The 72,089-nt window shown below is 33.4% G+C and overlaps 5 protein-coding genes across 5 annotated transcripts; 1 reads left to right on the top strand and 4 right to left on the bottom strand.

The window, feature by feature from the left end:
* Positions 1-5,809: 5,809 nt before the first annotated feature.
* On the bottom strand, positions 5,810-7,556 carry ABI4 (Integrase-type DNA-binding superfamily protein). The gene has a single exon (XM_016310074.3). It carries the CDS (start codon positions 7,336-7,338, stop codon positions 6,265-6,267), a length of 1,074 nt encoding a protein of 357 aa, XP_016165560.1. The 5' UTR covers positions 7,339-7,556; the 3' UTR covers positions 5,810-6,264.
* Positions 7,557-22,958: 15,402 nt separating this feature from the next.
* Positions 22,959-24,872, bottom strand: LOC107606663 (protein FAR1-RELATED SEQUENCE 6-like). The gene is made up of 6 exons (XM_088494420.1): positions 24,721-24,872; positions 24,226-24,626; positions 23,908-24,130; positions 23,677-23,836; positions 23,164-23,592; positions 22,959-23,072 (listed from the first exon to the last, which is right to left on the bottom strand). The coding sequence occupies exons 1-6, from the start codon at positions 24,870-24,872 to the stop codon at positions 22,959-22,961; spliced, it is 1,479 nt and encodes a 492-aa protein (XP_088350546.1).
* Positions 24,873-24,889: 17 nt separating this feature from the next.
* On the bottom strand, positions 24,890-25,408 carry LOC148550306 (protein FAR1-RELATED SEQUENCE 8-like). Its single transcript, XM_088494419.1, has one exon. It carries the CDS (start codon positions 25,406-25,408, stop codon positions 24,890-24,892), a length of 519 nt encoding a protein of 172 aa, XP_088350545.1.
* A 1,665-nt stretch (positions 25,409-27,073) lies between these two features.
* LOC107606665 (uncharacterized) lies at positions 27,074-41,212 on the bottom strand. The gene is made up of 2 exons (XM_016308705.2): positions 39,554-41,212; positions 27,074-27,400 (listed from the first exon to the last, which is right to left on the bottom strand). Exons 1-2 carry the CDS (start codon positions 41,210-41,212, stop codon positions 27,074-27,076), a joined length of 1,986 nt encoding a protein of 661 aa, XP_016164191.2.
* Positions 41,213-60,217: 19,005 nt separating this feature from the next.
* Positions 60,218-62,786, top strand: LOC107606666 (HXXXD-type acyl-transferase family protein). The gene is made up of 2 exons (XM_088495164.1): positions 60,218-61,373; positions 62,118-62,786. Exons 1-2 carry the CDS (start codon positions 60,498-60,500, stop codon positions 62,577-62,579), a joined length of 1,338 nt encoding a protein of 445 aa, XP_088351290.1. The 5' UTR covers positions 60,218-60,497; the 3' UTR covers positions 62,580-62,786.
* Positions 62,787-72,089: the final 9,303 nt, after the last annotated feature.

Raw genomic sequence — 72,089 nt, 5'->3', positions numbered from 1 at the left:
TTAATTATAAATATTATACGTATGAAATTATGAATGTTATGAGTATGAAATTATGGATGTTATTAATATAAAATTTTGGATGTTATGTGTATCTTACTTAATTATGGATGTTATGTTATGTGTATGAACTTGTGGATGTTATGAATAAATTTGTCAATTGAATAAATTAATTTAGGTATTTGACATTTTTTTTCCAAATCTAATTATAGTAAAGTTTAAAAATATATGTGAATTAAAATAAATCATTTTCACTTTCAAAAACATGAAATAAATTTTTAAATTATCAAAGACGGTGATTTAAAAAATTATACATTGATTTAAATGTATAATGTCTTCAAAAATAAAATATTAAAATATTTTGAATCATGATTTATTAGTATATATGTAAAATAATTTGAACTACATAATAAAATATAGTTTAAATAATTGATGATAAATACCATAACGGACAAAAAATCAATTGTAATTATTTAATGTAATTGATATTATAATTACCGTTCTTAAATATAATTATTATTAATCTTTATTGTATTTTTATATATAAAAATCAAATTATAAAAAGGAATATTAAGTATTGATTACAATAGTGCCTAATAAAAAGGGATATGATTTTCTAATTAATATCATTAATTAGCAGATTTGATAAGAACGGTGATAAGTAGAATGAACGGTGATAAGTAGAATGATAAGAGAGTGAAGTAAAAAATAAAACTGTTATTAAGTGATATAAATGAAGTAAAATATGGAAAGTTTTGGCTGATTATGGCTGAAAAATTTTGGTTACCAAACTTTTTCCATAACAAAAATATAATTTAAGTCAAATAAATGTATAACGTACATTATTACAGTTTATAAACATTCTATATGCCGTAATGTCAAGTGTGTTGTGTGTTATTTACGGATAAAAACAGGTCAGGTTTTGTTTTTAATAGGCTTGGTCTTTTATGTAGTTAATTAATTTGAGTTAGGGGTGGAAAAAGGTCAGGTAGTCTGTCAAAGGCCTGCAGTTTGGTCTGTGTTTGACATAGTCTGACCTAACCTGTTATAAAATAGGCACAGATTCAAACGGTTATAAAAGCCTTATTATATTAATAGACTTGGCCCATGTTTACTAATTAGTTTTATTGGTGTGTCAGGCCTGCCTGGACCTTTTAATACATAATTACATATATAAATATTTTTTTATTATTAACAAAATTATGAGATATTTTAAATTTATTATATTTAATTATAAATAGTTTTGTATATTTTAAATACTTTAAAGTTTAAAAATTCTTATAAATATTAAATATGACATTTTACATATAAATATGTTTATTAAAAATTATTTTTTAAATAATATTTTTATTTTTATAAAAAAAAAATTAGCAGGCCTTTTAACAAGTTTCAGGGCAGGCCAGGCTGAATAACAAGCCAAGGCTTAGTACTTTGAAAAAAACTTATAGCAGGCTGCAGGACAGGCTCAGGCCAATCAACTACATGACAGGCCAGGCCTGTTAAGAGCAAAGTCTGACCTGACCTGGCCTGTTTCCACCCCTAACCTGAGCCTAGCCTGCAATCTACTATAGATTCTTTATAAAGTATTATGTTTGGCTTGTTATTCAGTCTGACCTAGCTTAAAACCTGTTAAAAGGTTTGATATTTTTTTTTATAAAAATAAAATATTATTTTAAAAAATTATTTTTTAATAAAAATATTTATATGTAATATATCATATTTAATATTTATAAGAATTTTTAATCTTTTAAAGTATTTAAAATATACAAAAATAAAATATAATAAATTTAAAATATTTCATATTTTTGTTAATAATAAAAAATATTTATATATTTAATTATAGGCCTGACAGGCCAATAAAATTAATTAGTGAGACTGGATCTAATTTATTAACATATTAAGATTTTTAAAAAAACTTGAGTCGGTGCTTCTTTTATAACAGCCTACGCCAAACACAGTTACTACTTACTACATATCGTATTCAAATAGGAGTAGCAAATAGACGGACTCAGCCCATCAAAAACTATCTCATAAAGTAGAATGGGCTTTCCCGGCCCTAATAATATGGCCTGAAAATTCCAAATCATCCTACTGTCTATCTGGCCCGTTTTCTTTTCTTTTTTTCCCATTTAGCTTACATTTTTATTTTAACACACAATTATTTTGGACAGAAGTAGAGAATTTTCCACTTGAATCCGTTAAATCTATTAACCCGTCGGAACAAGAACGTATTTGACACAAAAACTAAAGAGTGTTTTTCATTTAACGATTTTGGCAACCTCGGTTGAAATAGTGGTAACAATAACACAGGCTGCTGTTATTCGGTCGTTATTTTCCATCCCCTGCGAATCCTCTGCCAAATTCGGTCGTTATTTCAAAATTTTTTTGTTGGATTTTATGTAAACCAAAGCTTGCAATTTTGTGTTCATCAAGTCTAATAATGGATGTTGATTTGATAGTGAACTTGCTGCCGTGGAGCTTTTGAAAGCTTTGGCAATGCAAGAAGTGTGAGGATTCAGGTATCTCCACGGATCTTTATAGCTTTGGTACCAATGTACCATGACAGGTATCAGAGACTGTATGTAATGATGAAATTGAAACCAAGATAGAGAGAAAGATCGAGTAAAGAATGAAATGAATCGGTTGAATTGATTTTAAAATTTTAAGACTTAGGTATATAAACCAACCAAATCTAGGAGGTATTAGATATTTGAGTTAAACTACCATCGGAAGTGAGTGGAGTTAGATCAACTTCAAATTCGACTCACGAAAATTAAGTTAGGCTCATTAATAATTGAGTTTATTTCGTAAATTCAAACTCGACTCAACGAAAACTCATGAGCGGATTCAAAGAATAGAAACATAATTTATAATTATATATCAATAAATTATAACTTATATATATTAAAAAATATAAAAAAAGTAAAATTTATATACTATTTATCGATCAATTATAAATTTTTTATTTCTATCCTACATCAAAATTATATATAAAAAATGATTATAAAATTTAAATAATTAAGAATATTAATATATATATATATATTAAAATTATTAATACGCATATCGTATATGCATTTAATCTATACTTTTAATATTATATATATAATTGAGCCAACTCACGAGCTAATGAGCTGAGCTTATCCAAGCTCAAGTTCGACTCATTTAATTTATGAGCTCAATTTCAAGTTCAAGCTCGGCTCACCAGCTCACGAGTTCAGTTTATTGAGCTATTAACGAATCGAACTCGACCTGACTTGACTCACTTCTAGCTCTGAGTTCAACTAAGGAATTATTTTTTTTCCAGTAAAAATTATTTTTCAAAAAAATATTTATTTATCTTAAATTTTATATTGTAAATTTTAAATTTAAAAAAATTAAAAAATAATTTATAATAAAAATGAACTATTATTAATTAATTAAAATTTAGTATCTTAGATTGTATTTGTTTCTGATAACAGGACAAGACAAGACAGTGAGAACAAGATACAAAAGACAGAGACATAATTTTATGTTCTTGTATTCTGTTTGGTAATAAACTATAACAAATTATGAAAATCTAATTTATTTTCATTTTTTTCATTTAAAATTTAAAAAGAAAAATATAATAATAAAAATATAATTATGAAAAATTAACAAGAATAATAAAAAAAAAATAAAAAATAAGTTGTGTCTCTTATTAGTGTCTATGTATCCTTTTGTCAGGATAGACACAAAATATACTAATTCAGTGTCTTTGACCTAGATGGAGATATTGTGTCAAAAACACTGAATTAGTATATTTTGTGTCTATCCTGACAAAAAGAATAGAGTAATCTAAATTTTAATTGTCATTAATTTTAATTAATTTTTTTTGTAATCACTAATTTATTGTCTCACTTACATAATATTTGTTTTATATTTTTCATAGTGAAATAATAATTCATATTGATTTTTTAACATAAATATTTTCAAATTTTATCATAATTGGACTTAAAAAAAATATCAAATACTTAAATTAATTTATTCAATTGACAAATTTACTCCTAACATCTATAAATTCATATATATAACATCTATAATTTCATATTAATAACATCATAATTTCATACATATGATGTCCATATTAATAAATTTTTACAATTAGTATTATCAAATTTCAAACTATGTATCTTATCGTATTTTTTAAATTATTATCTCATATATGTACTAATGGTCATAATTTTAATTATTTTAATATTTTTTATTTAATATTCATATGTATGCTTATTATTGATTTTAATATAATGAGTTAATAATTATTTTAAAAAATTTATTTCTTAATTTTTGTTTATATTTCATTTTTCATTTTTTATAAATAATTCATGACATTATATAAAAAGTAATTTATTCATCTTTGTTGATTTTAGTTATGAAATAATCCTTGTTTAAACAAACCCCAACAAAAGTTTTTGTGCATGTCCCACTAAATTTAAAAATAATCTTATTCAAACAACAAACAAATTTAAGAACTGAAATAAAATAATTAATTTAAAACATCAAACTCAGCTGAAGAAGCTCCAAGTCTAACAAGGTTAGAATATATATATAAAAATTGAGCTCATAAAAGTTCCGCTAATTCATGTAATTAACTATATCCCCCAAAGCATGATAGCTACCGATACCACGAGACTAGAATAATACTCAAAAGGCTTTTCAATGATCAAATAGAGATAGTATGAATCTCAATTCTCAATACTCAATAAGACACAGCCATAGCCAAACGGTGAGTGACTAACCTATCAATAATATTTGAGACACTAAAAAAATTAACTCGTGGTCCAAAATTATCTTATTTAATATTTATTATTACTTATCACTAAAATAATTATATAATTATAAATATTATATATATAAAATTAGAAAAATTATATTATATAAAATAATTTTAAATATTATGTACCTAACATTATCATTAACCTATATATCAAATTGAATTTCACCGCAACTAAAACTCGATACTAGAGTGTAAATTAAACAGTACCAAGTGGATGGGAAACATGGATAAGCTACATTGCTACAACATTGTCATGTAAAACTTATGGGAAAGTTTTCAAATACATCCAATACGCAGATATTCTGGTTAAATTCTAGTAATCTTAACCGTTTTAATTATAATATATATTATATATAACTTTTAAAATTAAGATCAACCGAAGTAAAATTATTGAAATACCAATGTCCCTAGTACACTTTAAAATTCTTCCTAACTTATGAACCAAATGATGAAATAGTAACTACAAAAAAACCATGGAAGGTCCACATGGAGACTTCAAATGTCATGCAATTCTAATATTCTATTTAATCATCTCTTTAGAACTAACTAATGCTCAAAAAAGAAATGAATACCTTTACCTAGTAACAACTAAACTGTAGCTTGATGAGAAACCCTTATAAAACCACATCAACAGAATAAACTATACTATAAGACAATTAGCATGCAGATTGCAGACCAAAAGAAGTACAAGTTCAGCTCATATAATTTTTCCTTCTACATTATTTATATGCCGTCTCCAACTAGTCTTTCAATTTCAGTAGTAGCAGACAAATAAATATTTTTTGTCGAACCAGGTAAAACCCAGACAAATATGATCCTATGAGTATTGTAGAAAGCTTACTTCTTTCAACCAATTTCAGCTTATTTTCTAAATAAATATATATATATATATATATATATATATATATATCTCTTTAATTTTATTTCTTAAATCCAAATCTGCTAGCCATAAATTCTAAACTATAAATTTTAAATCTTAAAATTATAAAAAAAAAATAAAAAATAGCTAACATGAAACCGAAAATTGTTTCTCTTTACTCTCTATTGTTAACAAGCTAAACTTAAAACTACACAAATCAACAAGTTACCGCGCTAAACACAAATGTTCTACAAAGCCAATTAAATTTAAAAAAATACAGAAATAATCAAACAATACATAAATAAACAAATAATAACTACTATTGTAAATCATTGAGAGCTTGAAGAAGAAAAAACTGACCTTCAATCAAATCACAATCCTAGGGTTTATCCAGATAAATTATTCCACCAGAAATTATTCACAACTACTTTGAACTTTGGGTTCCTTTCTACCCACACTTTATTCACAATAGTAGTCCACTTATATATGGTCTAATGCACTATATAAAACTCAGATCAATGGATTCGATCAACTATTAAGAGTACCTATGTTGTAATTTGACTTCAATTAACAAAATCAATAATGAAGCTGAATGAAGCTACTGCATGCACCATCAAATTTCTTCAAAATTCAAACAAAAGTATGGATCATTGTAATTGTAATCCCACAAGCTAACTGGATAATCCTCCTCCGTCAACGAAGACCACATAGATCCGATACCCGGTTCCGGATCCGGATCTGGATCCACCACTGCATCTGCTCCAACCTCTGAGGAAGACAATGTTGAATCCACAGCGAGATTGTTATTATTATTACTATAATTCAATACTTCTTCTTCCATAACCATGCAACTCTCTTGATGAGGACGATGAACATAACCCGAAGGATGATTAGTAGTATTATTATTATTATTCTGATGCGAGGTTAACCTAATTGAAGTTGTTCCACCTGATTCATCGGCTTTTTGGTGACGATGGTGACACTGTTGTTGTTGCTGCTGAAGCTGCTGCTGCTGCTGAATTTGCAGCACTTGTGGTGAATACTGATGATGAAACTGCACCGGTGGTGGTGCAACAACACTGTTATTATTACCGTTACTAAAAGGGAAAACCCCAAATGGCACGAAACCCGAGGCGGTAGCAGCAGAGAAGTTATTATTATTATTGTTATTGTGGAGGCCGTTAAACACAACGGGAAACCGGGAACCGGATGAGAAGGTGAACCCGGAAGGGCGAGGAAGCAAAGGCCTAAGCGTTTGAGTGGAGGAAGAAGAAGAAGAAGAAGAACCGCCACGAGACGAAGAATTAGAAGAGTTAGAATTGACGGAAACTGAGGGTTGCAGATTCAACTGTGCCCTAGAACCGTAGAGGATCAAAGCAGCACGGTCATAGGCCCTGGCGGCATCTTCGGCGGTGGCGAATGTTCCGAGCCACTTCCTGGTCCGCTTGCGCGGTTCTCTTATCTCCGCCACCCATTTCCCCCAGCTCCGCTGCCTGACGCCGCGGTAACGAAACTTGTTGTTGTCAGGTCCACCTTTTCCCTTGCACTTGCGGTTATTATTGTGAGGGGGGTTATTATTATCACTGCTGCTGCTGCTGGTGTTAGGTGTTTGAGAAAGAGTGGGGATAGGGGCGGTGGTGGCGGTGGGTTTGGTTTCTTGGGGATCGTTAGGGTTAGAAATTTCCATTGGTTGGTGACTGAAATTGAAGCTTTAAAAAGTGTGAGGGGAAGGGTGAATAGTTCGAGGAGGGGAATGGTTTCTTGTTTGGGTGTGATGGGAAGAGAGGGAAAGAGAGATGGAGACTAGTTGTGGGAAAGTGTTAGGTGGTTGGGGCTTGAAGATGCCTCGTTCAGTGTTTTGATATTTGTTGATTAGTCCATAGAGGAGGCTACTTCTGAAGCTCTTTCCATGCCTTCTCTGTCAATGGTGGAATAGGGCGGTGCCATTCAAATCTATTTATCAACTCAAACTCTATTTATTTTACCTCTTAATCAATTCAATCAACATTTCATTTCTATATTAATTACTTCTATGTTAGTTAGACTTTTTTTTTTTACATAAAAAGACTTATTTATTTTATTTTTATAAAATTTAAAAATCTCAAGGTAATAAAATTTTTTGTAGACAAAAATGTTTTAAAAATTTGTTTGTGTACATATTCAATAATTTTAAAAAATTAATTATCTGATATTTCTTTTTAATATTAAGAAAATTAACATTGAGTATTGAGTATATTTAAAGTCATATTAACTACTTAGTATTTATTTTTTCTTTGTCACAATTTTTTGTCCCATCAACATGATTAAATGAAGTTAATGACTCAAATGAGTCAATATTCCGCCAAATTATATGTAATAAAACCATAATAATATTTGAATTTTTTTAATTAAATATAATCTATTATGATTTTAATTATTTATTTTATTTTGTATATTAGAGTTCAAAGATTAATTTCATGCGAAATAGATGATAAATAAATAAATAAAAGTTAGTGTTTATATTTTGTTGTAACAGATAAATTCAAATATTATTGTTCTTATTGAAGAAAAATATGGATTTACTTCGTGCGTGCGTGTAAGAGAGAAAAATATATGGATAGAAGTACAAATATCGTTATATTAATATTATCTTTGAAACATAAATATAAAGATAAAATTAAAGAACTAAATAATTAATTAAAAACTAACTAAATCATTAAGATACACAATTTTTCTTGTTCAAAGATATATATTTTATTTTTATATATTTCTTAAAATTATGAATAAAATATTTAAAAAAAATATCCATTTCTTCTTTTTATTTTTATATCTCGATCTCTATCTATATAAACATAATGGAAATGCAAACCTAAATTATTTAAGTGAGGAAATTAAAAGGAGAGAGCATTGTGAAAGCCTGAAAGGGATTGCTGCGCAGTGAAGAAAAGAAGACGACACTGAACACATCTCAGGTTCACACATTGGTTTTGGAATTTGGAACCATTATTACTCGTCTTTGTTGATTATTTTCTTCTTTTGACCTCATTAATTTACAATTTTCTTTTCCTTTTTCTCTGTTTTTGAGAGGATAAGTTAATTAATAAACACCTCTCGGTGCTTACCAAAAAATATCTATTGATTCCTAGGGAAGTAAACGGATTGAACTACATGATCACTTAAAAGAGTAGCACGCAGTACAATGTACTCCACTATATACTAGTAGTATTAATCTTGATGAATGATACTATGAATTTCTCATGCGCGTTACAATAAAGTTTGGACAAGTCTAAATTTCTGATTTTAATACCTATCCATTATTTCAATTCAATACATACATTCAATACAATTAAAAATATCTGAGAGTGAAATGTACATGCAATATAAGTTTGGGTTTCGGGTTGATTGATATAATGTGCGATTTTATGAAGTGAAAAGTGAGTCACTTCTTCTTGGTTGTGAAAATCATTAAAAACATATATGTATGTCATGAAATTAAATCACTTCACCTAAAAATTTAAAAGAATAAAAAGAATAATATAAATAATTATATCTTTAAAAGATTATAAATTATCTGATCAAGTCTTTTAATTTACATTACATGCATACCATATGAAATTAGATCAACCTCATGATATAAGCTCAGTTGACGCACTGTTTATTAGGGGGAAAGAAAACAAAAATAGGGCATTCGATTTATACATACATATGAGCTATAGCAACTTTAAGTGCCTGATATTTATAAATTATTATAAATATTTAAAAATAATTACAAAATATATACATTTAAAATCAACTACTAATTAACTACTGTATGTAAAAATATATATTTTGTATTTTATAAAAAATACTATGTTATTATATTATAAATTTAATTATTCTAATAATTAACTATTAATTAAAAAATATATAAATTAATATATATATATATATATATATATATATATATATATATAATTTATAAATTAAATTTTAATTATATAAACAATTTTTAATTTAAAAAGTGAGGAATTTATTATCAAACTTAATCTAAAACTGCAAAAATGATAATTTGATGATATACCATACCACATAATATATTATGCAGTAGTACGAAAGATAAAAAATAAAACAGGAATCATATGTGTGCCATGAATGGCTTTTGCATGCAAAGGGAGAGCCTGCCACGTGCCAATAATGAATGACATGATGCAGGTAGAAAGGCTTTCTGTTTAGTGTTCATGAGTGCGCTTCCCGGCTGTCCTTCTTATTCAATTTATGCCAATATATATTGTCATACTGATTATTATAACAAAAAGGACATTCGATTTTTATATATATATGGATTTAGTTTACTTGTAAGGACACACAAGTTAAAATTATTAATAATAAATTTTTTTAATATTTTAGTTTAATAAATATATTAATAATTTAAATTTTGTAATATTTTTTATGAAGTTTCTTTAATTGGTAATTTTTTTTTTGAAGTAAAAAAGTTCGACATAACAAGGTGGAACAAAAAAAAAACAAAAACTCATGACGCCAAAAATAACAACTACAAGAAATCGATTCATCGTAACTTGTAAAGGATCTGTAAATAATGTCCATCACACTTTCATTCCATATTTATCCGTCCAACTTTCATAGTGTTGCTTGAGCATATCTGAAATAGTCTATATCCTTCCAAAAGCGAACAATCAAGCACACCACACCTGCTAAATAAGCTCACAATCAATGAACAAGTGAAAAGCAGTTTCAATAGACTTATGACATAAAACACACATATTATCATTCGGGCCAATAACATCTAATCTACACAGTCTTTTTCTTATATTCACCTTACCAACCAGTGCAAACCAAGTAAACAACTCAACTTTTGGTGGGACGAATCATCACCAAATAGTACTAGTGAAATTATAACTTGTGATATCCGTCGGAAGTATCTCTCTATTTGCAATACCAGCACAAAAAATTAATAGAATAATTAAATACTTTTTTATCAAATATCCTGACCACTCTATCCTCTCTCTCAATTGGTAATTTTATTATGTGTTCTTAAAGTATATATTACTTAAATTTTATATTATTTAATTAAATCTTTTATTATTAAATCATTCTAAGTATACTAATAAAATTTTGTTAAACGAAATGATTTCACCCATAAAGATTTTAATAAGAAACTTAAGCTTACATATGGCTGAAATGGTGAAAATATATATATAAAATCTCCTAAATCAGTAAACTCTAAACCCAATATATATCCTCACTTTTATTCTCTTGTAAGTCTAACAGATTATCGTATATTTGCAAGGTTTCAATTTATAGACCAAGAAGCTAGGTCTCTACTTGTAACTTGTAAGCGAAGGTTTCTAGAAATTAAATTTGTATATATTATTTGATATGGAAAATTTTTCCCTATACCAACTTCCAAAATAACTCTAGATATATATTTTCACTCAAAACTATTCGTGTTTCCAACTTTTCCTTGTTTTTTCTTCGTTAACTTCAAACATTTTCCTTATCAAAATTGACATTTTTGCTAACAGCTGCCGCATTGCGAGATTATATATCAGGGAATTTTTATTAAAAGAATATTGTTAATAATAAGTAATCTAACTTATTATAATAAAATATTTTTATTTTTAATTTCATTTTTTTATTTTAAAAATTTTATAAAAAACTAAAATTAATGAAAACATGATTTTATTAATTGAACTATTTTTCAATTTTACCTTCATAAAATCCTCTAATCAAGGGAGTTAGGCAGTGTTTATTTAGTAGGTGTGTCCAATAAAATTTGAGACACGGTGATATATTTATACCCATATTTTATGTTTGATTTTTAAATATTATAAAATAAGAAGAAACATAATAGTACATATTAATACATAAATACATAAAATTTGTACACTACTATTTTATTGAGACACTAAGACACAAAGACTAAGACATAAATTTTTTCACTTCTATTTTTAATGGTGGTAATTTTTTTAGTAATATTTGCAATTTATCTTCTATCTTAGGCATAATTACTAAATTAAGTGAAAAATTTATATCTCCTTATATATGTGTCTTCAATATTTATATATTTGTGTCTATGTCTTCGTCCATATATAAATTAAATACAACCTTAGGTTTTAAACACCTTAAATATATTAAACACACCAAAAACCTAAAAATTTTCATTAACTCTGTACCTTTCATTTTGTTTTCTTAAAAAGAAGGATTTTGCTAAAAGTGTCCTAATATTGTCTAAGGAGGAGTGTTAGGGACCAACAACTTTTATGATTTGTAACCATCAGATAGCCATCAATAATAATTTTAATGGTATGAAATTGGTGTGAGATTTCATCTAATAGCTCACTTTTCTTTACTGATTACATGTTGGCCAGAATTTAAAAAAGTTGCTGACCCTAAATTTTTTCATTATTGTTCTAAGAACATAAAAGTACAAAAAAAAAAGCTTTTTAATATATTTAATATACAGAAAAATTAGAAAATTATATTTAATTTAAATTTTTGTTTAAACTTTTTAATTGTAATATCATTAAAGAAAACTTTTAGAATATTTATTATCAAGAATAAAAAATGATCTAACATATGTCTAAAAAACACTTTTTAAGGTGTTAATTATAGAAATTTTACATTAAAAAAGTTTTCAATAAAAAATTTAAAACACTTTCTAAACTGAGTAATTTTTACTAGTATTAGATAACAACTCATTAAAAGAAAAAAATATTTTTCAGTAATTTTAAACGAGTGTTGACACTTTTACCGAAAACCCATGTTTTTAATTTTCACCTCTCATATGCTTGTGCAATAATGGGCAGAGCTTTTCATTGCTATGGTCCTCGAAATATTTTATATAAAAATGAGTAATATTTATTTATCTCCAATGTTTGGGTAAGTCCTATTTGTATCTTTGACGTTTATAAAAATGATTCAATATTATCCTACTATCAATTATACTAACAAATTAGATTATATTTTTCAATTATTTTCACTTGGATATATTCATTCTCAATTAGGTCTCACTTGGATGTGTTCGATTTTAATATTATACCCACTATTTATGTTTAAATTCAATTATATCCCTAGAAAAGTGAATTATGTAAATGTTATAGGAATTAGTTTCAACATTTGATGAGCTATTTTTCGGAGTAGATCATCGATTCTATTCCAGACATTTGTATTCTAACTTCAAAAAGAGATTTTTAAAACTCAAACTAAAGCGCTCGTGATGTGTAATTGACAACAGGATAACATTGAATCGCTTTTACAAACGTTAGGGATACAAATAGGATTTACCCCAAACGTTAGGAACAAAAACAATACTTTACTCTAATACATAACATGTTATATTTTTATTAATCAAATTATTTTAATTTAAATTAATCTTAACAAAATAATTTAAAATTATAATTTCAATCTTATCACGTGCATGGCACGGGTTAATACACTTGTTTTATATAAAAATGAGTAATATTTATTTAAATATAATAATTAGCTTGTTTGGTTACAAATCTTTAAGGCAAAATTATGTGTGTATGTGTTTGAGACTCGCATAATTCATTCACTTGGTATTTGTTATGCTAAATTTAATATAATAGACTTTGTGTTTTGGTAGTTTTCAAATTGCATGTTTGGACCCTCAAAATTTCTCTCTAAGTTCCGCCACGGTACTGATGTGATATCATTTAATCTTCCAAGAGCAAAATAAAGTTGACATTTGACAACGGAGACACACCACAATAATGTGACAGTTATTCTTCCATGCAGAGCAAATAGCCAAATATTTTGATCTTGTACCAGAATTAATGACCACTTTGTATATGTATGGAGATGGTCGAGAAATGATACATTTTTATTATTCTATGTACAACAAAAGTAGTATACTTTGCTTTTCTCTTTTTATTTTTCATTAACTATGGCAACGTTTGGTTCAAAGTTCAAACACACGGACATACACATAGATATGGACATTTTAATATATATATTTATTGTTTGTTTGTTGAAAGAGAAGGCCCCGAAGGAAAATCCCAAATAGATTAGAATCTTGTCGGAAAGCTAGAAGGGAGAGACACAAATTTTGAAAATTTTTTTAGTTTTATTTTAAAGGATACAATTTTTTTTTTTGGAATAAGAACAAGTTCGCCGCACCCCCGGCGAACTCTATAATTCGCCGTACTCCCGGCGAACTCTATGATGAGTTCAGAAATAAAAGCAGGCCTATTGGAGAGAAAGATCAAAATCAAGTAGCCACAATTTCTCTGTTTACTTTCTTTCTCACTATTAATATTGTCGCTACAATGTCAGGAAATCCATTGTTATTCATTCATTACGATGGTAAAATAGTGTATGATGAAGAAGGTTCAATTGTCTTTAGATCGGGCCAATCGATAATTATCTATATGACACCGGAAGTCAACAGTTTAACAGCTTTGAAGAATGTGATATTGCATTCCGTCGGACAGCAGGAATCTAAAAGGGTGAAAAAAATTTACAACAGATATCCGACCGAGTTAGATGGCAATTTGTTTTATAAAAGGTATATTACAGTTGTGTTGTCTCTATCTCTGTTACTAGTATATTTATCAAACCATCGTTGTGAGCGATATTTCTATTGTTTTGAATTAGGTACCGGTTGCGCGATGACGAGGACGTACTGCTTATAAGGTCGTGGCACAACCGATGGACCAATATTCATCTGTTGGAGTTATACGTGTTTCTTGTTGACTTTGGTGGCCGAGGATCATCTGCAGATACTGTCGATGATAGTTCGACGAGTGGAGTTGTTAGACGAACTAACAGAAGGATGATGGTGGATCTAAATATGCCACCTGAGGGTAGTCAGGAGGGGTCTAATGTTGAAGTTCGTAACGTTGACTTAATGGATGACGGTCTTGAAAGTCATGACGGTTCTGCTATCAGAGATTCGATGATGGAGCAGTATGAAGTCAACCCCGATGATGGAGACGATGCTGACGAAGAATCACCCGAAATCCCTGATGATGGTGACAAGGAAGAGGAGATGAACTACTACAGTGACACCCGAGAGTTGACTTCAACCAGCCACACGTATCAAGGTCCTCCAGCAGGGGAAGCCACCTGATATGCACCCGAGAGTCAGATGCATCAGGGAAGAGGATACCCCCTATCAACTGCATGATGTATCCTCTCGTGTACCTCATCAGGTGCTCCTCTGTGGCGTCCTGCTCCATCTCTCCACAAACCGTGTTGTGGAACCAAGTGAGCTTCATAGTCCACTTCGTCTGTGACTGTCTGTCCTCTAGGCCGGGAACAACACCCAGAATCTGATCACATAACTCCTCAATGGTCCGTCCCTGATGGTGCTGCTCTCACCCACCTATGCATCCACTCACAGGATCACCATCAATCCTGAGTCCCAACTGATAGGCCACGTCCTGCAGAGTGATAGTCATCTCCCCGCACGGGAAATGAAATGTATGGGACTCAAGCCTCCACCTCTCTATCAACGCCGAGGCAAGGGATCAATCGTGCTCGAACTCAAACATATAGACCACGTACTCAAACCCGGCTCGTCTTAGATATCGCCTAATCTGCTCCGGCGGCCGTGTCATCAAATTCCGTCTGGTGCGCAAGATTCGAAGCGCCTACCTAACGGAAAAGAATTAATAAAAAAAGGTACCGTGAAGAAATATTATAGCAAGTTTACTTTTTATTCAATACAATAAAATAAAAAAAATTCATACCACTCGATCAAGCCTCCCAACAATGTGCTCAGCGTGATCCAATCTATACATCTCATGCTCATAACCCAATAGAGCACCGCTAGGGAGACAATGAGATATGTATACAATGTATACAATGAGCTCTTTATTAGGCCCAATTAATATTAATAGAAAGAATTAACCAATTAATAACCTTAATCCTATTTTGGCTGTTTAGTTTAACATACTACCTAATTTCTCATATTTACATTTTTTCCCCAAATCACTCAACCCTTTTGTTTCAGCGTGTTTTCCCAACCCCCCCTCCCCCGCACCCAAACCCTTCCCAATCTTTGCACACACCACTAACGGCGCAGAACCCAAACCCTCCCACTCTTTGCACACACCCAAACCCTTTTGAAACTGAGGAAGGGCACCCATCAACCCATTAATCCTCATCGTTGGCATTAAGGACGGCGCCCTCTTGGTCCTGAACATCCCGCCGTCTCTGCAAAGGAGCCGTTGTGTGTGACGCCGCCGACCAGGAACGCAATCAAGGAGCGCTCACCCACGAACCGAGCAGCAGCAGAGTTCTCATCGCGTGGGCGCTTTCCTCTCCTATCAACGGAGTAGCCGACCCAGGAAAAAACACCCACCTGCTCGTCAACACACCGTTCACTGGAAACACAAAGAACATTACCTCAAGAAGAATCATAACCATCCAATGTAAGTGGGTTTTGTTGTTCATTTTTGGATTGGTAATAGCTGTTGCATGTTTGAAAGTAAATATATTTTGTTGATTAAATCACTGATGACCCATGGTGAAAAAGCAGTGGTTGATGTTTATTATCGCAGAGACTGTGGAGTATGTAGTTAGTCTATGATCTTGATATGCTTGGTGATTTAATTTTTGCGCGGGAAAGGTTGGAAAATGTTTTGGATCGTGTTTATATAGCAGTCAAATTTAAATCTTTTTGTCCCTTTCCGTGTGGACCGTGTGCATGCAACGTGACGTATACAGGCTGACCATTGTTGAAAATGGGTTGATATTTGTTGGATGGTTACTTTAATAGTATATTGGATAATTACTTTAATAGTATATTGGATGGTTATTCATCAAATTTTTTTCTAGTGTCGTTAATTTTTTTTCTTTTGCCACTGCAACCAAAGAATTAGCTGAAACTGTTGTTATTGGTTTGTAATAAAGTTAAAGTAATTTTCATAACAGGCTTGGACTGTTAGATTTTTAAACCCGGACAACAAAATTGTATTTAGGACATTCTAACAAGGTATTATATGCTGTATGGATCTAAGGAAAGGTTTGATGCACTTGAGGTGCAACTTGTGTGGTGTGCTGTTGTTATAGCTTTTTATCTCATTTATAGATTGTGACAAGGGGAAAATTGTGAGGTTTGATCTTTGTATGAAACATTTCAATTAAATGTTTGTGTCCAATATTTTCCTAAATGAACTCATTTTCTGTTATTTGTTTTAATTAAAGCAAGATATTAACCCATAATTCAACTGATTATCATGATTATATGTTGGAAGAGAACCTGCTATTTAACCATTCGTATATGCTTCTTTGGCCATTTGTGGCCTTGTTTTTACATTATAGAAGATGATTTTTTTTACATAAATATAAACTATTTTGCATAGATACCTAACTCACTCTTTATTACTAGGAATTTTCTAGTTTCATGCAGAAGAACTAGTGCTTCTTTATGCTAGTACATGCACTTACAAATTTTATTCATTCCAGGACAATTTAAGACTAATAGAATTCTGCACTATTTTGCTAACTACTTTACTCTAATCTCTGAAGATATTATACCTGCATGTGGATGATGATGAAGCAACCCATCATTAATGTGAATGTTAAGACTAAAATGGTAGGAAACATGAAAGAAGCGTGATGAACTTGAATTGGGCTTAACTGAAGTGATTACTATTCAACAAACTTAATTAGTAAACAGTTTTTTTAAAAAAGTAAAGCCAATACTACCATTTCTTTGTTGGATTGGTGAAATTTTACAAGATTGAATTATGCACAAGATTTTCCCAAGCATCTAGGTTAGCAGGGTTTTGTATTCTACTATACTTCTGGTACCCAAGATTTTCTTTATATGAAAAATGCTATAATTTTTGTGTCCAATATTTTCTTATTTGTCTGGATACATAAGTATGATATTGTCGTACCATATAGCGTCCAATGATTAAGTTTACATCAACTGCAATGTAATATAATGCTATTATTTACGTTATTTGGCTGCAGTTTACCAGCTTCTTTTGTAAGACTTTACGACTCAGATTGCCGGCTGAATATTGCGTGTGTAAATTATCACGGTGCTCGACCAAACCAATCCCTAAACCGGCCGACGACACACTCAAATGGGTAAAAAGGTATCCCATTGATTACATTAATAAATGAACATAGTTGGTTATTTTTTATGAAAATATTCTGATCCTTTTTTGTTTTGCTCAACAGAAACTAGTTGAGACGCGATGCTCACCCTGCTACATCAACAATTTATTTACCCATTTGGAACGACATAATGGGCAAGCTACGTTAGCGGAGATTGAGGCCATTGAATTTGACTTCCTGCACCGGGTACCACAATGGCATGTGAAGCAGAGCATCATGCTCCAACTAGCTAGGGCCTATGACGTGGAGACAAACACTCAACGTCGGGGACATTCGAATTACTGCCGAACTTATCGGCAATGTATTCAGCATACCTTCTCAAGGTTAGTGTAAGTTATGTAAGATGTAAAACTCCCGGTTCGTGGTTATGCTTTTTCCCATGTTGACACGTACTGATTGTGGTAAACTGTTACGTTTCGCGCAGGTGTCCCAATACCGGTATTGCAGAAAAAAATGAGTCACATTTGGCAATAAAGAGAGAATTTCAGAAGAAAACTATAGCCCAGTTGTGGGACTTTTTGTTTGCCTGTCCGATGGAGACCGAGCAACAGAGGATGACCTTTAGAGGATACTTTATCTTGATTGTATTGAAGATGTTTCTTAACCCTACAAGCCAGCAGACTATTTCTCCATGGTACCTCCCTCCGATATTGGACGTCTCTAACCCAAGAAGATTTCATTGGCCGTATCAGATACTAAAGTGGCTGCGGGATGCGATAAGAAAATTTTAAGACGAGAACCGGGAAACATACGGCAAGTGCATGTTCGTGTTGCTGGTTTTGCAAATAAATTACGTAAATTTAAAAAAGATCAATGGCTTTATGTTTAAGTCCTAATATTCAAGTTACTTGTGTATAGGTTTTGTACTTTCACCGCCTAAAGCATGGTCTGTTACATGCATGTCGTGTGCCCGAGCCTTGGATTGTTAAATGGACCACTAATGAACTTGATAAGAAGGCCGACCATGTGATCTCACAGGTTCAACCTCTACTACTCTCTTTTTAACAGTACAGTAGAACATAGATGTAATTAGAGGTTCACGTTGATTTTTTTCATGTATTTGTTGTCCCATGTTGAACAAACAGGGTTGCGTAGTCAACAATACAAGAAAACAGAAAAAATAGAAAACAGACTACTAGTGAAGCAGTTAATGAGAAAGGAAGGAGTAAAAGGCCCTGCAAGGACACTGACCAATCACCGTCTATCAAAGGCAGCACTAAATCTCAGCCAAGCTATAAGGAGTCGGATAAGGTGATCCGCTTTCTTTATGATATGTTGTGCGCTCATTTGAACTAGATATATAATTTGTGATTTATTTATTTCCATGGCTTTTTATGTTTGAAATAATTTATTTATGCGGCTGCCAAGTTGATGGAGTGTGTGAAAATAGTTTGCATTGAAGATTGGTGTGGTCGTATGGTATGATTTTATCTTGAATGCTTGTTTGAACACATATGTTGTGTTTATATTTGTTAAGTTCTTATTTCGGTTGAGTTAGGTAATTGAATAGATGCAGCTAACATGCTCGACTCAGGATGAGGATGACCACATGTCGCTTGCTAGAAGGATACGACTATTCCAACAGCGGCCTCGGCCACATGATGCAGAACAAGCAGAGCCCGTGTGCAAGGGCAATCATAAAAGTCCGAAACAAGAAAACACTCAACACACGGATGCATCTCCACACACGCCACCAGCAGCACATGTCCAGCTCAGTGACTATGATTTTGACCGGTTAGTAATTTCAGGCTAACCATGCTGTATGTTTCTCTTCTTTATTTGTCATATCCTGCCTTGTTATTAGCCGTCTAGGTAGTCATAAATTGTTATTTTAGCTAACTTCATGTCGCATTCCTTTGCAGCGAATTTGACATCTCGATCGTTCAATGTCCTGAATTTGAGAAAGTTATGAATAATGTTGAAAAGGGGTGCGAATCAAAGGCCATAATTATGCAGCCCCTGCAAACTATATTGCCAAACAAATCAGGCTACTATACACCGAGTCCAGGGAGACCTAGCTTTTCACTCGGTTTAACTCAGTTTGAGAAGACTCCAACCCCTTCTCCGATTCAATCAATTCATCCAAGCCTAAAAAAATAAAGTTGGGAGAGACTAAGAAAAAAAAAATCAGAACATGGATAGTGGACTCGTCCTTGAACGGAGATCAAGATTTAGCTAAGTATGAGGGACGGGAATACATGATATTACAAAGGAAGGACTTCTGGTCCTTGAAACCCCGCAATTGGGTCAACAGCTGCGTAAGTATATGATCTTGATCATGCGTTTTAATTTCGTTTCTTTATATCGGGATATAGTTGACAATTGCTAGATAAATTGTTTAGGTAATTCAATGGATGTGCTACTCTTTCAACGACACTAACTCATCTAGGTTCAAGCGAGATTTCTATTGTGTGTCTCCAGGCATCTTGGTAATTTCATTCTTCTGGTTACACAGCCGGTTAGTTTTTGTTTGGATTCTGACTATGTGTGTGGGTTTGTAGGAATCAGTGACACGAAATGATAGTCTGGCTTCATTTATTGACGATGTGAGGCTAATTTATGCTGGTCTTAGTCCAAGCTTCGGTGAGGATACAAGGTTCTTTGACAAAGTAGTAGCAGCAAAGAGAAAATGGGTAAGTTACTTTTTCAGTTATGAAATATTTAATCACGATTTGTATATGTGGCTTCACGCGGTCTTTGGATTCAAATATTAAATACATGGTTAAAGTTGATTGAGTTTACTATACTATGCTGTTGGAAATGTGTTATCCTATGATGTGAGGATGTTGTGGTTCTTGAATGCTCAAGGTAGATCAATATGCTTTTTTTTATCTTCAAATTTTTTTCTAACGAGATAGAGCTATTCATATGCACTGTTTGCTGCAGTGGTTATTTCCTTATTGTCGGGGGGTCATTGGAGGGTATATGCATTTGAGGTGAATGCGAAGCGAATAGCTATACTCGACAGTTTGCATTCTGCACCAGTAGATGATGAACGAGATAAGCTCGATGTGTATGTGGTAATATACTATACTTCTTTTATTTAATATACAGCTATATTATCTATTACGATAGCATGTTATAAGCGATTTTTTGTTCCATGATTTTCAGGGGAGACTGTGTGAGGATATGGCAAGCATTGCTATTCCTGGCTTCGTTCGCAGTACGTACGGCCCAGCTCGTTCCTACGCCAAGGTCCCAATGCAACCAAACAAGTGAGATGAAATTATAACCCAAATTTGAGAATTTTTTAGTTTTCTTTAACTACTGTGGCATAGCACGTTACAGGTTTTTGACATCCTAATTGCAATAGTATTTTGTTTTCATGTAGCTTTGACTGTGGCATGTGCGTTATTAAACTAATGGAAAGGTGGACAGAAGATCGTGAACTTTACGAATGGGACCAAGTTTGTTAAGTAAACATTTGCCCGGATGTCATCATTCATGTTGTATGAATATTACTGTAACGGTTCTTAATACCAAATCACCTGATAAATGTTCTCCCAGGATTCACTCAGTTCATACAGGATAGAGTTGATGCTTGACATTATTTGTGGCCAACACAATGCATTGATTCAGCAGCTTATTTCATTTTTGGAGGCAACAGTTAAACCTGTTCAGCGCAATGCACCACGGAACAAGAAGAAGGACGTTAGTTCACCATACACTGCACCTAGCACGAGGTCATTGATTGAACGTGCGGAAGAATTGCCGAAGGGGGCAATACGCAAAGGAAGAAAGAAGTTGCTTACTTAGGCTTAGCTCCAGTGAATTGAACTACCTTATTGTGATTATTTTACTTGCTGACGATATGGCTACGGATTTATTTATGTCACATTAGAATTACATGATTCTAGGATTAATTTTTTTTTGGCTTGACATTAAAATGATATGTTGGTTATGTTACCGTGTAAGGGTCTTTGTTTTCTTGCAGCTTAGATTTCCGGAGTTATCAAAGCTGGACAGTAAAGTAGTCATATTTGTTAATACTGGACTATAGGAACAATAACCATCCACAGATATAGTTAAACTAAACATCTTATAATGTACTATAATGAATATCCATACGAATAGTGAAATTCAGCATCCGCTCAAGAATAAGAAATTGTTATTTTTAACTTTGATTCGAAGTCTTGATAAAAATCCAAAAATTTATAGTCACCCCGAGTGTAGAAACAAATAATACAGAATTTTTTATGTAATGTTTTACATTTTAATAATGTTTATAAAATAATATAAGCATCATAATTGATAATAAATATAATATATGTTCCCTTTCTTGTGAATTTATAACGAGGTAAATTAGGTAAATTAACAATAGAATATTAGTTAAAAATACATTTGACGTTAATACCATAGATATAAGTTTTTATTAAACTAAGATAATTATATTTCGTGTTACTATTAAAAATTAAAGAATACTATGTATTAAACAGGCAAATATTGTAATTTACTAATAACAGGAATATTATGCAAATAATTAAAAAATAAGGAGTATATATGCTAATGCACTTTTAGAACATAATAAAAATACATTTAAAAAAATAATGACCTTTTATTAATTGAATAATGACCTTTTACGTATGGCTACCATACTATAGTTATGAAAGTTGCTGCTGATATGTTTAGCGATTTAGTTATGCCTAATTAGAATGACATGCTGATATGCCTAGGGATTTATTAAAGTCACCTTTGAATGACATCAGGATTAATTTTGTTGTTGCACATGAGAAAAATTTAGTGGTTATCTTACCGTAAAAGACTCTATGGTTTTATTTCTCTTGCAACTTAGATTCCTGTGGTTATCAAAGTTGTTTAGTAAAGTAAGCATGTGTGCGCATATTGGAGTAGGCGGTCAATGACTATCCACAGATATAGTTAAACTAAACATCCTATACTTTACTGTAATGAACATCCAGTGTAACTTGGTCACAATTAATCAAAATAAACAAACGCTGCACACAGAAATACTCACGGATACCCATCCATGCTTAGGGTGAAGACCGATACTTCGAAGTAAAAGGAAAACCATGGTATATACTAATTATGCATTCAATTCATTGGAATAAAATAACGCAAAAGGTTCACTCGGGTGACATTAACATGCTTCATGTAATCAATCCAATCTTATTCTCTGATCAACTGCATAGAAACTTAAACCCTATATGTTTACCCCATGAAACCAGCCTCTTCCACTAATCTTGAAAAAAAAATGAATGCATTGTATAACAAATCTTAACTTTTGCTAAAGGAGCTTAACAAAGACATGAAGCCACCAACTTGTTCGGGATCAGCCTGGCCTACAACACCACCGAATCTTACATCTTGAGTTGACTCCGGACAAACCACCTGGTTAACAAAACAAAAGGTCCACAGTTAACTTCTTCTATAGTACTATACCAAATAAATATGCTAGGTCGAGTTTGATACACACATTTACCGGGGGGTCATGCTTGTTTTTCCTCCGAGCAGATTTTTTAAATGACTTCTCCAAGGCAGCGCCGAGTCTCTTACTCTTTGGCCGGCCCTTTGTGTTGACCTTCGATGGGGCTTGGATGTCCATTACAGCGGCAACGTTCAAACTTGTTGAGCCATTATTGTTGTAGGAGTCCGCCACAGTCTCAGACCTCTTCTTGACACGGTGAGCAGTCAACTTAGCTCTTGTTTCTTCTAGAGCAGCATGAAGCAAGGCTGTTTCTTCATCGTCGTTTACAAAATCCTGAGCAATGTTGTAGAAGTGTGCACATAGTCCCCTGAATGCAACATGACTCTCATCCGACCGACTGACATCGTGACTACTCTTGACATATGTATGCTTGCGCTTTGTGTTCTTGCTCCAACGAGGGAGAACATATCGATTAGGTACTTTCTAAACCTTGTAAGAATGGAAGACTTCAAGACAATGACAGCATAACACTCCTGAACTCTCAAATAGATTGCACTCACAACAAACCTCCTGTGTGGATCGATCGAAGTGGACGTCGTACAGAACACAAAGAATACTATCATTCACTAGTTTTTCCTCTTCAACCTTCATGCATACCACTGGCCCCTCTTCAGCAACAACAGAGACCATACAATTAGCCTTCTTGACAAACTCAATTTGAACATCCCTAAACATGCAAGTAGTGTACTCCTGCTAAAATTGTCTCTCCATAGGTGAGGTCGTTGCACAAGGGATAACCCCCCCCCCCACGAGTATGCTGCATCATCCTCCAGTTCCCTTTGCTCCTTAATTCCAAGCACATTGTCATATTTGTGAACAAATTGGACCAAGCTAGTCCGACTGTGTAAGAAATTTCCGTAGAATGAGTGCATGCTCTCACTCCTTTGCGTGCTCCTCATGGCAGCCCAAAATTCACCCTTGAAGAATATTGGGACCCACATGCGTCGATCATCAAAGAGGTCTACATAAAAAAATAAACTTCTTATTAAATCATATAAATCCACCTACAAAAAAGATTTTAACTAATGAGCAAAAAATAATTGTACACTAACAGACCTGACAGCCATGTGTTGTTATGTAAGTTGTGCTCGTCTATGAATTCATACCAGTTATCCTCAAATAACTTCTCGGTCCGAGAGTTCCACACAATATCATTGAACTCATCATACAACTCTCTGTACCGGCGATAACCTCCAAGATTGTACGGTAACTTTTTCGTAATGTGCCAGATGCACCACCGGTGGCGTGTATCAGGTAACACATTTTTTATTACACGAAAAATGGATTTGCATTGGTCTGTAATGATCCGCTGTGGAGCAGTTCCCATGCACTTGACCCATTGGCGGAAAACCCACTCATAACTTGGAATTTTCTCATTTCCAAGAAGAGCACAACCAAGGATGGTCGACTTACCATGGTGGTTGACACCGACGAACGACGCAAACGGTAATCCATGCCTACATGCAAAAACAGTGACAAAAAACAAATATCAGTCACGACCAAGCTAGGAAAAAAAGGAATAAAGCTAACCCCATAAAAATAACTCCATACTTGTTTGTGCTATATGTGCTATCAAGTGACACAATATCTCCATAATACTCGTACGACGCCCTACACCTTGCATCCACCCATACTGCACTCCAAAATTTACACTCATCGTCCAAATTCACCGCGTAGAAGAAGTTTGGATTGATGTCCTTCATTCTCATGAAATAGTTTATCATCTCTCTGACATCCACGTTGACGTTGTTGGTTCGGAGCTTAGCTGTAATATAGTTTCGTAAATCCTTTTCTGAGTATCACAGGTTAGATGGGCCCCAGACTCATTTGCCAAAGCTAGAAAAGTCTTGTTTGGTCGAATCTCAGCCTCATCATTGTCTTCGATCACGCACTTCGCATGCATGGTCAGCTTCCTATACTCATGGTAGTACACCGCCTTTCTCGCTGAACATGGGTGCGAGTGACTCAACTCCACCTTGAAGAAAAACCAGTCTTGCGTCTCCTTGTCAAACTTCACGTATATCCTTGCCTTGCACCCAGTAGCTGAGATCCTGTTCTTCCACGTTGACGCTTTGACACAAGACACACGGAACCCATCCCTATTACAGTGAATAGCTTGGTTAATGGGTTGATTTGTGATCTTATCATAGGTTGTCGTCCGTATCTTAGTAGCAAACCCGACTTTCTTTGCGTATGTCACATAGAATTCATGAGCCATTTGCAATTGCTCAAACCGCATTCCAACACATGGTATTTCATCTTCTCAAAGGCCATCGTGATCCGGTACCTAAGTATCAAATTTATTTAAAAAAACAAAAAAAAAAAACAAAACAAAACCGTTAAAGTTCAAATCAACCATGCGGTTCAGGACTACAAAAAATTAAACTTGAGACCAAACCTGGTGACCATGATCCATTTCTTCACTTCCAACTTGCGAAAGATCCAAAAGCGGCATGTCCTATATTCGCAAAATAAACGAACAAAATGTAAAATCACGATGGTTATTGTCCCAAGCATTATAATACAGGATGAAACTAGAATCCAAACCTCGTAACAAATATCCATCTCTTCACTTCCAACCTCAGTAACATCCAATCTTGGCATGGCCTATAATCACGAAAACAAACACCAAAAATCAGATTCATGAAAACTATTTAAATAATCCACTAGTAAATGAGATGCATAAAAATCCTTTCCAAACTCCATATATAAGGATACAAAAATATAACTGGACCGCATCATCCTACCTATATTAATTTGGAAAAAAATGCATCGGTATCACCTATTGATAGAAGCTATTATATTTAACCTATTATATAAGCATTTTAACTACTAATATCCTCTGTTCTACATCACACTGTGTACCACCGATATCAAAAAGCAGCACATACAACCAACATGCACTTATTTCATTACTGAGTTTGTGAATCCAATGTCACTAAAGTGGCATTTTTAATGCATATACCATCTATCATGTATACTCATATATATAATATGTATCTAAACATGCATGACTCTTATTATTCTATTTAGCTTACATTTTCGGGAAAAGTCTTAACAATAACAATGCAGTTATTTTTATCTTATTATATTTAACAATATAATAATCTCCTCATCATTTTATTCTCTAGGCATCAAGCACATCATGGGTGATTACTTCTAAACTAGCCACTTATCCAGTGTACCAATTAAATTGCTTATACATGCTGGTTTAAATTTGCATATTAATATTCCATGACTCATTAACGCACTCATATCCTCCATGCAAAGATGAACATCTAAATCTTATATAAATAAGCATCCATGGTGTGTTAATCTTTGTGTCCAAAATTTTTTTAAATGAACTCATTTTCTGTTATTTGTTTTAATTAAAGCAATATATTAACCCATAATTCATCTGATTATCATGATTATATGTTGGAAGAGAACTTGCTATTTAACCATTCGTATATGCTTCTTTGGCCATTTGTGGCCTTGTTTTTACATTATAGAATATGATATTTTTTACATAAAATAAACTATTTTGCATAGATACCTAACTCACTCTTTATTAATAGAAATTTTATAGTTTCACGCAGAAGAACTAGTGCTTCTTTATGCTAGTACATGCACCTACATATTTTATTCATTACAGGTCAATTTAAGACTAATAGGATTCTGCACTATTTTGTTAACTACTTTACTCTAATCTTTGAAGATATTATACCTGCATGCAAAGACGAACATCTAAAACTTATATAAATAAGCATCGATGGTGAACAATTCAACGAACCATTCTCACCTTATTAGGCTGCTGACCGTCGGCAACAAAATGTTCTGGAGCTTCTTCTGGTGGTTTCGATGGATTGTGGTCAGGAATGGATGATGGAACATAACACAGAGACTGCACGACCTTACACGCCATTTACGAACTACCACATGGTGATGGACGTATCAAAGGAGAGACACTATTAACTCCTTTATCTTGCACGATGAATACATCGAATAGACCACAGGCCGGCTGGGCAGGTGGACTTGATGCGGTGCCGCCAGAAGGAGCCACACGCTGGGAATGCGCTTCTGGGCGTTCACCGGTGTGGACCTCGACGTCTCTGGGAGCGACTTCCGGTGATAACACATGAGCCAGTGAGAAGATGAGATAGTAACGTTGGCGAGAGGGGTTCGGTTCTTGGTTGTGTCGGCACCGTTCATAGAAAAATGAACATGGTTTGTGTTTTGGTATAACTGAATCCTAATTTTTTGAACCATTCAAATTAGCAAATCTTCATAATTAATGATTGTAACTATAATTCAGTATTAATTTCAATTAAACCCCCAATACCCATAATTTAATTTTAATTTCAATTAAGCCCATTGTATGCATTGTATAATAAGAGCATTGGTTCCTCATACTTTTTCAACCCAATAACTGCTGCTCCATTGAAACACAATCTAGTAAAATAAAATTACACACTAGATTATTAAAAAATAAACTAAATGAAAAATAGCTTATAACCCTAATAATTTTAAGTTTATCCTATTTAACTGACGTCGTCATGTAACTAATTAATTTATAACTAACTTAACTCTAAATTTTATTGCTCACGTTTCTTTCTTATCTAAGTTAACCTAATTAATTATTCCATTAATTACCTTCTAATTCACAACGCAAGCTAATAACGCTGACTAAATTAACTAATAATATACTTTCTTATATTCATTAACATGTTTATAGACAATAAACAGTAACTATACTAAAAAACGGTAACATAAAATAATCTACCTAACATAACAACACTTAAAAGTACGTCTAACTAACTAACATGTAAACAGTAAATCTGTTATTCTAACCAACAAACAATCTATACCTAACAATTTTATCTAACATGTAAACAGTAAACCAAATAATTCTAATTAAGATAAAAAAATAGACTATTATTTACTAACCTGGAACTGAGAAAATCGTCCACACTAAACTTTACGGATGTCGAAAAGACAGAAAAGAGTAACAGAAAAAATTTGAAAGGGAGAATAAAGGAAGAAAAGGACAAACAAAAATGGTCCCATCAATTTAAATAGTGTGTTGAACTCATCATAGAGTTCGTCGGGGTGCGGCGAACTTGCTCTTATTCCCAAAAAAAAAATCATATCCTTGAAAATAAAGCTAAAAAATATTTTCTAGGAAAATAATTAATTATTTTATTTTATATACGAAAAAAATCCTAAATTTTGAATAAACACGTTAGTATATAAATACACACAATATATATATATATATATATATATATATATATATATATATATATATTCTTCTAAAATATTGAGATACAGAGACACAATTAATTAGACACAATTTTTTATATTTTTATATTTATTAATTTTTTACACTTCAATTTCTTACATTTTTATTTTTTATTAATTTTTACAAAATATGATTGGACTTTTTCAAATTTTATTGTGTCTTATTCAATATTTTATTAAATACAATATATGTACATTAATAATTTGTGTCTATATTTTTAATGTTTGTGTCTCTATTATATCCCTCCTTAGATAAAAGCATAAACCAAATACCGTTTATTTGTTTCTTTAGTGCTCAAAGTGTTTTAGATATTATCTTTTAATTTTAAAAGAAAATATACAAAATTTATAAAAATATTATATGTACATAAAAATTTAATTATTAAATTACTTATATATACTTATATATAAATACATATATTTTTATAAATTTTTAAATATATTTTATATTTTAACATATATTTTATATATATTACTTATTTTTTGTATACACTTATTATACTTAGTTTGTAGAGCGCGAGTGACACATAAGCACATAATATATGGATATCCTTTTTCAGTTTTTATATGCTTGTATTGTATTTGATATTAGAAAATTTTAATTTTTAATTTATCTTTTAAATTCAAATTATATATGTAATGTGAAAACGTATCTAAATTTATGAATGTAATTAAAGAGTTGGTAATCTTAGTATTGATTTATAAATTATAATTTTTTTTTTCGATAATTTGTATTACAAACTCGACCCAAAAAAAAAAAGAAGAGTTCATGAAGTAGTATATATTCAGCTAATTAATCTCCTTTAACATTGCCATCAAAGATAATTAGTCATTTATATGCCAACCTATTCCATAAATACCTGTACTACAACAATATATCACCGCACATATTTAAAACCTAAGAAGTTCATCTAATACAATTCGAAGTTAAGTAATGTATTAATATTGGACATCACTCCATGTTTCTCATGCTTCAATAATCTTATCCGTCGCCATTTGTTCCTACTTGCTTCTTTTCTTGAAGCACTCCTCCACCTTGTATTTAAGATGAATAATATAAACCAAATGTTTCATACACTTTGTTTTATTTCTCAAGAATCTTACTTCCCAGCTTGTTTCTTCCTTTTCTTTATTCCAGTCAATAATATCTTTGTAATCAATGTTCATTTTCAACTCTTCTTCTTCCGAGCCAAACTCTTTAAATAAGAACTGTGTTGCTCCTTGCATGCCTTTAAGTACCGCTTCACCTCTTGAATATTCAGATATAAGATTTTTCATATAACATTCCACTTGACCTGCATAATTTGTTACATATCCTCTAATTGTATATATATTAGTATTGGACATATATTTGACACATTGTCACCATATTCATTTTCTCTCCTCAGATCTTTCTCAAATCTTATTAATCTATCAATCTTAATCTTATTTTCCTTCTTTTATCACTGCACCACTAGTCCTAAACCTGTTCCCTTGCACTATTTTAAAGTATTATTTTCTTTTCAAATATTATCTCATTTCTACACTCCATACAACCCATATAATGCTGAAAAAATAAATTATTCATTCTTTTTTTTTGTCTATCTACATTCTGAGACATCTAATATTCAAACTAAATTTTTATTTTCTATTACCTACCCAACATACATTTTTTCAACAAAAAATTTGCCACTACATATTTAGAGTATACTTACAGTGCAAGAACAAATAGTTCATTGTCTCTAGTTTATCACCTCACATCACACACATTTCATCACCTTGATTTATGATACATCTTCTCAAGAGGATATTCTTTGTATTTAAGACTCCTAAGATCATGAACCACGACAATATTTCTACTTTTGGTGGTACCACTTCTTGCCAAATGTTGTCAAACACATACTTTATTGTTGGCTCGTCATATTTTTTTTGTTGCAATGTCAGTGAATGACTTTGTAATGTGCTTTTCATCTGATCCAAATGTCCACGCCAAGCTATCCCTGTAACCTGCACAAAAAAATACACTATCCAATATATTTTGTAATTCTAAATTTGTGTTTTCTCTCTCAAAGAATTCTCTTGGCCTTTGAAAATTTCACACTCAGGTTGACCCTATCCACACACCACAGTCACAGATCTTGCTTCCCTTCATGTTTGACACATTGAACAACCTAGGGATCTTTCTTTTAAAGTTTTATCCCCAATCCACAAATTCTTCCAAAATCTTATTGTTCGACCATCTCCTACACACATTTTTCATCCAACCTTACTTATTTCTCTTCATATGTCACTTTTATTTGTAATATTCAACTATATCTTTTCAAGGCCCATTTGAGTCTTTGCCTTCATATTCAGTCACCTTTGTGCATGTATCAACATCATAGCATGAGCTAACCACCTTTTTTCACAAAGACTCCTTCTCATCAGAAAATCTCCACCACTATTTAAATAACATTGCTGCATTTTTTATTGCCATATCCCCTACACCGAATCCTCTATGCTCCTTTGGTTTTTGTATGACGCTCCATTTGATTGTCAGCATTACTTTTTTTTTTCTTTAACCCCCCAAAAAAAGTTAAATTGCATTGATTTAATCTTCTTTTTCACTTCTTTCAGCATCTTGAATAGTCCAAGAAAATACATGAGAAGGCTATTGATCACCAATTTTATGATAACTACCCTACTCAACTTTGATAACAAGCTTGCTTTCCAACTCCTCACTTTCTTCTCAATTTTGTCATAACTGGCTTCCATGTACTTACTCTTCTTGGGCTTGCTCTTAGTGGGATACCAAAATAAGAAATTGGTAGCTCTCTCATTTTCAGCACCATTTCTTCCTCACAATTTATTGGAATGATGGTTGATTCATCAAAGTTTATCTCCAACCCGGACATCCTGCCGAAACACTTCAATATTCTCCTATACATTCTTAGAATTTTTGGGTTAGGTGGACAGAATAAGATCGTGTCATCTGTAAACTGAAAGTGTGTAAGCGACATTTTTCTTTTTCCCACCTCTAACCCTTCTATCATATGTGCTCCTCGTGCACAGTCAATAAACTTGTTTAACATCTCCGTTACAAGAACAAAGAGTAAGGGTGACATTAGATTCCCTTGTCTAAGTCTCCTTTCCATCCTAAATGGCTTAGTTGGGGAGTTATTTATCATAACCGACATTGTTGTTGTTCCAAACAGTCTTTGTATCCACCTTTTTCACATCATCCCAAACCCCATTTTTTTTAACACATGATCGACAAAACTCCATCTCACCTAGTCATAAGCTTTTCTGAAGTCTAATTTTACTACAATCCCAGTCGATTTCTTTCTTTTCAACCATGCAATCGTCTCACAAGCTATCAGGGCTTCACAAATTATTTGGCGTTTTTGTATAAATGCAGTTTGCTCCTCTCCAACCAAATCACCGTAAATTATAATTACTTGGTTTTGAGTGATGGTGATAAACAATTTTCAACAAAAAAAAAATTGTATCTCTAATAAAGTTATACAACACCTTTTTTGATGGAAAAAAAGTTGTAAATACAATTTTAATATGTTAAGGGCCAAAATTTTAAGTTTTTTTTGGATAATTTGAAACTAAAGGCTCAACTACTCAAATCTTCTCACAAATACATCAATCAAACAATATTAATAATTGATACCGGATCAAATGGCAACTTTGTTTGCCTCACATAGAGTTATACTGAATTCAAATTTTCATGGAAGAATATAAAATCATACTAATTGTATTTATTCATGTAGTGTATATGAGTGTGTTGTGTGAATATATAGTACATAAATGTAATAATACCTAAAATTGAGAGTTGTCCAATCTAACTTTTTTTATTTTTTCATTATCCACGTAAGTCATCTTCAATTAATTTTCTTCAAATTTTGATAGCTTCATCTTCGACTCTACATCCTCTCCTTTATTGTTATGGTCTCTTCCTAAGCTAACCTCACTTTTCTTCTTAGTGAGCAATTGTTTTACTTCTCTTTTTGCTGATTTTTCTTTTATGACTCTTCTTATTTTTAAAACTATTCACCTTCAATCTCTTATCTTTCAAGCATTTATTAATATCAATTTTTACTCTCAATCTTCTTATAAATCTCGCTGATTTATACTCTCTTCTTTCTCATATGTGGCATTAGGACATATTGCAAACATATTTTTTTTAACTTTATTACCCTTGCTTGATTCATTATGGAGACTCTTATTATTTTTAATATCTTCTTTTTTAAAGTCTGGTGGACATAGGAAAGCAGAATAAAATAGAATGTACTTTCTACAAAATTTTAAAACACAAATAAAATAGAATATTTAATTTTATTATTATTAATTTCAATTAAAAATAATAATAAATAATTCTATTTAATATTTAAAATAATAAATAAAATTATTATATAAATCATATTATATAAAATAATTAATATAATTATTATTAATTATATATATTGGCCACAAAATAAATTAAAAATTAATTTCCTATGGTTAATTAGGTATCATTTAATTTGACCTCAAAGTTGAAATTTGTAGTAAACACGTACCCCAATATGTGATGAAAGTTATATTTTTTAATACAGAGCTTAATATTTATAAAACTTTCTAATTATAATTATTTTTTTTTCCAAAAGTGCATGTAAGACCAATAAGTTAAAAGGTCCTATGTTAAGAAACTTGTTAAAAATATTAAAAAAATAATTGACAAAATATTTTATGTTCTCAATATAATTTTTTTAATGAAAGAAATATATTTTACTTCCTTAACAAGTATTTTAACAATACTTTTTAGCTAAATCCCAATTTAAATGATAAAAATCTAATAATTAGGAGTGGTTATTAAAAATTAGAAGAGGAAAGCTACATATTATAAGTTCAAAGCTTATGTATGGACAACTCAAATGATACTGAAAAGTTTAGAGTATGTTCGGCTTTTGATTTTATTTTGAAAAAGTATAGGTAGATAATGAAAATATTAAACAATGTGAATAATAGATATATCGGATATTCATTTCACTAGTTGTACGGATGTTTATTTTAATATTAAGATTTAGATGGTTAATTTGGAGGTGTAGTGTGTTTTTATTTGACTGGTGGTTGTTCATATTGTTCAAAATGGTCATTGTTTACTTAACAGTTAACACTCTCCTTTTATTTTCAATTGTTTTTATATTTAGAATTTACAAAAAATAAAAAATAAAATGAAAATAAAAAATTCTATTATTTTTTAACCAAGCGGACACTTATATCACATAGGAGGTCTTGAATATTTTTACAAAGTTATATATCTTCGGTAAAACAAGATTGTGAGGGAAAATTTTATCATGTGTCACACTTTGATTGATAAAAACAAAATATTTTTGGTAACACTAAAGATATATATTTTCAATTTGGACAATTTCATAAAATTCTTCATAATTAAACAATTTTTATATTATAGGATGATCATGGGAATCGAATGAACTACTTATAATATTTGAATCCCCCTATTAATTAAACAAATCATAGCAAGAAAGACTAGGCCAAGGTTGTTGCACGCATGCACGAATCTAATACTTCTTTAGCACTTCATAGTTAATAGTATAGTACATTATTATATTATATTATTATAATTATCGTTGGTGAAATGAAATAGAATATGACCACTAAACGTAGTGATTCAGAGCAGAAGAAGAAGAAACAACTAACAAAAGTTGAAATAATTTGGAGGAGGATGCATGTGCCATGAGGATAAGTGGATTTGTCAGAGACCCTGCTCCCCTTCCTTGGAACTCAGACCTAAACTCATCCACTTCTTCATAGTAGGCGCATTTATTTATTTTTTTTCATAGCAAAAATAACCCAAACACAAGAAAATAAATAATTCTTATAGGTGTTGAATTGAAGGTTAGATTGCTATTCACTTTGCCTTACTTTGATTCTTTAATTTTGTTTTGACACTTTCACCCCCATTCAACATATTTAGGAAAGAAAAATGTCTTTATTTCCTTTCAAAATTTCAACTTTTCTATTTCATATAAAAGTTATTACCAATATCACATTTCTCAAAAATATTATTTTTGGGGCGTTTTTTTTTTTTGGTCAAGATTTTTGGGGTGTTTTATAAATGTAAATTTCTCTCACCTTTTTAAAGTTAAATTAAGCCCACTCATTTTTTAAATAATATCAGAATTTAATTCGGCCTAAAATTCACCCAGTCACCCACTAAAATTCATTCCTCTAAATTTCACTCTAGGACCTTTTTTCTTTTTGTCATGGACTCTAGGACTTTGTAACTAAATAAATGGTTGCCAACCTCGTGGGCCTCATATGTAGAAACCCGTTTTGGTGGAAACAAAATTGAAACATATCTAAAACTTTTGCTTGGTCTGAAACACTTCATTAAAGAAGGGCCAATGCCCAAAAAAAAAAAAAACAGAAATTATGTTTTTTACCAGAGAAGAGAAGGAAATTGGGCTTAGCAAAAGAGTCCAAGCTACCTGAACTTTAGAAGGGAGGATCGTCATGCCAAAAACAATATAAATAAAAAGGGGAGGATGTTGGAGTTGAAGGAAGTGGAGGAATTGGAGATCATTATTAGGGTGAATTGATTAAATTAGTATCTGTTGTGGAATATATGAATGTCTTGGGTAGTTGGTATATGGATGTACTTACCAAATCCATTTTAGTCAATATTGGCCATTCATGAATCATGATTACCTATAAATAAGCTATAATGATACAATTTTTTATATACACATATATAGGCTTATGGCACATGCTAAAACTAAAATTAGAGGCACTTTCATCAGTTCACTAGTTTATTATTTTAATTTTTTTAAGAAAAAAAAAAGTAACAATTAAAAAGCTTTAGTTTCTGACACTGTGTGGTATATTAAACTGCTTAACTGCATATAGAAATATGGAATAGCTAATCTATTATTACTTTTCTAGTTGCTTCATCTGTGATAAAATCATTTGTCTCAAAAATTTAAATTGATAAAAAAATAATATTAATAGTTATATTTCTAACATTTTTTATCAAACAAAAATATCTTTTAAATTTGTTTGATTTTTACATAGACATTTTTTTTTGTTTATTTATCTTATTCTATTTTTTACTTTTAGGGTTTACGAAAAATTAAACTCTAAAATTTTTAAATATAGAACTTTGATACCATGTCATAAAATTACTCATTCTAAAAATTTAAACTAATAAAAAAATAACATTAATACTTATATATCTAATATTATCATCAATGATTGTAGTTGGACTTTCCTTGTGCAAATGATTAGCAATGTTCTTGCCCTTGCCTTCTTCATAATAATTAATGATAATCCTCTTTAACCAAGCTAAGTACTATATTGTATATAATCTTGAGAACAAAACGTTCATATCATGAGCATTAGTCCCCACATACATAGAGAAAGGTTCCTTCATACAAATATATGGGGAGAAAGATGATTCGTGAATTTAATATTGGTTTCTTTATTAGTAGATAATATATAATATAATTTTGAGAGCGTCCATGTACAACATATATCTAGTCCCATATTTCTTTTGTGATGAAAAGACGTAATGGCCATGCTTCAAACACGACAAAAGAAGCAACCAAAAGAACAAGGAATCGAATAATTATCCAATTAAAATTTGAGTGCAAAGACGCAATTTACCGAGCTTTTACATGCAAAGATTCACGCATATCCACATATACTTAAAGCCAATACGATTTAATTTTATTGCTTTTCTTTATCTCAAGATAAAACCTTATCTTAGTTATAAAACTTCTAGGAGATGCATGTATCATGATCTCGTATCATGGATCCATTATTATGTGGGATAGAGTAGGTTATTGAAACAATATGGAATTGGAAATTGCTATAATTAGGGGGATTTAATTTTGGGAGAGGAGAGATTGATCATGTAGAAGAAAAGAATGTAATAAGAGGAGCAGAAAATGTTCTATATGAAATATCTTAGTAAAGGGCATAAATTTATTTAAGGTAAATTATAACTTCAAGTATAATTATCCAAAATACAACGAATGGACTATAAATAAAAGACCGGCTAAATTGATATAACAATATTTTTTTTATATCTTTTCATTACGAAAAAAAATTAAAATAACGATTGATATAGCAATTAATTTTTAAGTAAAATTGGTCGCTTAAGAAATTTAGCAACTGATTTAATTAAGTACTAAAACTTTAATTACTAATTTTTAGTCACCGATTTTCAATTAAGGACTACCTAATTAATGATAAATTAGAACTGTCACTAAATTGTTTGTTAATAAATTTATTATTAATCTTTAGTGGCTGATTTTTAAGTAAAGTCCACTTAACCAATGCAAATTTAGATCCTTCACCAAATTGATCGCTAAATTTAGGGCCGAGTTTACTTAACCCCACTATCATATTTTTTGTCCCATTATCTACTCTCTTTTGCAGGTTTTAGTCAATGCAAAAAAGCAAAACAATCCATCTCTTCAACTCCCAACTATAGCCAAACTATTAATGATCAAGGAATCACTAAAAGCAGCAATTCAAAGGTTAATCCAACTTTTGAACTAAAACAAACAAGGTGATGAAGAAGACCAGAGAAGTTCTGGTAACGGTGACATCGGTGATGACCACACCTCGGAAATAACAACCGTGGTAATAGTTATTCAAAACCCATCAACAAAGGAAACCAACTCTACCAAATGCTCTAGTAATATTATCTAATGGTACACAATTTTAGCTATATACTAGTATTTTTTTTCGTAATAACATTACGGGAATATAAATTTTTAAAAATTACGGTCCACTTTATTCTGATAGTATAGATTATACATGGAACAAAAGATTTATAAAATCAAATTATTTTTACAAAAAAAAAAGCTATAGGTTGACAAAAGTTTTTGGCTAAGAAGACCAAGATATCTATAAATAAAAAAATTAAATAATAAGATTTTTAGTTATTATTTTTATATAAAAAAATCTATTTTTTATTAATAATTAATTTTAACATTCGTTATCTAAAGTTCAAAATAATTTAACGTGTATACTTTTACATTTAATTAGATATTAACTGTTAAGTCTGTTGCACAAATAGAAATAATTAATTTTTATACTTGCTATTTAAAAATAATATTTTTTCTCTCTATGTATATAAAAATATAATTAGATATTAATATAAAAAATTATACTGATAGTTATAAAATTAACTCAAAATTAATTTTTTTAAAACAATTGAATCTTGATTCTAACTTTTAATAATAACATTAGTATTCTCTCCCAATTTTATGTAATAAATATTTGAAAGAAGAGAAATAAAAATATAAATTAGAAAGTTAAGCGGTGAAAATTTAAAACTAAATAAAAAACTAAAAAATTATGTATATAATAACAATAATGGTATTATTTTGTTAATTTTGTTTTCTGTAGAAGAGAAAGATAGAAAAAATAGAGAATAATAGAAAAGAGAGAGAAACGTAAAGATGAAGAATGAGCGTGAGAGTGAGAGTTTGTTAATTTTGAAAGAAAAAAATTTGTTTTAATTGTAAAAAAAATATCCGATGACATATTTTGATTTATCAAATTACTAACTTAAAATATAAATTATATATAAAATAAAAATAGTAGAGAGAAATAGAAAAATGGAGAGAGGTAGATAAAAAAATTTAGGAAGGGAGTTTATTAATTTTGAAAAAAAAAATATTTTCTCTCAATTTTAATAAGAGAGTGTCATGTGATACATTTGATTATTAAATTAGATAGTAATATATGATATATAATATAGGTATATTTCAATTTCAATTTTAATATTTTAATTTTAATTTTAATACAATTAAAGAATGGCATGTTGTACATTTTGATTGTCAAATTAGTAATTAATCATTGATATTGATAATCATACATAAAATAGATAAAGTGGTTGAAGGAATGAGAGAAATAGAGAAAGGAAGAGGGAGGATGGGAGAACTTTTTAATTTTGGATGGAAAGATTTGATTTCAATTGCAATGAGGGAGTGACATGTGTCATATTTTAGTTGTAAAATTAGTAAGGAGGAGGAAAAAATTATTTAATTTTGGAGGAAAAGATTTAATTTCAATTACAATGAGAGAGTGACATGTGTCACATTTTGGTTGTAAAATTAGTAAGGAGGAGAGGAGAATTCCCTAATTTTTGAGGGAAAGATTTAATTCCAATTGTAATGAGAAAGTGACATGTGACACATTTTAGTTGTAAAATTAGAGATATATAATAAATATAATAGATAAAACATTTTCAGTTTCCATGTTCTAATTAGAAATTCTAAATTAGCATAATTATGCAAGCATTTAATCAAATACATTGGTTTTATTATTTCTGATGTATAACAAAAATCGAATCATATATGACCTAAACAATCTAAGCCAATTTACAATGAATTTCTTTTGTTGTCATTTACATTGTTATTACTATAATTACTATTCTACTTTTCAACCACCTTTTTGATTTCTCGATGTTAATCTATGCTGTTTTATTATAGTTTTTTGTTTCATTCTTTTCAATTATTTTGCTCCCGAGAAGGGAATTCAATTTTAGCTTTAACCGACAAATTCAAAATATTTTTCTACGATACAAAAAGAAAAAAAATCCAAAATTAACTTGAAAGGCAATTAAGAGAAAAATAACATCAACATATCAAATTGACAAGTCCTTTACTACAGTGAAACAATCCATAAGCATGACGTAACCTACTTACATAATTCTTTTATTTTTCCCATACAATATGGCCTCTTCTATTTCATATACCAACCAGGGACGGATCCAGAAATGTTGTTATGGGGGGCCAATAATATATATAATATAAAAAATATATACAAATAAATTATAATGTAAGATGTATTATAAAAATATACAGATAGAGAATATATATTTAAAGTATAAAAAAATGTGTACTTTTTACTAACGAAGTGGTACACGTCGATTCTTCATATCATAAAATTCATCGATAATAGAATATGTGTCAAATTTTTCAGCAATCTTCTTCTCAATGTAAATCAAAAGACAATTAGCAAGCAATTCATCTTCCATTTTGTTTCTGAGTCTATTCTTCACAATATTCATAGCTGAAAAAGATCTCTCAGTTGTAGCAGTTGAAATAGGGAGAGTTAATACCAAGCGAATCAAACGATCAATCAAAGGATATGTTAAAGACTTTCCTGTCTTCGTTAATCCTTGACATAACTCTGAAATTGTGCACAAGTTAGTTAATTCAGCATGATTAGGAACATCAAGTTCATAATGTTGAGCTTGCATTCTAATGTAAAATTTCTCTTGGTCATTGAAGTAACCTGGATAAAACCGTTCTACTAATTCACATACTTTGTTGACACTGAAGAACTTATAATTATCTCTGGGATCTAAAGTTGAACTTAAAGTAAGCAATTCCACCATATTATCGTTGAATCTTCCATTAAGCTCTTGTAACTGTGTATCAATTACAGCTAGAAATAAATTAACACGGTAATGATGCTCCACTGAAATTTGATCAACAATTTTGCGAGTTCGACCTCTTCTAGGAATATGCAATGCATTCATATCAGGAACTTCAACTTCATGTTTCTCACAAAATAGTATAACTTCTTTTATGAAAGCCTCCCAACTTGATTCTCTCATTCTTTGTATTAAAGTCTTGGTAGTAGAAACCAGAGTTAAAGCATTCAATATGTCTTGATTTTTTCGTTGCAAAGCTTGACAAAGATCATGACTAACTTCCAAAATATTTCTCATCAAATGCAAAACAAAGACAAATTCAAAGGATGTGATAGCATCATAAGCAGCACTAGCATCACCACGAGTGGAGAAATTACCTTCTTCGGTGCTTTTTTCAAGAACTTCACAAGTAGCATCAAACATGCATAACAAGCTACGTACAGAATTCAAATGAGACCCCCATCTAGTATCTCCAGCTCTTTGCAAAGTACCAATTTGATTAAGTCCACTAGCTGTCACAATTTGATCATTGGCAATTAAGTTTGCAACATTATTTGCTTGAGCAACCCTTAACTGATCATGACGTTTAGGAGAAACAATCACAACATTCACAATTAGTGTAAGTTTTGAAAAGAATTGATGAACATAACAAACTTCTTTGGCTGCAGAAACAAGTGCTAATTGTAATCGATGAGCAAGACAATGAATGTAATAAGCAAAAGGACAATCTTTCAGAAATAGAGCTTGCAATCCATTCCATTCACCACGCATATTACTAGCTCCATCGTACCCTTGTCCCCTAAGATTTTGGACATCAAGATTATGACGAGAAAGAACTGATGAAATTTCTGTTTTCAATGTCAAAGAACATGTATCAGAAACATGTATAAGATCAAAAAATCTTTCTTGAACACAACCGTGCTTGTCTACAAATCTCAAAACCACAGACATTTGTTCTCGCTTTGACTCATCTCTTGCTTCATCAATAATTATACAAAATTTAGAATCACCAATTTCTTCTCGAATTATTGCACGCACTTTTCTAGCAAAGATATGCAATATATCTTTCTGAACACCGGGAGATATATATTGAGCATTCCCAGGAGCATTTTCAAGAACATTATTAACATTCTGATTACAGGAAGCTAAAAGCTTAATTAACTCAATAAAATTTTCCCTATTCAAAGATCCAGGACTTTCATCATCGCCTCTAAATGAACATGCTTGAAATGCAAGCCATCGAATAACATTAATAGATGTCTTCAACCTTAAACGGTTATTTGCAATAGTTTCATCACTATGCCTATCAAGAACTTTGTCTATATGCTTAGATTGAGCCATTAAATCATCACAAGATTTCACACATAAATTATGGGGAGAATTAGGAATAGAACCCTCGTGACATACAAATGCACAATTTACCCATTGTTTACTTTCTTCCAATTACTAAATCCTAACTCTGAAAATGCATTTTTTCCATCATTGCGAGCACCATAATGTTTACCAAACAAGTAGCAAGGCAAACAATAAGCAGCATCTTTTTCTGGTGAATATTCTAACCAACTTGAAAATTTCTTAAACCAAGAAGATTGAAAATATCGACGATGATTGTTATTACCAGAAGCTGGATAGCTAATATTTGTTGGTTGGTATGGCCCAGCTATTATGTATACTCTACGAATCTTATCACGTTCATTGACATTATACTGCCAAATTGGACGTCGCTTTCCTGGATCCCTTTCTAGTAAAGAGATATCAACATCTCTTTCTAATCTTGGTACTTTGGTTTCATGTTGATGTGTATTTTGAGTAAGATTAGAGAGCTCACTTACTTGAACTTCTTGTGAAATAAGATTTGAGGGTTGACTTGTTTGAACTCCAACATTATCAGTAGCTTTTCTCTTAAAAATTGCTTCAATTTTACTTTGCTTTTTCATCATAAAATGTTCTAATTTCTTTTTACCTGAAAAAAAAAACTCAAAAAATTATATACTTACATAAATAAACAAAATCTAAGTATTTTTTATTAATTAAATATCAATAATAATAATTTTTTTACTAAATTACTATCAATTATTCAATTTTATTAAAAAATAAAATAAAATAAAAAGAGAAAATAAATCTCAAAATTAAAATGAATACCTTGTGTTTGATATAAATATATTATATATGATTGAAATATAAAAATAACACTATACACTAGATACTTACCTTGGGAATGGGCGAATGGCAGTGGCACTGAGATAGTGATTTGGTGAGTGCGGCGTGACTTGCGAGGAAATAGCACAGGATAATTAGGAAATAGAATAGGAAACGTGAACAAACAAAATTAATTTTAGGGATTTGAAAAATTTTAAAAGCTATTATATTTTATTTGGGTTGGGACGTTGGGTTAAGCTTTCTATTACCTTTTTTTTTTTAAAGCTGGGGGGCCCAGGCCTCCACTTGCCCCCCTATACATCTGTCCCTGATACCAACCATGTACAAACTATATTTCATCGTAAATTATCAGTCTGTATTTCATTCTTGATTGACTTTCTTTAAATATATCTAGCAATATTATTTTTATCATACATTTATGCGCCAAGTTTCATATACAGGATAATACAGTCACGTCGACTAAAAGAAAGTCAGGCAGTACTATAGATCATCTCACCAAAACACCCCAGCAACTATACTGCCATGCAGACTATAAATTGGACAATTTGTATTTTCTAACATAGCTCAACTCCAAAATCAATATGACTAACCTAAAGATGCATTATAGATAAGTTCATAAGTCGAAACACAGTGATGTTCTCATCTTTATTCTTCTACTTTCAATCTTTTCTATTATATTTCATTTGTCATTACTCCTAATTGAACTATGAGTTATCTCATACGCGATCAAAATAAATCATTCTGTCACCAAATTTTTGACCGAAATATATTTTCTCATCAAAACGTTCATGTTACAAAGTTACCTGCAACCAATTTTTTCAATACCGAAAAAAATTTACAATTCGAACGGTCAGATTCCAAAAGCAAAATATAAACCAATCAATAGCAAGTCAAAAAGACATCCTAATCAAATATTCAAACACAGTTTTACTTACCGAATTATAATTCAGCTTTTAATCAAATCACGACTCTTACTACTTTATTATCTGATAAACAATTTCAGATACTACCCACAAACAAATATTCTAACAATCTAAACCAATATCTACAAACGAGTACTGATCCAGTGATCGATTAGTAACAACATTCAAACCACAACAAGTGGCTTCATCAATTAATTAAAACTGAGCTATACTTCGGTTTTCAAATGCATAAGCTACAATGCTATCTGTCATTTTAAACGAACCGACATATGTAAGTAGAACTCATTTCAAAAAACCTGACACCTATGAGTCAAAATAATTTCAAACAAATCGATCTATAAGTTGGTACAACTCCCATGCATATCGGCATCATCTATGCTATGCCCAATTCCAAACCGACCTATTATGTCAACCCACCAATTTGCCAAACAACTCAGCAACAACAACACTACCCATTTGACCTATCAATAATGGTTGTCATCAATTACTACTAGTCATACTTATTCAATCTTACAATTTCAACACGTATCAATTAGCCTATCCTGCATCGTATCTATAGTTATTTATAGATATTCACCAAACTAGATTAATGTTCCACTTCTTTATATTTACCATCAATATTTCTACTCTTTACAAGTCAAAAACAATTTTTCGATCAAACTATTCCAAAACATCAACTAACAAAACAGTCGTCATGCATATCATGTTACTTCCATCAATCTACACATCAAAGTAACAATCTCACAACACCCAGACATCACCTGTAGTGAATCTATAAACATATCAAAACAAAAGCAATATATATATATAAGGCAAACAAGTTCACCCAATCAAGACGGGTAGCCAGTTCATCAAAACAACCAAATCCACATTACAAAGTTCAACAAAACAAAGCATAAACCTACAAACATTGTTCAAATAAAGCATACAATACCAAGCCTTTCAAACTATTAAGGGGTGGCCATATTATCATCCTCACTCTCCTGCTCCACATCATCATCAACAAGTTTTCCATTGAGAACCACCGTACATGGGTCCATCATAGAAAAATCAACTGGCGGTGTAATAAACCTGGCCTGTTCAGAAGCTCTATCAAATCCTTCAGCCAACATTTCATAACGATAGCTTTTTTACTCTTTTCGGAAATTTTCTTTTCTAAAGCCAATTCATCAATCCTAACCTCTAACTCGATTTTCTTGGTTACACAGAGTTTTTCTCTTTCTTCCAAATCTCCGACTTTATCATGTTCTTCAGCTCCCCATCTTCCAAGATAAGCTCCTCGCGAGCATTCATTTTTCTTTTCAATTTTATCCTGGGCAAGTTTGTTCAGCTTCTCTCTATCCATTACAACACTCCTATGTTTCAATTCACGAGTCTGACCTATACACATAAGTCAAGCCTTTATGACCTATATCACAACAAAAACCAAATTAGCAAGCAAACTTTTTCAATCACAAATATAATCAAACCACCGATATACCTGCAAGTACTGATCCAACACCACATCACTGATATCATTTACAAACTTCACATAAGAAGGAGCTTGTGCATGCTTCTCAGACAATTTGGCAAATAGATAATGATTACTCCATAGAGAGCTCGTATCCTCAATCCCTTTAAAGAAATGCAACTCTTTTTGATTAGAAATAAAAGTCTCAACCACCTCCAATGTGGGTTCTTTCACCAATTGCCCACCCCCTTCAAGATCTATCATATCTTGTTTGCTACCTCCAACGCTAGCTTTTCTTTTCTTGACACTAACCACCTTTTTTTGCAGTTGTTCCACCTCGGTACCAACCTCAATCCTAACAGTGTTAACTGACCCTTCTCTCTCCATATTTCTTGCCTTGAAAATGGCACGCAAACTGCCCAAAATAACTTTTGGACTTTCTCACATGCAAGCACAAAGCACAAATATTTAATAGAAGTATTCATACCATATCAGCACTATATAAGGACACCATGCTCAAACTCAATAAAGGAAAACTTTACATTCAATTCAACTAAGACACGTGAATACATGAAGAAAAACTCAAAACCCTCTCCTCTGTGGAATACACGATCCAAAGTCGTACATGGCAAAAATTCAACTTTTATATCTAAGCTTTCCCTAACTCAACAATTTGTTCCCAGTTGAGCTACACTATCATCATCATCAAACACCGACACACACTTCTTCACCAAATCAGACGCCGAACCATAAGGGTCATTCAAAATTCCTCCTCAACTATAATATCTTCATCATCTTTTTTCTTCCCTTTTTCATTCTCATTTACCATTTTCATTTTTTCAATCCATAGACCACTATACAGAGGCCACACATGCTATAGAAGAAGACAAAACAAGAACAATAAAATATACTAACTTCTATTCTCCATCTTCAAAGCACAAAACTCAAACAAACACACAAAATGACTTCACATACTATATGTGTCCTTCTTTCAAAGAAGTCCTAACCTACGTTCTACCCGTCTTTTACCACAGTTAAGTGATCAACGATCATGATTACAAACCCTTCACCTTCAGATTCCATCAGAACCATTCATTCAAAATCCCACTTTTATCAAAACCACAAACCAGTCATTATACCCTTGGTAAACGAAAAAATAACTACAGGTCATAATTACCTCTATCACCTTATTTACTACCTATATTAAAAAATATTATTCTATCTCATTTACTTCATAGCAATTATTATTCATTCCATTTATTCAAATCAAACCGACAGTTATAAGTCAGATTCAATCCAAACAACCCGACAGTTATACGTCGGCAACAATCCAATCACACTTTCATCTATAAGTCCAATTCAATCCAAACAACTCGACACTTATATGTCGGAATAACTTCAACCAAATTTGCATCTATAAGTCGGCCTCAGTCCAACAAACAATCAATTATCAGTTCATCCGAAAGTGCGCTAATGCAAGCAACACCAAATCTCATTCTCAAGATTGTCTTGGGGGCTAATCCACATCTCATTATTTAACCAGTATTCCTATTCATTCTCAAATCTCTTTTACTCTACTACTCACCTAAAGTAATTTTCAAGCATGACTATCATTTTTCAACATACAACAAGTTAAGTTTGGCAGCTGCTACCATTACTATTCCGAATTACAATTACTATTCTGTACTATGATTATGATCACTATTCTAAACTATGATTACAATCACTATTCCGGACTATATTTATTATTATCATTCCGCTTTATAGCACCACAAAAACTCATAAGCTCAATCCGTTGTATTGAAAAATATCACAGGTCTAGCTTGGGAGTTGTGATCCGGTGATTATAACCCGGTCCAACTATATATGTAAATCAGAATCTAAACACAAATAACAAACGTGGCTTATCTTTAGTTAGAGAGAATCTCGCTAATAACAACCCACTCAGAAACAACCCAAAGCAGTTATCGAAAGATCAGACAAATATCTCAACCTCTCTGAAGAGGTAACGTTCTTTAAATACCGAACTCCAACTATGTGAAAGGTATACTACTCACTATGAGTAATATTATATTCATTTTCTACTCTTAATAACTTGAGTATCGAAATGTCTTTGTAGGTTTCTGCCGCCGCTGTTTCTCTTAAAGCCGACGTATACCTCATTCGTCTCAGACGAAGGAAAGCTCAATCCCTAAACAAGACGAGTTATACATCAAGTCCGGCTTACCACACATACATAAATATTTGACATCCACCGTGGATATGAGTTTACTTAACTCCACTATCATCTTTTCTGCTCCTCTAGGTTAATTAAGATGTGAATATAACATTAGAGAATTCAATAACTCTGAAAGTGAAATCATTCAGGCATTACACACTAAGCACCTTAGTTTAATGCTTTATACATAGGGGTGGCAAGCGGGGAAGCCCGCTCCGCCCCGCCTAGTGAGGCGGTCCCAAAATCCCAACCCGCCCCGCCTAATTGCGGGCTGGCGGGCTAAGCCCCCCAAATATCTTTTTTTTTTTACTTTTAACTATTAAATAATATATATAAAGGCATAAAAAAATCTCTTCGATTTTTTACTTTTAACTATTATAATTTTTATATTCACAAACATTAAAGTCTTTATAATTATAAATATTATTCCCAAAGCAAAATAAACATAATCCAAAACATAATTATAAATATTGTCTCTAAAACAAAATAAACATAATCCAAAACACTCAATCTTCATCTTCATTCTCTCATAAGTTGGGTTGGAAGAAGTTGGATTTTGGCAAAGAAAATTGTAAAAATACCCCTTGTCAAAAAAATACTAAACCCGGCGGAAAAGCCCGCCCCGCCCGCAAAAGCCCACGGTTTAAGTGGTGCGAGTTAGGCGGACTTTTGCTATTTGGCGGTCCCAATTTTCCAGCTCAACCCGCCTTTTTTGGCCGGTTATGCGGGCCGGCCCGACAGATTTAGACCCGTTTGCCACCCCTATTTATGCATGAGATGCTATATTTCCGAATTTTGCGGCGAGAATTCTAGCCATAAAATTATAAATAAAATATCAAAAGCAATAACAAATTAAGATCAACAGGTTCTGTTAATAGATGACAATAGAAATTATTAAAAGCATTGGGTTGTCGACAAGAGATTAGCTTGGTCTCTTCCTCGTGCCCAAGTGAAAACCTCCCTATGAGCACCGAAAACCAACCTTTTGAAATTGACAAGAGATCACCGGAAGAAGAAGACCTCATCACCAGGAGCACAAAAAAAGTAAAAATGGATGGGGCTAATCAGTATGACGGCCCCATGGAAGGTATCGAAGAAAAGTCTACAGAAACAGAGATGGAGTCAGATGAATCCCCTACAACCGATCAGCATATTAAGAACACCATCGTCCCAGAAATTGATCAACAGCCGATCAAATCATATCGTGATATGGTAGTCAACAATGGATTTGAAAAACTAAATCCTGATGAAATTGTTGAACTTGTGGCAGAGGACTATATCGCTGAATCCGACCCCATGGATATGAATATGGAGAATCAGACTCCCTTCAATCCAAAGCCTAATATTGAGGTGTCTCTAGAAGAATATGAAGAATGGTGTCGACCATGGAAGTTCTCTTTGATTGTCAAGCCTCTTGGAAAACTGGTTAATCTCCAGGCTATAGACCGATGGGTGCAGCGAAGGTGGGCTAAGAAAGGCTCTATCCGGGTCATGGATCTAGTGGGAAACTTCTTTCTTGTGAGCTTCGGAAGTCAAGAAGACTATGGACATGCCTTGTTTGAAGGACCATGGATGATAGCGGACCACTACCTTCTTGTGCAAAGATGGAGACCCCTCTTTATGCCAATAGAGACAAAAGTACAGAAAATTGCTGTGTGGGTACGAATTCCTAATTTACCAGCAGAGTTGTACAACAAATATTTCCTCTGGAAGGTTGGAAAATCTTTGGGTACAATGCTTAAAGTTGACGAATTAACCTCCATCCACTCTAGAGGAAAATTTGCTCGTATTTGCGTTGAGATTGATCTAAGGAACAAGTTAGTTCCCTCTTTCTCAGCTTTAGGAAAAGAATTCCACATCGAATACGAGGGCCTTCATCAAATCTGTTTCAAGTGCGGGAGATACGGTCACAAGCTTGATCAATGTCAGGAATCCCCAGGTGACAGCCCCATGGTGGCAGCGGCGGCGGTTAGTGGAGATGGAGGATTAGCGGCAAATGCTGATAAGAAAAAGGAGAAAAATCAGGAAACCATTAATGGGAAGAATCAACAAAATAGGAAAGAGCAATTAGTCACACCGAATCAGAATCCAGACATTAAAATCCCAAAGAACATTTCCAAAAAAGGAGAAGAATCTGCTTTAAATAATGAGACCGTTGCGGCTGGAGAGAAAAATCAAGTAGAAAATTTGTTTGGTCCATGGATGTTAGTTAAGAGAAGTCAAAGAAGGAATAAGCTGAAAATGGGGGATACTCCTAAAGAAAAAAAGGGAGGTGGAAGTGCATCCAGATTTCAGATTTTGGCAGAGGAATATCAAGGAAGAGAGCGTCAGCAGGCCTACAATGGAGGAAAAATTAGCCAACCAAATATGGAAAAGGAAAGAAATTACACGCAGGTCCATATCAAACAGAATAATCAACCAAATAATGCAAGATCTGCACAGAAACAGAAACAAGCCATCACCATCATTAAGGATAAGGGTGCTGACATAAGCAAGAAAATACAAAATAAACCAAATCAGAATCATCAAACAAAGGAGAAACAGAAGCCTGAACCAGGTTTGAAACCAAATAAGTTAGAATCTCAAAATGAGCATAAAAATCTTTCAAAAGAGAAGGAAGTCAAACATCAAGATTACTGGAGACAATTTTCCAGATTAAGCAAAGAAATTGCTAAAAGCAAACAGGAGTCCCACCTGAACATCACTGACCTCTCTAACCCCCACACCACTGCCCTTATATCAAAATTCATGGGCGGAGGAGCCTGTGGACAACAGAGTGCTGGTGAACTACAAGAGCCACCAGACCCGGGAGAACTAAACCTGGATGAAAGCATGATGGAAGTCCAATCCCAAGAAGGAGTTAATTCAACTCTCAAGAGAAAGAATGAGCTTGTTTCTCCTGACCACAGACCTATGGAGGCTTAAATTCCTGGTTTCTTCAGGAGGATTTTTCTTATCCCTATCCCTTTGTTATCATGAATATTATTTCTTGGAATTGCAGAGGAACTGCCTCTAAGGGGTTCTCTTTCATCATTAAAGACCTTGTTTATAGATATCATGCTAACTTAATTTTTCTACTGGAAACTCATATTTTAGGACATAAAGCGGAAGCTACTATCAAGAAGCTAGGGTTCGATTCCTGGTGCATTAGTGACGCTGATGGTTTTGCGGGAGGCATTTGGTGCCTTTGGAATAAGTCTCTTTGGAATATCGAACCTGAGATAATTGAGAAACAGTTTGTGCACTTGAAAATTAGATATAAACAAGAGGAACCATGGTGGCTTACTGCTATTTATGGTAGCCCTCATGTAAGAAATAGAAGCAGCCTTTGGAATAAATTAGAAGAGTTAGCTATGGGGATTAATGGCCTTTAGTGTCTTGGAGGGGATTTTAACTTAGTTGCCACTTTGGATGATACCGGGAGAAACTCTAACCTTTCACAAGATACCAACAGATTCATTAGTTGCATGAGAAATTGCAATTTAAATTCTTTAGACTTCTCTGGCCCACCATACACTTGGTAGAGAGGAAAGGTCAAGAAAAGACTGGACAGATTCATTTGTAACATTGATTTTTGTAGTTTGTTTCTGACAGCAGGAGTTAGACACCTTCCAAAGCTCAAGTCTGACCACTTACCACTTCTCCTCGATTTCAACATCGCCGCTGTCCAAAGAGGGGAGAGATCGTTCCGCTTGCTGGCACCTTGGTTAATTCATGAAGATTACAACAATCTGGTGGTGCAGAGTTGGGACAAACAAGGAAACCTTTTGGAAAATATTTCAGTTTTTGTGAGAAATGCCAAATATTGGAACATTCACACTTTTGGACATATTTTTCAAAAGAAGCGTAGGCTTTTCACAAGGATGGATGGTATTAATCACAGCCTCTCTTTCAATACGAATCCTTTCTTAGAAAAGCACAGAAGGATCTTTGGAAGGAGTATGAGATTATTACTATTCAGGAGGAAAGCTATTGGCAACAAATGTCTAGATGTAATGTGATAAATTTTGGCGATAAGAATTCTAAGTACTTCCATCAGAAAGCTAACGGAAGAAGACAGAGAAACAAAATCCTTACTCTAAAGAATGATGAGGGAAGTTGGATTGAAGATGTGGATACTCTTAAGACTATGGGAGCCTATTTTTTCAAATCTTTATATTCACCTGATCAATATAATCCTGATTTGCCTATGTTTTCTATTGCAGGTCGATTCCCTACTATCTCAGAGGAAGGAAAGCAACAACTCGTAAGAGAAGTCACAATAGAGGAAATAAAGCTGACAGTCTTTAGTATGGGAAGTTGGAAAGCTCCAGGAAGCGATGGGCTACTGATGAACTGATTTTTGACGATTTAGAATTTCACAAATGAATTCTCATTGCAAGCATAGTTTCTAAACCAATCACTAATTCTTTCATACAAAAAGTTGTTTGTCACTAGTACAAACCCCTAAAATTTATAAACCGAAGTATTGGACCTCGGGTTGTTCTCCCTAGGAATTGTAATGAAGTGTCTTGTTATTGGTTATGAGTTATTTTGGGGTTTTGGATAAGAAGCATGAAAAGTAAATGGCAATGAAAATAAACTAACAACTATAAAAGGCTCTTGGCAAGATATGAGAACTAGAAATCCTATCCTAGTTACCCTCCTCAATTGTGATGAGAATTGTTCATTGCTCCCACTTAGTTAACCTCTAACCATGGGGGAAAGTCAAGTGGATGAATCAATTTGATTCCTCAAGACCTAATCAACTCCTAAAGGAAAGACTAGCTTTAGAGGCGTTCAAATCAATTAGCAATCTCTAATTATTAATCAACAAAGGAATTAGATAACTCAAGAGTCACTAATCACTCTACCTAGGCCAAGAGGAACAAAATCTATACAAAAATCCAACCAAGCATTTCATCAAACACTCGGAAGGCACAAAAGAAAGGTATAGCAAATCACAACAAGAATGAATTCTAACTACAATTGAATACAAGGAATTAACAACAACAATCAAGGAAATCACAATTATCATGAATTACCTCAAATTGCATTATTGAAAGGGAATAAAAGAAATAACAATCTATCCAAAACAAAGTGAAGAATCACAAGAATCAAAGTACATAACTAGAGAGAGGAAGAGGAGGAGATTAAGAATTTGCAAAGGAGAATTGAATTAAGACATGAATTAAACCTAGATCTAAGAAGAGAGATTAACCCTAACCTAGTCCTAATCCTAGAGAGAAGTGAGAGCTTCTCTCTCTAAAACTACTCTAAACTCAAGCTATGACTAACTTCTCATCTAATTGTTGTTCCTCCCCCCTTTAATCCTTGATCCTTTTATTCCTTTCTATCAGAAATTGGCGCCAAAAAATGGGTTCAGAAACCCCTCAAAATCTCCAGGCACGTGTTGCTTTAATGAAGTCATGTGCAGACATCGACGCGTGCGCGCACGGTACGCGTGCGCGTGCCTGGTTGATTCCGCAATGTGCGCGCGAGCGCCTTGTGCGCGTGCGCGTGCTTGGCCGTGATCAATTCTTTGGCTTTTTTTGTGCTTCTCTCCACTTGCATGCTTCCTTCCTTGCTTCCTTTGATCCATGCCTGGCCTATTTCAATCCTGGAATTACTAGCAAACACATCAAGGCATCTTATGGAATCAAGGAGAAATCAAAATTCATCAAAATAAGGCCTAAAAAGCATGTTTTTACACTTAAGCACAAATACAGGAGAGATAACAAAACCATGCTAATTCATAGGTTAAATGCGAGAAAAGGTCATCAAAATACTCTAAATTTAATACAAGATAAACCCTAAAAATGGGGTTTATCAGCTACCTGCCAAGTTTTTTCAACATTCTTGGAAGATTGTGGCTGAGTCCCTTACTGAGTGGATAAAGTTGATTTTTAGAGAGCCAGAGAATATAGCTCACGTCAACCGGACTCTTATCTCTATTATTCCTAAGACCCATTCCCCTGAAAATTTTTACTCATTTTAGGTCTATTAGTCTTTGTAATGTGTGTTATAAAATTTTTACTAAAATTGTTGCTAATAGATTGAAACCTCACTTGAACAGTTTGATTGCTAATACCCAAGCTAGCTTTGTCCCAGGCAGAGTTAGTGCGGATAATATTTTAGTTACGCAGGAAGTTGTTCATACTATGAGGACCAGGAATGGAGGCACAGGACTTATGGCCATAAAAATAGATTTGGAGAAAGCGTATGATAGACTAAACTGGCTGTTTATTATTGACACGCTTAGGGATATTGGAATACCGGAGGAAATCGTCACGCTCATTAATCTCTGTATTTCATCTCCTAGCATGAGCCTTCTTTGGAATGGGTCTCCGTCTGAGGCCTTCACACCATCCAGAGGAATAAGACAGGGAGATCCCTTATCACCTTATCTCTTTGTACTTTGTGTTGAAAGACTATCACATCTTATCCTTTCTTTTATTGAAAATAAAAAATGGAAACCTATAAAGGTGTCTAGGAATGGCCCTAATCTTTCTCATCTTTGCTTTGTAGACGACATAGTACTTTTTGCGCAAGCTAACTGGGACCAAGTTGGTGTTGTCAAGGAGGCGCTAAAAATCTTCTGTGAATCTTTAGGACAAAAAGTCAGCCTCAATAAGTCGTGCGTTTTCTTTTCCAAAAATGTGAACCACAATATCAGAGAAGAGCTTAGCCAAGAACTAGGGATTCCCCTCACTAGCAATTTGAAAAAATACTTAGGTGTTCCGCTGATCCACGAGAAGTGTAGTAAACAGCATTTTCAACATATCATTGACAAGATGCAAGCCAAACTCTCTAGTTGGAACATGAAGACCTTATCCATGGCAGGAAGAGCAACGCTTGTTCAATCCGTTTTATCTTCTATTCCAAGTTATGTTATGCAAACTATGAAGGTTCCGATCGAAGTCTACAACAAGATTGATAAAATTTGTCGGGACTTCCTTTGGGGTTCAAGTGATCAAGATAGGAAAATTCACCCTCTAAGCTGGGACACCGTGTGTAAACCGAAAGATCAAGGCGGGTTAGGCATTCGCAAAGCTCAAGAAACAAATAACATTTTTCTCATGAAACTCGCTTGGGGACTCATGACGAAATCTAATAGCTTGTGGGTTAAAGTTTTCAAAGCCAAGTACGGCTGTGGTGAGAACTTGATTCCCAAAGTCCATCGAAAAGCCAACTGCTCAAACGCTTGGAAAGGAATCGTGAAAGTCTGGAACCAATTTCAAAGGAATTTTATCTGGAGAATTGGGGATGGACAATCTATTGCAGTTTGGACTGATCATTGGGTTCCAGGAATTACCAGCCTAAAAGATGTATCTTTATGCCCTATCGCTGCAGATAGAATGGTCGAAAAGCTCTCAAGTTTTACTAATGGGGATGGGGAGTGGAATTGGGAGATGATAAACAGCTATTTCCCTGAAGATATTTCTGAGATTATTCGCACGCTAAAAGCTCCTCACTACTCTCTTGGTGCGGACTGTATTAGCTGGTTACCCTCTACTAATAGAGAATTTTCTATCAAATCAACATATTCTACTTATTACAGTGGAGATGGAGAATCAGACACAAATTTTAATTTGTGTTGGAAAATTAAAGTTCCTCAAAGATTAAGAGCTTTCACTTGGGTAATCTACCATAATTCTCTTCTTACAAATTCTAAGAGAAGGACAAGAGGTCTTACCATGGTTGAAAGTTGCCCCAGATGTCCGGATCATGAAGAGACTCTGCTCCATGTGCTGCGCGACTGTCCCTATTCCCGCAGTGTCTGGACTAGCAGGTCAACCAGTGCTCTTCCCCGAGGTTTCTTTAATCAACCTTTGCAAGATTGGCTAAAGACAAATCTCTTCAAGATCATTCGAAAAATTAGTAGGACTCCTTGGCCCACCCTCTTTGTTACTGTTTGCAACAATATTTAGAAAGCCCGGAATGATTTAGTTTTCAATTCAGAAATTTCTACCAGCCTTCATTATATATATACACACACACCGCATCAAGACTTACTTGTTAAGTGCTTTAATTCAGGTTTCAAATCAATTGACAAGGAATCCAGTTTATCTTGCTGCCATTTGGGAGTTGAACTATTAATAAAGAGTAACTCACCATCCATTTTTCTTTCAAATATGTTGTATATGTTTGTTTTCTTTTATAGAAATATTGTATGTGGGAACCTCAACAAGCAAGAAAGCTCAGCTTCTTTCCCCTCGTGCTATGGTTGTTGATTCAATACAAACTCTTGATCCTATTAATACTGTTAGTAATTTTCCTTCAACTCTATTAACACTTTTTTTTCTATCATTTGCCAATATCTTTGAATTTAACATTTTGTTTTGATTTATCTATTCTCCAGTGGTCAGAGTAAAAGGTTAAGTTGAATGATGCTGAGCACAAGTTAAAAGATCAAGGACGTCAACTAAAGGTTCAACAGAAAAGAATTGGTTCTACTGAAAAGACTTCATGCTTTGTATGAAAAATTGAATCTCCCACTTCCTTCAACCATGTCTGTTTTTGCGGATGATGAGCTTGGGACAGGCTCTAGTGATGATGAGGATGATAACATGAGTGATTAATGTTTGGAGTATATGTTTTTTCTAATTTAGATTAAGGAATTTTTAGGTGAATTAGTTAGTACATTTGATTTTATTCATGATATTTGACCTTTTTAAAGGTTTTTTTTTGTTTTAGTTTAATTATTTTTTTTATTTTAGTTTGATTATATTTATGGACAAGTATTTTAATAATAAATATTTTTTTAACTCTTTTATGGTAATTGGTTTTTTCATGACTTTATTATGTGTTTATAATTTCGATGATGTAATATGAAAAAAATGATTATGATGGTCTTAATATAGAAAGCAAATCGAATACAATTTATTTTCTAAAATATTTATATATTAAATAGCAAATTATTTTGTATGAAAATTGTTTGAAATATTATATTAAATTTGTAGAAAATTTGTGCGAAAATAATTTTTTATTTTGTATGAAATTTGTTTCAAATATGTAAATTCTTTTAAATTAAATTTTTCTGAAATTTAATTGAAAAGAAATATTTGATTTGTCTAAAATTTGTTCGAAAAAAATTTGTTATATTAGACTAAATTCGTTAGAAATTTGTCTGAAATAAAGTTTATTTTTTGTTTGAAATTTGTCTAAAAAGAAATATTTTTATGTTTGAAATTTGTCTGAAATACGTTGTCTTTATGTTGGGTATTCTGTCTAAAATTCGTCTAAAATACGTCATAATAGTTAGAAATCTAATAGATAAATGCCTATCCAAAATCTGTCACAAAATCGTCTGAAAAAAATTTCGGACGAAATTTCAGACAAAATGTAAATTAGCAACAAGGCTTTTTGGGACAAAAAAAATTCGTCCCAATTTTGTTCGAAAGAAAAAATTTGTCTCTAATTTGTTCGAAATTTGTTTCAATTTCGTCTCAAAATTCGTTCGAAAAAACCCTATTTCTAGTAGTGATGTGCATAATCTTTCTAGTTATTTGGCAGAGCAATACAACAATATGATAAACCTCACTGAGAGCAAAAAAAAATTCTCAACCCTGCTAAGGCTTACCTTGTCGGTTGGAAACCTCCAGTGGATGGGTGCATAAAGCTAAATGTTGACGGCTCATGATCAGTCATCCAACCCGCTGGTTCTGGAACTTGCGGCGGCCTCCTTCGTAATGGAGACGGTAACCTCGTGGCGGGCTTCATGATGAAAATTGGAAGAATTACCATAACATTTGCAGAAATTTGGGACATCTACACCGGAATGAAACTAGCAGTGGAACTGGGAATCAACAGATTACAGATAGAGACTGATTATTCCTGTGCGTTGAAATTAATTTGACGGGTCATCTAGTAGCCACCATCATACGCTTTCTCTGATTAGGGCCATTGAGGATCTCCGCAGCAAAATGACTTATGTATCGTTTAAGCACGTATTTCGCGAAGCTAATTTCTGTGCTGATGCACTGGCAAAGCAAGCTCAGTCAATATCGACCGGCCTCTTCTGTTTTGCAACTCCATCCCCTTTCCTGATGCCTCTCCTTACTGATGACAAAGGTAGAAGGAAAAGTGTGAGAGTGGTGCTAACGTAGTTGGCTTTTGTTTTGGGCCTTTGGCACTCCTTTTTAATAAAAAAAAATAATAATATGTAAATTTTTCTATAACTTCACTAGATTAATTTTGTGTTGAGAAACGTAATTGAGTCACCAGTGTGAAGAGATACTTTAAACCTGCCACAATTACATGCTCAATTTAACTTGTCTTTTGCACTTTTGTTTAGAAACACATCAATATCTTATAAATACAGAAAACAATTAATAATAGTTAGAATTTCAATAATTTAATTCTTACAATTTTTTGATATTATGATTTTCATTGATTTAATCAATTTTACAAAATTTAGATTAAAACTTACTATTTAAATGTTGTTGCAATTTATATATTTTATATATTAAATTTATTTTTTTAATTTCACATAAAATCTCAATTTTTTCTATACAACTTAATTATCCTATCTATCTATGGTTGTCTTACGTGGCTTGTACAGAATTTTTCTCAATGCGTTCTTTAGTAAAGAAGTACCTCATTTTTTCAAAATTATTCCGAGCCAAAACAAGATCTGAGGAAACAAACGATGTTTGTTTTGAATAGCCAATACAAGTAATAAGAGGAATTTTTAGGTTGATATATAACAAAATTTTGAATGTTATTGAACAATGATTTATTTGAAGGTTCAAATAACATTTCCATCAATTTTGAATGTTATCTGAATAATTTTTCATGTGTCGGTATTTAATTTTATTACACTCTTGGCAAGTTTAAAGGACATTTTCTTCTTTTTCTCCGACCTCACTGTAGATACTACTAGATGTGTCATATATACTACTGGTGCAAGATAGCGGAGACTCATCTCGATCCATCTCTATCTATGTTGATGCACTATTCAATCTTTTGTCTTAGTGTGGAAGAAGGAGACCATGTTAATGGGAGAAAATGAGAGAGAATTTATTGGGCGGTGATGTGGCTAAGTTGAAGATTTCACAATCTTTAGAATCGATGGTTTGTGTCATTGTTGGTGTCACGCAGTACACTAAACAATTTAGATGCCCGCACATGAATCTTAGCGACTCATATATTGTAAATAGAAATATTAGAAAACTATTAGAATTTATTATTTTTATTTAATAGTTAATTATTAATATTTAAAAATATAAACTAAAATATATTGTTAATTATTAATTATTAAATAAATTGAATTGATAACTAAAATTAATAATAAAAAATAATAAATTTTGATCATCTTTTAATATTTTTTCTGTTATAAGAATACGATGTTAACTACTTTATTTAGGACATTATTGGAAGGCAACTTGGCATCATGCGTCTTAATCTTATTAATACATATATATGTAGACCCTCTATATATTATTCCTAAATATTCTTTTAAAAAAAAAAGAAATTATATGTTATATTTATATTATATTGTATTTCGTTTGAAATATATTAATCATTTTGTTTAATAATAGCTCAAATATCAAACCCGATTGAGAGTTAACAAAAAAAAAAAGGTCAATTGCATGCAGTCAATAATAAATTATTGGGCTACAACTAAATAAATCTACTCATTTATTATTTTTTTAAAAATAAATTTTATTATTTAATTTCTTCTCATTTCTTTTAATGCCACAATTTCATCTATCACCAGTTTTGATCGGTCACCTCTTGCCGTCGCTAAATATTTTAAATTTTAAATTTTAAATGCTGAATTAGTTGATTTCACTTTTAAATATTTAATTTGTTTTTATTTACTCAAATTTTGGATATTATTATTATTATTATTATTATTATTATTATTATTATTATTATTATTATTATTATTATTATTATTATAGTTATTGTTGGTTGATTTTCACATTAATTACCTGAATTAACATCATCTTTTTAGATATTTTCTTAAAGTAAACACTAAATAATAAAATTCGCAAATAATATTAACCGTTCACATTATTCGTAAACGGCATTTAGTAAGTTGCTCGTGGGTGTATGTATGTAAAATTATTTATCAGTACTTTTGCATGCAAATTGTTAATTTTAGGAACAAAATCTTGGCAATATTCAGTTACCACACCAAAAAGTAGATTTACTAAATTTTTAATGATAGATTCAGTTTCACTTTATCTGGTGATAATCGGATAAGCCACTTTTATTATTTCAACAAGGTGCTTGAAGTTAGAACTTGTTTCCTCAAAGTATAAGATGCCATTCAAAGAAATGAAGAATAACACTTTTATCGATATATAGCATTTATAGCACATACTATTAGCACGATTATTTCTATAAAAATGTCTTCATATAATAAAAATTATATATCATTAAATAATTTAATATATTTCACTGGACTATTAAAATTCTCATATCTCTTTAGATAAAATTTCTTAATTCATGTTATTATTTTTGGTTTTTTTTTTCGCCTACAGAACGTGTATAGTAGTAGGCTTCTAATAAATCTCTAAGGTAAGACCTTTTAGAGGAAGAGATAAAGATGAAAAATTAATATATTTGTTTTCTTACTTCATTATTATTTTTATATTATGTATAAAAAGGATAAAAAATTCCGAGAGGGACAACCCCACTCCATAAGTTCTCAATTGTGTGGATCCATGCAACTATATTCTGTCGGACTCCTAGGATATCGATTGCAAAATGTAATAATTAAATACTTTATCACAAATATTAAATGTTATTCAGTTTTATATAAATATTAACTAATTAAGCATTGTTTGCAAACCTACCAAATTTATTTTGACACCAATGATTATTAGAGCACATTATTAAGTGTAAATGAATATGAATGATGAGTCCAATTATATGAATACATCACAAATATATATCCATAAGCTAAGCAAACCTAACATTTTAGGCGGCAATGCTTTTTATCCTTTTTATTCATAAAGCCTAACCTTAAGTGAATTCTCTTCACCATGTATAAAGTTCTACTAGGTTTTTGTAGGGACACCAAATGCGAAACTCGACAGAGTGACAGATATAAATATAAATTTGAAAATGAATCAACAAACCCGGCCCAGGACAAGTAGATTCTCGCAACCACCACTAAAAAACAGAAACTAAATTTTCAAGACTCAAATATGGCTACGTGGAGACTCAGATTGTGGTTTGTGGAGACTAGTGAAAAGCTATAACCCTCCAACCCAACAGACAAAAAGCAAAGCCAACATAGCTGTTCTACAACTTTTACATTTGTTTTTAGATATTTATATTTATTTCGTCCATGAAGTTGTAATTTTAATTAAAAATACAATTAAATCTTGAATTTTCAAAAATAAATAAAAGTAAAATTTGAAATTTTAAGATATATATAATATGATCCAGACATTATAACTAGGTTGTAATTAAAGATCACATTGGATAAAAGCGACTATATAAAGTTATAAGTTATAATTAAATTACTTATGCAATTGTTATTCTGTATATAAAAAAAGAATTCACTTAATAATTAAATAATAGACAAAAAATAATAAATTTTAATAATCTCCTAAAATTTCTCTCAACCCAGTAACAGAATCATTAAAATTAAGAAACATATAATCCATTCTACTATATAGCGGTAGCCTAAGAAAGTTGGTACAAATGTTTGAGAATTAGACAAACATGATAAGTAACCCCACAAGGTATTAGTAGTAAACTGAACTACACACATCACATGGGATCCCCTTACAAATAAAGCCTATTTTGTAGCTTCATTTCTCACAAACACCTTTAATTTCATCTGTGTTGGGGGATTTAATTTACCTTTATCAACTCTATACAAGCACTTGTGCCCTACCATCGCCATCCTCTTGGAATCCTCTCAACATTGTTATGGCAACTTCCGTACATGTAAAACAAGCCCTCGTTATTACTCCCTCCGAGCCCACGCCGGCCCGCGTCCTCGCTCTTTCAGCTCTTGACTCCCAACTATTCCTTCGTTTCACCGTAGAGTACCTCTTCGTCTACCGGGCCTGGCACGGGCTTGATCAGGCTGCCACCACAGCCCGTCTAAAATCGGCATTAGCTGAAGCGCTTGTTCCCTACTATCCGTTTGCAGGCAGGATCAGGCCCCGCCCAGATGCCCCGGGCCTTGAGGTTGTCTGCCGGGCCCAGGGTGCAGTGTTCATCGAGGCCTTTTCTGACCGTTACAGTTCCAACGACTTAGAGAAACCGCCGAAAACTGTTGCTCAGTGGAGAAAACTGTTGTCCCTCCACGTGGCAGACGTTCTAAGAGGATCCCCGCCGCTGGTCGTTCAGCTCACGTGGCTCCGCGACGGTGCAGCAGCGATCGCCGTTGGAATCAGTCACTGTATCTCCGATGGAATCGGAAGTGCAGAGTTTCTCAACTACTTCGCGGAGTTAGCTTCTGGAAAACGCGTCGCCGGTTCAAGACCGAAACCTGTTTGGGACCGTCACCTCCTGAATCCGCCACCACCGGCGGGAAAGAAATGCGTCCGGGTCAACCCGGCGAGTCACCCAGAATTCAACCGAGTTCCTGACCTCTGTGACTTCATGAACCTGGTCTCTACCGGACTCAAGCCTACCTCCATCACCTTCGATAAAATGAGGCTCGGCGAGTTGAAGAGGCTCGCCCAGTGCACGAGTCAACCCGGCGATGAGTCATCGTCGTTCTACACGTCTTTCGAGGTCCTCGCAGCTCACGTGTGGAAGAGCTGGGCCAGAGCACTGGAATTTCCGCCAAATCAGGTAATAACAAAACGAAAATGCTCAAAATCCACGTGTACCTTATTAATGATGCTCTCATTCTAACAATAACTAACTCGTGTTAATCCTAACCGTCCTAAGTCGTAACAAACTTATTAACTAACTCAAGCAACGGTGCTTGACTTGCTTCCTACATTCTTGATTGAGATTATCTTCCACATTTTTCTGTCTATTTTCTCAAAAAACAAATGAAAATTTCGATCCTTACAAAAATTATTTTAGGATAATATCATCATGAGTCCCGCTAAGAAGACAATGTCTTATTTGTACAATATGTACAATCGGCTATATAAGTTACAAAATGAACATCTGTTCTAATACCATGTCATAATACCACTCATCCCAAAAATTTCAGTTGATAAAAAAAGATAACAATAATTGTTATATCTCTAATACTTCTTAAACTTCTATTGTACACATTGTACAAATATTTTATTAACTTCTCATACTTTTCATATCATCATTGTTATAATAAAAAAAAATAGATATTTTAATCTTTAAAAAATTGCTTTATTCTTCGAAAAAATTGATCGGGATTGAGTTGGATGTTCACTCAATATTTTTTTTTCTAAATACATATAAGCCATGTTAGGTAGTCATTAGCTTTAATTCTAGCTATTATCTATAGGGCAAATATAATAATTTGTGTCCTGTACAATATATAATGTAAAAAAAACAAATTATACTACATGTACAAGTGTGATTATGAATTGATGATGATAACAGGTGTTGAAGCTGCTTTTTAGCATCAACGTGCGGAACCGGGTCAAACCGGGTTTACCAGAAGGTTACTACGGTAACGCATTCGTATTGGGATGCGCAGTGACGAGAGCTAGGGATCTGGAGGAGAAAGGAATCGGGTACGGGTCGGGATTGGTAAGAATGGCGAAGGAAAGAGTGGGGAAGCAGTACGTGAGGGAAGTGAGTGAGTTAGTGTCCGAGTCAATGGCGAATCCGGACTCGGTGGGAGTGCTTATAGTGTCGCAGTGGTCGAGGTTGGGAATGGAGAGGGTGGATTTCGGGATGGGGAAGCCGGAGCACGTGGGATCGGTGTGCTGCGACAGATACTGTTTGTTTTTGCCGGCGAGTGATGAAGATGAGAGTAGGGAGGGCGTGAAGGTGATGGTGGCGGTGCCTACTTTCGCCGTTGACAGTTACCAGTTCTTGATGCGAGATTCCAATCTTTAAAGTAAGACATGAAAGTCGGTTACATCTAGGCACATAGTATGTTTTTTCCTACGTTGACTTGTGTAACTGGTTTTTGTCATTTTTCTTAGTACTTTTTCTAGCTAGCTAAGTCATGTATCATGTATCTTCTCTCGGTAATTTCATTTTTATTTAAATGAAATAATAATAATTAGAGTAGTAGACTATTTGTTGGACGGTTGGACCACACATTCAACCTTTTTTTGTCTGAAATTCCGTACAGAGAAATTGCTATTTCATGTGAAAATATATTATTGGACATTTGGGCTTATATTGATGGTCCAAATTCATCACCTTCCTTAGGAATGAATTGGTATTTGGTTTGATTTTGCAAAGAAGCAACAAAGGATAACTAAAATTTAGCATTCATGTTAATATGGGAAAAGAGTTGCAACCTTAGAAGATCGCTAGTTTTAAGTTTAATTTTATTTTTTATTTAAATTTTAATTTTAATTTAGTTTAATTCATATTATTGTTGGTCTTCGTACCTAATTCGGACTTATGAGAATTCGAGATTCTGAGGATGATTGTTCACAATACAGGGCAGAGGATAATCTGCAATAACACTCCAAAGTTTAAATTAGAAGTGTACTCTTCGTGTAAAATGATTATATCTTACCTGCGTTGGAGCCCCCCGTTTTATGTGCTTTTTGATTGTCCTTCGAACATTTAATATTGGATATACGTTTATATTGACTTTCAACCGTTTTTTCAACCTGAAGTTATAGTGGTATCCTGCGTTGTCCGTGTTTCTTGTGTAACATCGGTAACACATAATTTCAGTGTAGTCATTTCCTTATTATCAGCTATTGTTCATAACAGTGCCCCCAGCTTAGCTTCTTGACTTTCCGACTTCATCAAGTGTGCTCAAGCTAAATGGACCGGGCCTGCTCCTGGTATTTTTGGAAAGTTTTTCTTTTTTGTTAGGTTTTTTTGGGTCCCCAAAAATCTTTTTGAAAAGACCGTTTAGTTTTTTCAGGCAGTTTTATCTTTTCCTTGGTTTTTGAACCGTCACCTACTATTTTTTCTCTCTCCATCAATCAATTGATTTAATGAAGCATTAATCTATCTAAGTTCATCTCTCTCTACTTCGTTTAACCCCACCCTTCTTTCGCATTTGCTTCCGGAACCTCCCTTTTGCCTTCTGAAAAAAGGATAAGAGAAGAATTTTTTCCTCTTCTTCTTTCGCTTTGCTAGAGGCTTTCTGGCTACTTACAGTCTTCGTTCCTTATTTCTTCCCTATTGCAGCTAATATTGCGTTCAGGTAAGAGTTTATCTTTCCTTCACTCCCTTATTCTTATTCTATTATGTGTTGTAATTTTGATGAGATGCATGTAATCGCTTTTAGAATGTGATATTTCCTCTGATGTTTGGTGTTTTTTTGCTGCTTGTTGCTTGTTTTTGGATAATTTTGAATTGTTGTAGCAGTTGTTGTAGTAGGGGTACCACTATTAGATTTTGATTTCCTCTCTTTGAGGTTTTGGATAGTGTAAAAGATTCTTATTTGTGGAATTTTTTATGATTTAGGATAGAAAATCATCTTTCTGTAAAATGGAGAAGAAATTTCTCTTTCTTGACATAGTGGTGGTGCCCCTGTAGGTATTCTCGAGATGCTGATGTTGCCTCTCGTGAAAGGATTAGGACATCGTCTTCTAGACCAGCTTCCCAACCTCCTCAACGTGTAGGCCAACAACGCTTTGACCCGTATTCATGGGTTTCTGAAGAAGTAAAATCTACTCCTTCTACCATCATGGAGGATAAGCTTGAGGCCATGCATGTAGCCGGGGTTATCTTCGATTCCGACTTGGAGAATCTATATGTGTTTTCCGTTCCTCATCAAAATGATCAGATTTGCCACTTTAAACATCATGCGGGTTCCTGACCTGATTGGTTGTGGATGTATGAAACATTATTTACTCTTGTAGGAATTCGTCTCCCGTTTTCTTATTTTCAACAAGATGTTTTAGGATATACTAGTTGTGCACCTTCACAGTTGCACCCCAACTCTTGGGCTACTATCCGGGGTTTCAAATTGTTGTGTTCATTCTTAGGATTGACCGCTACTTATAGGATTTTTTTTTCTATTTTTTTACTTTGACAATGCCTTTTAGTTCCAAGGGTCACAGGTTTATCTCTTTCCGAAACATTTCGAATATGAAGATTTTTACTCTTTTTGAAGAGTCGTATCATAGTTTTAAAGAAAAGTTTTTTAAGATTGAGAAGGTAGAGAGGACCACACCTTTTTTTATGACTTTGGAGGATGAAAAAAGGTTTAATTTATATTAGAATTTTCATGTGTCATCTCCCAAGATCCAGCTGCAAAATGTGAATGCTTCCGACTTTGTGAGCATCCAAATGCTCTCAGAACTTTGGAATGCCAACCTCGTGCCTTTTCGGACTGTCTTAGCCGATGAGCACGCTGCTTAGAATGCCATTGGTAAATGCCTTTAATTTAGCTTATATTTTTCTTATCAACCATGTTAACAAACTAACAATCTCTCTTCTTTTCTCTCTTCCTTTGAAGTTGATATGGTTGGTGGGTTGGAAGCTGTTATAGCTATGAAGAGGAGGTTAGCTTCCTCTGACGCTAATGTCCCAATCAACCCAGGAAGTGGTAACCAGGTTTTCTCCTCCGCTACTTTGAGCAATATCCCTCCTCCACCAAGATCCGGTAGATCGGGAGGTTTACCACGAGGTTCATGATGTCGAAGATGTTTCACCTCCACCTTCCCCCACCAAAAAGAAACAAAAGACAGGTAAGAGTCCTATACCTGAAGTCCCTCCTCCGACCTCTTTCGGCTGCATCTTAGAAAAGGAGTTTCATGCTCCCGAGTTTGTTGATGAGTACCTTCTCACCGAACAAACGAAACTTTTCTTAGAAGAGACTTTACCTCGGGTGCAAAAGATTCTACTCCGTTTGGCCACCTATACCAGAGTTGACGAAAAAGAGATTGCCATCTTTCAATCTGAGGTATCGGAGCAAGAAAAGGAGTTGAAGGAGGCAAGGTCGGAGGCTGCTAATTTAAGCGAGACTGTGAAGATTCTTAAAGAAGAAAAGATGAATCTTCAAGATAAAGTGAAAACTCTAGAAGAGACGAAGGTGGCTTCCGATGTTAGGGAAGAAAAATATAAGAAGCAAGTTTCCAAGCTTATGTAGCGGATTGTTGACCTTTCCTTTTCAGTTAAGATGGCCAAACAAGCTGCCGTGGATGGCGCTTTTGATATCGAGAAGAATATGTTGGACCAAATCAAACTTATAACTCCCGAGATGAACGTCTCCAATGTCGGGGTCTTTAAAAAAGTGGCAGATAGAAAGATCGTTAACATAATATAACATTGTAAAGAATTTTTTAAGTGTCCTTTTGTAGTTAGGTCGAAACTTTCCTAAGTAGCATTTTATTTATGCTTGAATTATTTTAAGCAACTTTAGTGTTTGTCTCTTTTTGAACTCTCAAAGCTCTTTGCCTTTGGTACACTGTTTAAGTACTTTACCGTTTTTCGGTTTAAATATCTATCAGCTTTAAGCTAATTTTCCTATTTTTCGTATGAATTAAATAAGAATTGCAAACAATTATAATTTCACTGATATTTCTTTCATACAATCAATACTGGGACCTCATTAAAAACCGATTTTAGTAGAAAAAGAGTGCCCTTTATTCAAGAAGTACTTAAAGTTAAAAAACTTGAGAAATATTTCAGTATATGGGTAATACCTTTTTAAATGAATGACATTCCATGACCTAGGGATCTCGGTACCATCCAGATTCTCTAACTTATAAGCTCATTTCCCTAGGATTTCCTTGATTCTGAATGGGCCTTTCCATGTTGGGGCCAACTTTTCCTGAGTTCCTGATGATTCGGCGTCAGCTTGCCTTAATATCAGGTCCCAATTTCGGAAGCTTCTAGGCTTAACCTTGGTGTTATATCTCTTGGAAACACGTTGCTTCAGCACTTGCTTAGCTAAATTGGATGCATTTCTTACCTCGTCCATGAGGTCCAGTTCGGTGTGAGTCTCAGTATTACCCAGGAGTAGCCTTGGGCTTAGTTCACCGACCTCCACTGGTATCACTATTTTTTCCCATAATTAAGTTGGAAATGCGTTTCTCTTGTGGAGGATTGAGGGGTAGTTCGATAAGACCATAGTACTGACCAGACTTCGTCAGCCCAGGAGCCCGGATAATTGTCCAATCTTTTCTTTAATCCTTTCAGGATTATTTTGTTTGTAGCTTCAACCTGCCCATTTGCCTAGGGATGTTCTACCGAGACAAACACATGGTGTATACCCAAACCAGCTAAGAATTGCCAAAACTTATAATCCGCAAATTGGATTCCATTGTCAGTTACTATTACTTCGGGAATGCCGAACCTCATGAGAATGTCCCTCCATACGAATTTCCGACATTGAGACGCTATTATCTTTGATAGTGGCATAGCTTCAATTCACTTGGTGAAATAATCAACTGTCACTATTAAAAATTTTACCTGTTCAGGTCTTGGAAAAAAGGCTCAGAAGGTTTATACCCATTTTGCAAATGGTCTTGTCGGTATTACAAAAACAAGCTCTTAAGGAGGAGCTTGATGGAGGTTGCCATGGATTTGATATTTTTGACACTTCTTCACATATTCCATTACATATTTTATGATGGTGGGCAAATAATATCCAGTCCTGATGACTTTCTTGGTTAGGGACTTGCCTTTCATGTGGTGTCCACAACATCCTTCATGTACTTTTTGCAACACATAATCGATTTGTTTAGGTCTTAGCCACTTAAGCAAGGGTTGTGAAATCCCTCTTTTGTATAATTGTCCATTAATCATAGTATATTTTTTCGATTTCAAGCGCAGCTTCTTGGCTTCCCTGGGATCATCGGGAAGAATCACGTGTTCCAGATACGTGCATATAGAATCCAACCAAGATGGGGTAGTATCAGATGGTAACACCATATCATCGGAAGGGCTCACAGATGGTTCTGAGTGCACTTCCTGGATTAAACTTCTGTTTCCACTATCCGGTTAAGTACTGGCTAATTTTGACAGCACATTAGCTCGAGTATTTTGTTCCCGAGGTACATGCTTAATGAAAAATGTCTTAAATTTTAGTATCTCATTCTGTACCTTCTTCAAATATAATTGTAACAACGGATCTCTGGCTTGATACTCGACATTAATTTGGGAGTTACGATTTGAGAATCGATGTACACAGTTAGTTCAGTGTAATCAACACACATTTGCCATTTTTATTGGACTTTTGTACCATTACCATATTGGATAACTAGGTTGAATATGTAAGTTCTCTGATAAAGATAGCGTATAACAACCCCTATAGTTGCCTATTAACCTCGTTAGTCCGTTCTTGGGACATCTTACGATGTCGCTGCGTAACCGATTTATACGAGGGATTGAGGACAATTTACTATAATAAATAAAATGGAAACCAATTTTATCAGAATGCACAAAATGAAAAATAGATACCAAAATACATTTTTCGTATAATCTATGTAAACCGCGACAGAGGTCCCGCCGTTTACAGAATACACATAATCTGCTATAAGGGTATCGCGGATTACGTGCAAGGAGAACTGATCATAAACCACGACAGGGGTGTCGTGGTTTACGTGTGGGCGTGAATTGTGCATAAACCGCGAGAGGGGTGTGGCGGTTTATGCATTAGTATACCATTTATATAAACATAAAACAAAGTGTGTGGTTAACAAAAAACATACATTACATACACCTAATTCAATGGAAATAAACTAAGTACAAACACATATAATACAAAAGTACATGGTAAATCCGACATACATAGGTATCATAAATGAAAACATAAAATAGTAAGCTACGTCCCCTGCCTATCCTCATCCTCGTCGGCAGAGTCATGTCCAAATGCACCCAGGGATGCGACATATACCATATCAAGCGGCCCGTCTCACTCTGGTGGGCCTCTGGCGCTGCTGTGCTGGAGGATCGACCGGCATGCCCACTGATAAACCACTATTTTATGGTTTATATTGTGTTTAATTATGTGGTTTTATCATGATCCTTACCCACTTATTCATTAAATTAGCATGCATTCAGATTTCCTTCCTGAATTTATTACATATTTGAAAATTGCTTCCTAGAGACTTTAATTATTTATTTTTAATTCTCCTTTATTCCATTCGATGCCGTGATCTGTGTGTTGAGTGTTTCAGACTTTACAGGGCATAAATGAGTTGGAGATTGGAAAGGAAGCTAGCAAAAATGGAAGGAACACAAGAATTTGAGGAGATAACCAGCGAGAAGTGACGCGGTCGCATGGCTCACGCGACCGCGCGAAGGAGAGCAAATCGTAGTGACGCGGCCGCATGGCTCACGCGGCCGCGCGGATTAGAAAAGCTCAGGCGACGCGGTAGCGTGGACGACGCGAAGGCGTGGCAAGGAAAAACGCGAATGACGCGTCCGCATGGATGACGCGATCGCGTGACATGTGCGATCTGCATAATCTGCAGAATTCGTTGGGGGCGATTTTGGACCTTAATTCGACCCAATTTTCGGCCCGGAACAGCAGACTAGAGTCAGAGAATATGCAGAAAAAAAACACATTCATTCAGTCAACAATTTTTAGATCTAGTTTTACTCTCTTAGGTTTTTCTCTCTAGGTTTTTAGAATTTTAATTTTCAATTGGTCTTAGCATTGGAACATTGAGAAGAGTTATTTCCTCATCAAGACTTCATCATTCTAGTTTGGTTTCTTAACTTGGTATCATTCTTCCATGTTCTTTGCTTTGTTCAATTTTGTCATTCAGATACTTTTATGATTATTTAATGCAAGGATTATTTCTTTTTAATTCAATTTCAATTCCAATAATCATGTCTTCTTTTAATTCCCTTTCATGTGCTATCGATTCTTTATTTACAATGCGTGAGTAGTTTCCTTACTTGATGGGGAGTTGATTAAAAGGAACTCTTGAGTTGGAAGGATTGAAAGAAAATTTGTAATTGGGTTAAATGTTGGATTGCTATCCTGTCACCGACGCCAATCCCTTTGAACTAAGTGGGTTGCAACTTGTGAACAGATCTGGCATTCCAACTTGTTTGACTTTCCCTTACCTAGTAAAGGATAACCAAACAGAACAACCATTAATTATAAATTAATCTTACAATCATCCCATCAATAGTAGAAATTCCAACCAATCAACTCCCAGTCAAGGCTTTTATTCATATTAATTAAATTCCCTCAATTTAAATTCCAATTTACTTAACTCAACTTCTTTGAACATCTGATTAATAAGATAGCACACTTTTCTGCAACTCGTTAGGAGACGACCTGGGACTTAAAACTCCCAGTAATTTTTAATTCAAACTCTCTGTGACATACTTTTAAATTGATAGGCAAATTTTCGGTGAGTTAAGAACTATACTTGCAACGTAACTATTTTAATAATTTTTAATTCATCAGCTTCTGCGTCTCATCAATTTTTGGCGCCGTTGCTGGGGAGTTGCAATAGAGTGCTAATTTTATTAATTAGAATTTATTTATTTGCATTTTATTTTATTTTGCTACTATGAGCTGCATGTTTCTTCCGTCAAATGACGCGTTCACTTCCTGATCCGCGCTTGCTAATATTCGATCCTGAAATTGAAAGGACAATTTCACGAATAAGGCGAGAACAGCGTCGGTTAGTCCGCTCTGAGGGCGGATCTGAAAGTGAATCTGAGGAAGAAACCAGTCCCCGTTCTACTGATTCAGTTGTTTTACATGCAGAAAACATGGCAGCTAGTAGAGTTACCATCCAGGAGGAAGGAGCCCCTGATTTTACAATGCAACCGTTTCAAGCGCATCATCCGGCGGTAGCTACAGATTTTGAAATAAAGCCCGCACTGCTAAATTTGATGTCCAAGTTTCATGGCCTACTTGCTCAAGAGCCTATCAAGCACTTGAGAGATTTCCAGGCAGCCTGTTCTACTGTCAGGCGTGATGGCACTGATGAAACTTCAATTCTGCTGAAAGCTTTTCCGTTTTCTCTTGAGGGAAAAGCAAGAGAGTGGTACTACACTCAACCTCTAGCAAATGTATCCAATTGGGATACACTCAGGAAGGAGTTTCTGGAGAAATTCTTTCCATCTGAAGTTACTGATAAGCTAAGGAAGGATATCTCCACAATTGTTCAGGATGACAATGAGACTCTCTTTGAATACTGGGTGTGCTTCAATAATCTTCTGGAAGCATGCCCCCACCACATGATTGACAAGATCGTGCTACTCAGCTATATTACACAGGGTATGAGGCCCCAAGATAAGACCATACTGGAAAGTGCTAGCAATGGGTCTATGAAGAAGTACAAGACCACTGATGAAGCTTGGCAATTGATCAGTGATTTAGCTGAATCCACTAGGAACCACAGACAAAAGCAAGGCCGTTCAAAAGCTGTTGCAGAAGTATCTTCTAGCAGAGAGACTGCTGCTCTAACTCAAAGCATCTATGAAATAACCAACTTGCTGAAACAAATGCAGTTGAATCAACAAGCTCAGCAAGCTCAACCTCCTCCACCACAGCAAAACCAACAACTAGTCCCACAAAGAATTTGCGGAATCTGTGCTGATTATAGCCATTACACTGATGAATGCCCACAGCTCCAACAAGAAGACAACATGGTGGCATCCACTCACAACTTCTATGACCGCCCCAACCCAGGGTACAATCAAAATGGAAATAATAACCATGGATGGTAGGACAATTCAAACCAGAATTGGAGGGACAACAATAACAGAGGAGGCAGAGATAATCAGGGAAATCAGAGGTGGAATAATAACAACAACAGGCAGCAAAATCAACCTTACAGAGCACCTCACCTGAGGCAGAACCAAGGACCACAGAATAATTAGCAGCAGACCTCTCAATTTACTCATTCTTTGTTATCTTCTAATGAAGATCTACTACAATCTTTTGAGAAAAGACAACAGACCATGGAAAAAAACATCATGAATAGTATTAATGCCAGTCTGAATGGTCTCACCTCTACTATGCAAGCTTTTATGACACAGTTTGGATCAGCACAAAATTCCAATAACCAACCTTCAAGCACCACTGGAATCCCCTCTCAACCATTACCCAACCCAAAGGGAGGCATTAATGCCATCACTCTGAGGTCCGGAACCATACTACAGGAGAGGAATCAGAAGGAACCAAGCTCACCAGAATACGCCTCAGCTGAAGAGGTGGTAGAAATCGAAGATGTTGAAGAGGAAGAGGATATACAAGACATAGCTGAAGAAGAGATAGCTCAACCACAGGAGGAAGCACCAAAAGGCACAGGCACCACAGAAAAAACTACTCCTATCCCATTTCCACAACTTGCAAGGAAGCCCAGGAAGCAGCTGGAACCCGATCCTAAAATGGTAGAGATATTCAAAAAGGTTGAGGTAACTGTTCCCCTTTTTGATGTTATTCAGTAGGTACCTAAATATGCAAATTTTCTAAAAGACTTATGTATCCATAAAGACAAAATTAAT

This window comes from Arachis ipaensis, chromosome B7 (assembly GCF_059453495.1).
Source record: "Arachis ipaensis isolate K30076 ecotype BB chromosome B7, ASM5945349v1, whole genome shotgun sequence".
Lineage (NCBI taxonomy): Eukaryota > Viridiplantae > Streptophyta > Magnoliopsida > Fabales > Fabaceae > Arachis > Arachis ipaensis.
This window is presented reverse-complemented; position numbering and strand designations above follow the sequence as displayed.

Excerpts from the sequence above, each read along its gene's own strand:
- ABI4 (XM_016310074.3), bottom strand. The coding sequence starts at position 7,338 with ATGGAAATTTCTAACCCTAACGATCCCCAAGAAACCAAACCCACCGCC.
- LOC107606663 (XM_088494420.1), bottom strand. The coding sequence starts at position 24,872 with ATGAAGGACATCAATCCAAACTTCTTCTACGCGGTGAATTTGGACGAT. Across the intron at positions 23,593-23,676 it reads TCGATCGATCCACACAGGAG|AAAGTACCTAATCGATATGT; the intron begins GTTTGTTGTGAG and ends TACAAGGTTTAG. Across the intron at positions 23,073-23,163 it reads AAAACAAGCATGACCCCCCG|GTGGTTTGTCCGGAGTCAAC; the intron begins GTAAATGTGTGT and ends TTTGTTAACCAG.
- LOC148550306 (XM_088494419.1), bottom strand. The coding sequence starts at position 25,408 with ATGCGGTTTGAGCAATTGCAAATGGCTCATGAATTCTATGTGACATAC.
- LOC107606665 (XM_016308705.2), bottom strand. The coding sequence starts at position 41,212 with ATGGCTCAATCTAAGCATATAGACAAAGTTCTTGATAGGCATAGTGAT. Across the intron at positions 27,401-39,553 it reads TTGATCGTTTGATTCGCTTG|GATTCAGTTATACCAAAACA; the intron begins GTATTAACTCTC and ends TCAAAAAATTAG.
- LOC107606666 (XM_088495164.1), top strand. The coding sequence starts at position 60,498 with ATGGCAACTTCCGTACATGTAAAACAAGCCCTCGTTATTACTCCCTCC. Across the intron at positions 61,374-62,117 it reads TGGAATTTCCGCCAAATCAG|GTGTTGAAGCTGCTTTTTAG; the intron begins GTAATAACAAAA and ends TGATGATAACAG.